This window comes from Taurulus bubalis (genome assembly GCF_910589615.1).
Source record: "Taurulus bubalis genome assembly, chromosome: 1".
Lineage (NCBI taxonomy): Eukaryota > Metazoa > Chordata > Actinopteri > Perciformes > Cottidae > Taurulus > Taurulus bubalis.
The window spans coordinates 39553728-39625179 of NC_136589.1; the positions used below are offsets into that span (position 1 = coordinate 39553728).

At 39.2% G+C, this 71452-nt stretch overlaps 4 protein-coding genes and 1 long non-coding RNA gene across 8 annotated transcripts in view; 4 read left to right on the top strand and 1 right to left on the bottom strand.

Moving 5' to 3' along the window:
* The first annotated feature begins 1224 nt into the window (after window positions 1–1224).
* On the top strand, window positions 1225–2709 carry LOC306736784. The gene is made up of 4 exons (XR_013770994.1): window positions 1225–1265; window positions 1361–1402; window positions 1496–1561; window positions 2625–2709. It is a non-coding gene; the product is annotated as an uncharacterized lncRNA (long non-coding RNA).
* Window positions 2710–2827: 118 nt separating this feature from the next.
* On the top strand, window positions 2828–20601 carry LOC306753914 (uncharacterized protein; the record flags this gene model as incomplete). Its single annotated transcript, XM_079237828.1, has 40 exons — window positions 2828–2860; window positions 3855–3959; window positions 4286–4402; window positions 4905–4967; window positions 5076–5144; window positions 5249–5299; window positions 5405–5467; window positions 5544–5615; window positions 6274–6333; window positions 7019–7090; window positions 7451–7510; window positions 7655–7711; window positions 7810–7878; window positions 8183–8257; window positions 8619–8675; window positions 8757–8828; window positions 9531–9590; window positions 9703–9777; window positions 10580–10639; window positions 10745–10819; window positions 10909–10974; window positions 11067–11135; window positions 11216–11278; window positions 11392–11457; window positions 12170–12241; window positions 12496–12561; window positions 12733–12801; window positions 12888–12953; window positions 13050–13121; window positions 13270–13323; window positions 13616–13687; window positions 13798–13851; window positions 14036–14107; window positions 14313–14375; window positions 14689–14751; window positions 15541–15615; window positions 15818–15860; window positions 16039–16087; window positions 17201–17615; window positions 18061–20601. The coding sequence occupies 40 exons, from the start codon at window positions 2828–2830 to the stop codon at window positions 19627–19629; spliced, it is 4503 nt and encodes a 1500-aa protein (XP_079093954.1). The 3' UTR covers window positions 19630–20601.
* Window positions 20602–27033: 6432 nt separating this feature from the next.
* LOC306747523 (uncharacterized protein) lies at window positions 27034–31504 on the top strand. Its single transcript, XM_079230580.1, has 7 exons — window positions 27034–27131; window positions 27699–27798; window positions 28137–28343; window positions 28914–29027; window positions 29516–29663; window positions 30281–30439; window positions 31017–31504. The coding sequence occupies exons 2-7, from the start codon at window positions 27700–27702 to the stop codon at window positions 31067–31069; spliced, it is 780 nt and encodes a 259-aa protein (XP_079086706.1). The 5' UTR covers window positions 27034–27131; window position 27699; the 3' UTR covers window positions 31070–31504.
* A 1304-nt stretch (window positions 31505–32808) lies between these two features.
* LOC306742182 (heterogeneous nuclear ribonucleoprotein C) lies at window positions 32809–39827 on the bottom strand. 4 transcript variants are annotated; one of them, XM_079224524.1, is made up of 9 exons: window positions 39751–39827; window positions 37903–38009; window positions 36332–36597; window positions 35414–35486; window positions 35185–35235; window positions 34811–34983; window positions 34316–34429; window positions 33979–34139; window positions 32809–33389 (listed from the first exon to the last, which is right to left on the bottom strand). In XM_079224524.1, the coding sequence occupies exons 2-9, from the start codon at window positions 37905–37907 to the stop codon at window positions 33282–33284; spliced, it is 951 nt and encodes a 316-aa protein (XP_079080650.1). In that variant the 5' UTR covers window positions 37908–38009; window positions 39751–39827; the 3' UTR covers window positions 32809–33281. The 4 variants fall into 4 exon arrangements, with proteins under 4 accessions (XP_079080650.1, XP_079080649.1, XP_079080648.1 ...); XM_079224523.1 differs by having other exon boundaries at window positions 33979–34142; XM_079224522.1 differs by having other exon boundaries at window positions 35185–35238.
* A 19460-nt stretch (window positions 39828–59287) lies between these two features.
* LOC306734638 (zinc finger protein GLIS1-like) overlaps window positions 59288–71452 on the top strand; it is a gene marked incomplete at both ends in the record, with an annotated part of 22371 nt that continues 10206 nt past the window's right edge. Inside the window, 2 exons of the mRNA XM_079216000.1 lie at window positions 59288–60190; window positions 65969–66130. Coding sequence (XP_079072126.1) covers window positions 59288–60190; window positions 65969–66130 — 1065 coding nt within the window. The remainder of the gene's footprint in view (window positions 60191–65968; window positions 66131–71452) is intronic.

Consider the following 71452-nt stretch of genomic DNA (forward strand, 5'->3'; position numbering starts at 1 on the left):
ATTAGCTGTGTGACAAAGTTGATCATGTTTTATCGTATGTGCTGTGGCATCAGTAGGATTTTAAAATATGTATTGTCTTCACACCTCATTCAACTTTCTTCACAGATTAAAAGAAATGACCCAGAGAGATGGGAGAAGCCAACTCCTCCGGTGCCTGAACGACCCACAGACGCTGTAAGTCTTAATTATAGACCACAAGTGTTTATTTGTAGGCTTTTTGCTTCAGTTGAGTAGTTTTTTCCACTCTGAGGAGGAAAAGTGTAGATGAATCCATAAAATCCATATAATTTTGGTTGCACATAATGGCCATTTTTTTTAATAATTGAATACTATTACAAGCTGGCTTCTTTTATCAGCACAATATCAGACCTGATATAAACCTTAAAAACTAATTGAAAGGAAACGATAAAATGCATTATCAGTGTTTTTTTACCTAATATAATAATTTACAAAGAAAAAAGGGATTAAAATGAGAAGTTTTGATTTGCATTGTGATTGTTTTTTTGTGCAGGAACTTATTCCGACACATTTCCGGATGAAAAGAGCAGCAAACTATGAGGTATTTACTGGATATGTTGTTGTTGTTGTTATTTTAATTGCTGTTTTTCATGATTTACTAGCGGGACGGGCAGATAGAAATAAAAGATGGCGAGTAGGTGATGTGTGTCAAAAGTATTTGGGTTTGGTTCATCCTAAAACACTTATGATTGCTATATTGAGTTAAACCAACATTCTGCTGGTGCCTTCAACCCCTTTGTGCATTGTTGTACCATTTGAAAATAATGTGTTTCATCACCTTTTTCCATCTGTATGCAGGCTCATGTGAACATGATACAAACTCCTGTGGTTCCACCCAGACCCTCAGAAAAGGTACATTACACCCAAATACTCCAATATATGTATATATGTATGTATGTATATATGTATGTGTGTGTGTGTATATATATATAATGATACTCGTCAATTTAACTTCCACACAGGAAATGTTTCTCATGTTTGAAGCCAAGCACAGAGCCGATAATGTAGCGTTGTGTGTTAACATGTTTGTTAACAAATATTTCTAATTGAAATGACGGTTAATCTACAACCTTTTTTTTGCAGTCTGCGTGAGTCTCTAGTGTGAGTGCAGCTTCCAGTTAAGAATAAACACAAGGTGTCATGATGTTTCTGTCCCATTACAAATATATTGTGTTATTGTTTCTCGTCTGGGCTTTTTGTGTGTGCAGGAACTTAAAGTTACAAGCAGATACAGCCACCACAGAAGGGTACAGACACACACACACACAATGACATATCACGTTCCTCCTTAGTTTGAAAAAAAAATACATTTCTGAAGAAGTGTCCTTCCTCTTCTCATCAGAGCAAATCCGACGTTCCCAATGATGAAGCGGACGTTAAACAGGTATTTCAGATAGAGTTATTAACTGGCAGCTCTGACTTATTTTATAAAGCGTATTCAATGTCTTCCTCTTTCTTGTCGTGTGCTTTGTTGCAGAGTGATCAGTTGGTCAACGCTGGAATGTTTCGTCGGAGCCAAAAAGAGAAAACACCTTCGTTCACTGTAAGAAATGCAGCCGCAGCTCTTATCTGCACTGATAATTACTGAGCAGACAGAAGGGAGTTCACGCACTCAATATGTTTATTTGAATGTTTATTAAACATGCTCCACTTGACTGTGGTGCATACTTTTTTAAGCTAAGCAATGCAGTGCTGTGGATTGGAGCAACATGTCTTTAGTTACCGACAGGAAAGGCCCACTTAAAAGAAAATGTACGGTATATTTTACATGTTTCACAGCTGCTGTTGTACCGTTTTTATTTGTGTAATTCTGTCCTTTTTGGTGTTTTCAAGTTAGTTCGGATTCACCAAAGTCACACAATAACAAAACTAACTAACAGATGGAGGCAGCAGTAGACCGACGTCCGTGTTCTGCAAAGTAAAATGACTGTTTCTGTCAAAGGAAGCTGCTTTACAGAGAGAATAGATGGATGTTTTGGCTTCAGTTCCCCATCGGAAAGGGCTCTCTTTCTATCCCTTTTTTAAATAACTAGTATATTATACCAAAACAAGAGGCTCTGTTCAAAACATCACTCAGTTTAACTCAATTTCTCCAGTAAAAGTTAAATTACACCCGTCATCCAAACAAGAACGCCGATACATACATTGGCACAACATCCGTTTTGATATAATAATCAGTAGAACACATTCTTAAATATGTATTAATACTAATTGCTGGAGGATAAATAACTGGGTCAAACCCTGAAATCCTATTGGAATATGACATTAATATATATGTATGAAAATATGAAGAGGTAAAAAAAAGCCTATGCAAAATAATACACTGCCTGAGTTGAACAGGTTCCTGTCAAGCAGGTGTGTTTGGGTGAGGACGCCCATGAGACACAGACACACAGTGGGTGTTTCAGCATGTATGAGCTGCTGTTGGTGACTCAGACGAGGTTGTACAGCCAGTTGTTCAATGAAAGAGTCTCATGATTAACAAACGGAAAAAAAGAGACACGTTAAGCATACACTTGTATGATGGCATAAACATGATATACACAGAAATATGCATCGTTTAGAGCTGCATACAAAATATATATAGATTGTTCTTTCCTCCTCAGAGTTACGTGACCCATGACAAAGTGGACCAAACCGAGGATGTCCCGGCCAAACAGACTTCTGGCAGCAAACCGGTCTGTGTGTGTGTGTGTGTGTGTGTGTGTGTGTGTGTGTGTGTGTGTCTGTGTGTGTTCCTTCCGCTGTTGATGTCATCTGCTGGTTTGTGACACGTGAATGTAATTGACAGGGCGGTCTGAAAGGAGTAATGAAAGGGTGGCAAATCAAGTCGTCACCGAAGGTATGCAGCACCGTCTGGTTTGGTGTTTTCTGCTCGTGGTGGCTGCAGCATTTTATAGTTCACTGGTGACTTTTCACATGAAAGCGCTGTTGTTTGTCTGGTGGTGGTGGTGGTGTTGATGGTGGTGGTAACCACATGTATTTATTTGAATTAAACCTGGTTTGCTTTTGATTTTTTTTTTATATATTTAAACGTGTTGTCTGATTAGATCATTTGTTTATTGTTTTTCTGAGTACTCAGCTGTGAAATATTTAATTATCACTTTTACCTCCTGGATTGTTTTCTATTTTCAGTGTTTATTTTATAGCATATTAAGATTGTCTGACGGTCAGGTGCTCTGCTGGGCTGGGAGTAACGTCCCTGTTTAAAGTTCAGACTGGGACCTTTGTTGCATGCTGGTCCGTTACAATAGTTCATTACGGACTTATCGGACAATATATGGATATAACCTTGATATTTTTTGCTGACCTTGATAATCCCTGTTGTGTTTATATGTGTTTTAGCCGACATGATGCTATAAACAGCAATGTTTTCCCATTATAAGACATTGTGCAGACATTGTACATTTTTGTTGTTTATTCTTTCAGTTATGTAGTTATATTTTATTTGATTCCAATTCTTAAGAATTAAAAGTGCATTGCACTTTGAAAGGGTGTACTTGCATTATTATGATATAATGTTATCATTAAATCAGTGGCATAACATGTTCTTAAAATAAGTCATATTCTTTATTGCAATTATTTCTGGGAAGATGTAACTGCTGTCGACTCACTAATAAAGACATAAATTGCCATCTTATGTCCCACCTTAACACATCGAATTAATAAAGCAGCGGTAAATATAGATGGTGAGGTAAAGTCTAAGTGGTTGGAGATATAGATTGTTAGAAAAGAATAGGACAATCATTTTTTATTTGTGTTATTTTAAGCACGGAGCCTAAATCCTGGCGTCAGGAGGATCACATTGTGCTAAAGATAGTTGACTCTTCTTTAAGGCGAGCAGAGAGCCGAGTCCAGATCCCAGCATTGAGGAAGCCGGCGCAGAAAAGGAACAATCTGCAGAAAAAAACAAGCAGGACAAGAATGCAGAACCAAAACAGGTGAGAGATTAATAACATTTATTTGACCGGCAGGTTCTGCTTCTGCTTCCCAGACAAGTCATTATTTATTCTGTGAAAGAGAACAATAACGTGGAAATGCATTCATCTGAAAATCTAATTACTTAAAAAGTTCTCAAATGAAAGCCACCATGCACACTTCCATTTAATTAAGCACTCAGAAATGGGTTGTTAACACATTATATTAATTATATTGTTCTTAATTGTCTGCAGGCAGACACTATTCAACATTCCCAATTTCTGTTAAAGGAAAACTTAAAGGCAGCTTGTCATGAGATTTTTTTTTTTTCTCTCACCCTTTTGTTCAGGACATCGGCGGAATGATTGCTGGAATGTTCCGGAAAACACCCAAAGAGAAGTCGTTTCATCGCCAGGTCAGCAAAGCAGACAGTGATTCAGAAGATGAGGCCGAATCAGAAGACGAGGTGGGTCTTGTTTTAGTAGATCTACAGAGTGTGTCCAGTGTCAATCCACATATGAAGCATACTCTCAACAGACAGCTGTTCAAATCCCACAACGGTCATTTTAAGGATTGATCAAGGCCCCCTAGTGTCCCTGTATTTATGATTTCATACGGGTAGATTCCCCACACCTTCTAGGGGAAAAAAAGTAAATGAAAAAACTCCCTCTGCTCACTTTTGATATTTCTTTTTTAGAATATATATATATATAAAAAGTCAAAAAGTTTCCTATGTTGACAGAAATGCAGTATTTCTGTCTTCCTGTTGCTTTTATGAGATTATTTGAAAGATCCGCCTCAAATATCAGAAGAACTCTCTGTATCCACACATCAAGATTAGGCGTAGAAAAAGGTTGATTCAATAATAAAATCAGACATATCTGAGTGGACTATGGAGGAGGGGTGCATGTTCCGTTTTGTGTTTCTGTATTTGGATTATCCCAATATTTACATTACATTTTTTCCAGGAAAAGGGAGGCTTCTTTGGCTTCCATAGGAAATCCACTAAAACAGATGAGACACCTGCACAAGTGAGTGACGAAAATGGCTTCCTACTCCTTAAAATACAAGCGGAAAACCTGTTTTTCATCCGTGTTTTTTTTCTTCTTCAATTTTCTATGATCTCGTTGGTGTTTCAGGATAATCTGTCTGCCAGCAACGACAGTCTGTCTGAAAACAAAAAGGTGAGCAGCGTTGTGATGCCACAGGTAAAGTTTAAGTGCGTTGTGCACACGACCCCTCGTTGACCTGAACCTGAACAAACATCCTCCATAACTGAGCACGTGCGTACTGTTCTTGTGTCCTATCTCAGGAAAAAGGAGGGGTATTCAGCGAGATGTTTAAGAAGATGTCAACAGAAGCTGTAAAAAAAACTTTATAATGCAACTCAATTCAAACAAAGCCGAAAGCGTATTTAATCCAGTGGCCTGATATTTATATTGACCCTCTTAATTTTTGCTTTTTTTAGGACCAGCTGTCCCTAAATGATGATCTATCAGACAGTAACGATAATCTGTCTGAAAACTCAAAGGTGAGCTCAGGAGTGTTCGTCTGTGAAGCGACTGGATTTTAACTGTAGCGTAAATTAATCGGTCCGACGTCAACAGGAGAAAGGAGGATTTTTCAGCGGGATCCTCCGAAAGTCTCCCAGGATTCCTGCAGAGGGAACACCTGAGCAGGTAACTGACAGGTTTCAGATGCTTTAACAATCACGGAAAATGATTCACTAAAGGATTTGAGAGCAATGAGGGTGAAGGTGATGTCCGTGTCTCGGTGTCTTTTCAAATCCGAGTCAATGCTGAATGCATCAAGTTTTTGTCTTTTGTGTTTTGGTATTTCAAAAGAGTTGCACTATTAAGGTCGATGATGGCGATACAGTTTAAAACTCACATAAAATGACACTACTGGTCATGTGGGTATGACTTTAACCCGGTATTTACCTGGACTGAATCATTTCTTTGCTTTTAATTTATTTATTTACAGTCACAATTATGACCTATTTTAGAATGTATAAGCAATAAATAAAAATGCAGTTAATGGGGTTGTAACACATTTGAAGTGTTTATTAACAGTGTCTGTCAGAAATCACAACTTTGCCTATGGAAACACATTAACAGTTTTTACTATAGTCCTTCTATGTGTTTTTATAGTATGTAGGAAGTTACAATTGTTGAAAAACCTTATATCCTCTTATAGCTACATTATTACTACAGTAATGTATCATGAACCCACCTAACAGTGTGTATCATTGTCGGTGGGTCTTCACTTGTTGGGTTTGTGTTCATTTATCAAACCACAGAGACATGTGAACTGTTTGTGTGTATCTTTTTGTTTCAGGATAAACAAACGAAGCCACACGACAGTAACGAGACTCGGTCCGAGAACAACGCCACTAAAGTAAGAGACTGTATGAACGTTATCGGGATGGGGAGAGCGGGCTGAATCCTATATTTGCTTTGATTTGAACTCCTCCGCTACACTGAGATAAACAGTGCAACTCCCAACACCGACCCGTAGTTCAAGCCTAATGTGTAATGGAACTGAATTTCCCATTTGGGAGTAGAATTAGAAATTGCAAATAAAAGGAAAACATAACAAATGGTGCTTTCTTTTTTCCAGTGCCATACTGATTCCAGATGCACTCTTTAGAAATAATGTTGAATCCCTATTAACTATAAAGCGCTTCAAGGTTCTACCTGCTAGTTAATAAAGAAACGTGATATTTGTTCTATGGAATATGGTCAATGACAGCCTTTATGGTCCAGAAGACACTTTTGGAGACTATTTTGATCATCATTCCTTTTTATTTCCTGTGAATCTTGCAAGAAAAAACTAATTAAAATTGAGATCTTGCTCAAGGAAAAACAAATGACTCCGTTGTGCCCTCTTTTTTCTGACCCCCCCCCAAAAAATAGATTTATACAAGCTTTTGATTTTAATTTAGTAAATGTAAATATTTTTTCATGTGTAGCCAGTACACACCTTTGATGATTAAAACTATTTTAGCCAAGTCATTCGCTCCAGGAAGCCAGTAAGAAAAGCCTTTGAAGATGAGTTTCTTTTTTTCTTCTTTACGTGGCAGGAGAAAGGAGGCGCTTTCGGTGGAAGATTCAAGAAATCTCCCAAACTGTCTGAGGCCCCCCGACTGGAGGAGGTAAACTATTTACACACGTAGCAGTCACTGTTGAAGCTTTGAATCTAATACAACTTTGAATTCATGATTTGGGATCATCATTGAACAAACAGAGGATTTGGAGAGAACAACCACAAATGCTGAAAGTCTGTCAAAACCTAATTTAAATCATCCTGTTTCATTGAGAGATTTTATGTAACATTTAATATACTTGATTAAAAAACAAAATATGATCGGTATCATGGGGAGAAATCTAAATGACTAGTCCATTATCAGATTATTTCAACGCGTTCCCGTGATTTCCCGCATGAACCTGTTTCTGTTTGAGTAAGATGTTTCCTTGTTCATGTCAAGCAAGTGACATTTTCTGTTTGGTTTTAGGGAGCAGAGGCGCTGCACAGCGAGCTCTCCGCCAGCACGGACAGCCTGTCGGAGAACAAGGTGAGTCTTCACCACTGAGCTGACGGATCCTCCCCAATGCATGAGTCACCACGTCGCTCCACAGCACTCAGCGGATGCACAATAAGGAGGCTCGTCATTCTGAAAATAAGTCCTCAGTTTGCTTTAATTTCTGCTTCTCTGTAGGAGAAAGGTGGTTTGTTCAGCGGACTCCTCAGAAAGACTCCGAAAACCACTGCAGAGGTACAGCTTCTCAAACACAAGTGACGCTTGGAGAATCTAAAAAAGTAAAAAGCAGCTCAACACGTCTCGGTTTCTGACCGTCTTAATTCTTGTTTCAGGAGAAGCTATCGGCCCAGAAAGATCTCTCAGCCAGCAACGACAGTCTGTCTGAAGATGCCAACAGAAAGGTCAGTTTGGCTGTAAAAACTCTCTGTTCTTCACTTTAATCTGGAAACGTTGACAGGCATTTTTCACTATTTTTGAACATTATAGACCGAAAGATGAATCAATGAATTGAGAAAAGATATGCATATATTTTTATATTGATGTATTGATATTTCTATTGTATACATTTTTGCTTCTTCTTTATTCCACAAAGTCTACAGATTGTAATTGCATGCAATGCCTTTTCATGTATTTATCAAATTGATCCATATATTCTCTGTCTGGAGGAGGGAATGTGAATATAAAGTGTATAAAACTTGTGTTTAGGAGAAAGGCGCCGGGGCGTTCAGTGGACTATTCAAGAAGTCACCCCGCCTTGTGGACAGTCCGCCGACAGAGGAAGTAAGAAGTCTCATTCAAATGGTGCTTCATATCTTTCTTATTCATTATATTGTGATGTTATATAAGAGGTGGTCTATATTTCTATATGTGCATTATAAACACAATGGCAGACTATGGAAAACAATTATTATTCTGAATATGTACCTGTGAAAAAGGAATTCTCCAATGATCTACCAACAACAAAAGATTAAAAAAATTCATGCAACAGAACCAGAGATATCTTCTTTTTTTTTTTTAAAGCACATTCTATTTCCTTGTCAAAATCGGGAACTTTCATTACCCACAATGCAACTCGGCCGCCATCAGTTCAGTCAGAGTAATACTCCCCAAGATGGTTCTGATTGTTTTAATCTTTTGTCAGGAAACACAGTCACAAGACGATGAACTCTCGGGCAGCAGGGAAGCGCTCAACAACAAGGTGAGGGAATTAATATCCTTTACAAAGATTCCTAAATGACTTCACTGAAAGAGAGAGCAATCACTTGTCTGTATGTTTTAGGAAAAAGGAGGAATATTTAGTGGAATATTCAAGAAATCTCCCAAACCTGCAGAGGCTGCTCAACCCGAAGAGGTAAAGGTCACATGTTTCAACTGTTTCAATGAAATCCAACTCAAATGTTTTTGTTGAAATTGTAATTGCATCCTGATGGCAATCAATTAATCAAATGCTTTAACAAAAATGTGCATAAAATCTGGTGTCTGTGGCTGTTGCAGGACTGCAATAAGCCCGTCCAATAATTAAACCGGGCTTAATGTAATGAATGGACGGCCATGTTGGTTGTTTACGTTCGTTATGATCGTTTTGGGGGCGTGTCTTCAGAGGGAGGCCGAAAGGGACGAGCTGTCCGTGTTGGCGACTTTCTCACTAGATTTAGGGTCTTTTTGTAACTAATGCTGCTCGCTACTTTAATTTGAGACGAGTTTGCAACACGAGAGGGTTTTAGGTTGGGTAACTTTTTTAATCTAGTCTTCTCTGTCTAGTTTCTAAATTAATTAAAGATTAGTTGCTGCTGTAGATTCAGTATATGCATCCCATGATTGTCAATTATTATATATACAGTAATGTCAATTATTATGTATACAGCAAAACCATGCTCAGACGTTAAATCAATATTTTCTATAATTCTTCTATTAATAATAATCAAAGTCTCGTAGAAATTGTGATGAATTATAATTAACGGACAACAACAATTACCATTAACTTCTTCATCAGTGTGAAATACTTTATGCACTTTTTATTTAGTATTCCCAACTTTTTAAAACCTTTTTGTAGGACGAGTCTCCTGACGCCGATCTTTCAACCAGCACCGAGAATTTATCTGAGAACAAACCGGTCAGTGAGATAAAAATCACGATTCATGCCTTTTCAACAAAACGGCAGTGAGATTTGTAAATACTTTAACAAAGTACTTTTTCTTCTTCTTGTGTCTTATCTATTTTTTCAGGAGAAAGGTGTAGGGCTTTTCGGCGTACTCCTCAAAAAGACTCCCAAACCATCTAAAGACAGGACGGAGTCCCCGGTGAGCAGTGGCGGGCCGTGCATTTCCGACCTGCGGCTTCAAATCCCTATCAGCTGATAAACAGCTCAAAATAACCACCAAACAACCAGTCACATTCAGTAATAACAAAACAATCCAACAAAATGAAAACACTGCACACACACAAGACATCTCCAGCAGCTGCTGCACCGTGGAGGGGAGAGGCGCGGCCACAGCCACGGCTGACCAGCAGCAACAACAGCGCTGTGGCTTGTTTATGATCAAATACGACTGCAGATGTAAAAAAAAAAAAAAAGTAACACAGACATCATTTCACTCACCACATGCCCGTGATCCTCTGTGCGAAAGGCGTCATCACTAAAATACACCAGCAAGGTAGCTTTTTGGTTCTAGGTAGCAGCTAGAAGTTTCTAGAAGCTTTGTGCCCCACTGACCAATCACAGCGCATGTTCATGGTCACGCTGGGCCACTGGCCAATCGTATACATCCACGCCATTTCGCAGGCCCCGCACGTCAAAGAATCCACCCAGCCTGTCAAACTAAAGATCTGATTTGTTGAAGTCCATGACAAGCAACCACAACAGTAATGTTAATTATTATGTATACAGCAAAACCATGCTCAGACGTTAATTCAATATTTTCTATAATTCTTCTATAATAACAATAATCAAAGTCTCGTAGAAATTGTGGTGAATTATAATTAACGGACAACAGCAATTACCATTAACTTCTTCATCAGTGTGAAATACGTTCTGCACTTTTTATTTAGTATTCCCAGATAACTTTTATTTTCGACCTCAACTTTTTAAAACCTTTTTTGTAGGACGAGTCTCCTGACGCCGATCTTTCATCCAGCACCGAGAATTTATCTGAGAACAAACCGGTCAGTGAGATAAAAATCACGATTAATGGCTTTTCAACAAAACAGCAGTGAGATTTGTAAATACTTTAACAAAGTACTTTTTCTTCTTCTTGTGTATTTCATCAGGAGAAAGGTGGAGGGCTGTTCGGCGTACTCCTCAAAAAGACTCCCAAACCATCTAAAGACAGGACGGAGTCCCCGGTGAGTGTGTTTCCTGAACGTGGAGCGAGTTTCTAGACCTGCAACTCGTTTTGACGAGTTTAATAAAAACGTACATTTCTGTGTTTCAGGAGCGAGAAGCTGAGAAAGAGCTGTCGGCCAGCAACGACGACCTGGCTGAGAGCGGCACCACTAAGGTGAGGGGGCTGAGATGCATCACACCTGTGGGTACAAATGTCTTGAGAGGACAAAGAGTTCACCGACGACCGCTTCTATTTTTTTTCCTCAGGAGAAAAATATTTTTAGCAACATGTTTAAAAAGCCGCAGAAACCAGCAGAGGACACTGCAGCAGACAAGGTACTGTGATTTGATTTGATTCAGTCCTTAAATGTGGAGCATGGAGGAGATATATTTACAGTTTTCTGGTTTGAATTCAGGAGCTGGAGGTAAACGCAGAGCAACGGTTATCTGGGAGCTGTGAGAATCTGTCTGTCCCAAAGGTACCGACTCACAGCGGCTGACCGTGTCGCGTCTGCATTAACCGATTGATCACATTCATCAGATTGAATGAGATGATATCTCTGTGTCCTCACAACCAAACGCTGTGTTTTAGGAGAAAAAAGGTGGCCTGGCGGGTATCTTCAAAAGATCGTCCAGCATTGACAACCTGTTTGACGAGGTCAGTGTGAAACACTCACAGCGGGTCGAGGCCTCGCTCTACACATGACCTTAATGTTTGATGAGAAGTCACGAGTTAACTACAGAATCTACTGCTTGTTTCTGGACACGACCACTTGAAACCTAGTGCTGCCCAAAATGCATTTGTGGAAAGTAACTAAGTATATTTACTCAAGTATAATTTGAGTTACTTGTACTTTTACTTGAGTATTTCCATGTTCTGCTAGTCTTCTACTTCTATTCCAGTACAGTTCAAAATTGAAAAATTGTTAATTTTTTCTCCACTACATTTATCTGATAGCTGATGTTATATGACTGTAAAACAGATCAGTTTAAAAAAAGCGTTCTTACAGATTAAACTACATAACAATACATATCTAGTCATTTAAATGAGCTCTTTCTTGAACACATTAATGCTCGGAGGGAGGTCATTTGGCATAAAGAGTACTTTTAAATGTGATACTTTAAGTACATTTTGAAGTTTCTAAATCTCACTCAATGTATTTTTATCCTGTAATACAACTGAGTAAAATATCTCAATACTACTGCTGAAAGGTAGAAAACAAATTGACTGTATGCTTTGAAACACGGTTGGATATCATGAAAAGTGAAGTTGTTCAACAACAAAAGCCCCAAATTAAACTGTATTAGTGATTGAAACGTTCATTTTATTTTTGGTCTAAAACTCAACTACAGCTCTTTTCACTCATCAGGAGAAAGGCGGTCTCTTCAGTGGACTTATCAAGAAAACACCCAAAGCGTCTGCAGACGAGGCCGCTGTAGAGGTGAGTGTGTGACTAGAGGCTCTGATGACGCGTCTATGTTGGCAAGGCATTGGTGTTCTCATTAAAAAAACAATGAGATTTTGACCTGAGATTTTTCAATAAAATAAGCTCTGTGGCAAACACAAGTTTATGATACTAACGGCTTTTAATCGGCAAGATGACCTTCTCAAATAAACACTGGAACTGGATTTTTAGGACTTATTCCTGCAGAACTATACTATGCATATTTATAACGTCCGCTTCTCTTTTTCCAGGACAAAGACGACCAGAAAGGGCTGTCAGCCAGTAATGACAATCTGTTTGAAAACAGCAACACGAAGGTACTTCGATGAGAAATGTTGTTTTTTTAACCAAAAAAGGAATATCAGCACTATAAAAGATTGAGAAATGTTAATTTGAATGCAGTTGAATATCCCGTTCCTCATGTATATTTAAAATATTGAGCATTTTAAGCCTGTTTAGTAAAAAAAAATTCTTTACTGTGTTTTCAGGAGAAAAGTATTTTCAGTGGCATGTTTAAAAAGACTCCTAAACCAGCGGAGGGGACGACAACAGACGAGGTAACGACCCTTTCTCATTGAAGTTTACTGTATATCACCCCATTTGACTGTACTTTTGTATTTTTTTCCTGTGTGTGTGTGTTCAGGAGTCAAATGATGATAAGAAGTTATCTGCCAGTCGTGAAAATCTATTAGACACACACACATCAAAGGTACAAATGTTTGATGATCACAATCTCGGCCTGTTTTTTCTTCTGCTGCTGTTGATTTATTTCAATATTAACGTGTGAATGTTCCATACATTTCAGGAGAAGACTGGAGGACTTGCAGGGATCTTCAAAAGGTCTCCTAAACTCGCTCCGCGCTCGATCGCTACTCAGGTAAACAAATAAACATTTAGTTTTTCCGGGTGTGAGGCGCATAATTACCGTTGGTAAGTTGTCTGTGAGCGTTTTTTAAGATAATCACATTGTGGTAAAATAACCTTCGACCATTTAAAACAAACCAGATTGTCTTCTTGTTTTCCAGGATCCTCTCAAGAACTTGTCTGCCAGCTGCGACAGTCTCGCAGAAACCACCGAGGTGAGAGCTCCTTTAGTTTGTGGACGCACTCGGCAACTTGTTGAGCAACACTCATGCTGTCGGCAAACATTTAAATAGTCTTGCGTGGATGAATAAAGATAAAGGATAAAGATGAAGGAAGGCTCTGCTCACCAACACCTAATGGATTTCTTTATTTAGCCAAGCTTTCCTCTTTCATGAGGACACATTTTTATCCTTTCTCTACATTCTCTGCCAGCAAACGTTTACAGTAAATAGATTTTAAAGTAATTATCGTTTCAGTGATAACCTATTTTTTTATTCTATTTCACAGGATTTTCCTTCAGCACTTGGTGAATTGTCAGCCAGTAACGACAATCTCTCCGAAGCTACAAGCACCCCGAAAGTGAGCCTGTGTATTAGTGTACTGTATAAGTGTTTTATTCTGTTTTAATTATACTCACATATTTTGTCTTTTTGTGACTTAAATGAATGCCTTATTTATTTTTTTAACAGGAGAAAAAAATGGGGTTTTCTAATATGTTCAAGAAGACGCCCAAAACACAACAGGTAGGATATTAGTGGCAAAGAGGGGCGTGGAATGTATTTTTACACGCACTTGGTTTAAGTCGATTAGCAGTATTTGAGATTGTGTTGAAACGTTAAATGTTAATAATGGGTAAATGATCCTCAGACATTATTATTTAAGAGCTGGACAGACATGTTACCTAAAAGTGTATGTCTTGAATTGCAGGACAGTGAGGACATGAAGGAGCCAGAAGGAGGCGGGCTGAGACGCAGGAGAACCATCAGGAAGAAGAAACGAGTGAGGAGTTGTTGTTGTTGTTGTTGTTGTTCACTTTAAAGAGACGTGACAGAAAGTCACAGGAGCAAGAACCAACGTGGTGACGGGAGCTGAACTTTGAGATTGTTTTGAGATTACTTTGTTCTCCAATTTGAGCTCCTACTTTTAATGTTAAATGTGTTTTCTCATTGACAAATTCTTCTCTTCTTTTTCTTCTTTTTCTTAGGTTGTGTCATTCAGAGTGAAGCAAACTCTTCCCAAAATGCCCAAACTGAATCTGACTTCGCAGGTATGTTCTCATTTCTTCGAGTTGTTACTACTCACCTTGTGGTAATGCAATTAAAGAACTGGAGCAGGCTGATTGAAAGGCGTATCAATCTTAAAATAAAGTTTACTAGTTGTTTTTTCTATGAGCTTGGAGATCAGTCCAAGAGGTTATTAGTTGTCCTGTTTATTTTTTTGACACAAATACACATATTATTTCTCTAAACGTATGGTTTGTCCTCTTTTTAATTCATAATTTCTTGATGTGTTTGCTGGTTTTATTATTAATGTGTGTTATATTTTTTCTTAATGACATTATCTGTTGTTTCCTCCTCCAGAGTTCAGATATGATTCCTATTATGGAGGAAACCTTTGAGCTGCAGGAGCTGAACCCAGCACAGGTCGGCATAATAATATTATAAGAAATATATACCTTTTTAAGAGCGGTTTACACATTTCTAATCCAAAAGACTCCAACCAATCATACATCTTAATTAACATATATTTAATATTGTCTTGTTTCAAGAGGAGTTCATCATGCAGATGTGAAATTAACTGAAAAAAGGAAAGTCAGCTTTTGGTTGACAAAGATCTGAATAGATCAATTGACTCTAAATAAATATATATAATAATAAAACTACAACAGGAGTGTCTGAAGATTCAAAAACACAGGAGGAAAATATTTTACCGCATGACAATGGAAGTAAATATAAGATGACTTGCAGTAAAGTATATTTAGTATAGCATCTTTCATAGAACAACATCACAAAGTAATTTACAAGAATAAAACGATTAAACATAAGACATTGGTGCAGTAAAAACAATTAATAAAATATAAACAGTCCCTAAAACACACACATTACAAACACTAGTACTATAAAGTAAATACACATGTTTACAAACATTACATCATATCTTGTTAATCATGCAATTAGACACTTGTGACAAGCAAATTAAATCATGAATGCAAACCTTAGTGACCCAGAGTATTTAGCAAGTTAGTGGCTTCGTTTAAAGAGATCACAAAGCAAAGTGCTGTACAGAACCCTAAACACAAGTTAGTGTGTGTGACGGTGAATACAGGGGAAAATAAACCCACAATATGGAAGCAGACAGATTAACTGGTGAGAATCAATCAATTTAAAGTGAATTCTGTGTCACAAGGTTGTGTTGTTGTGTTTGTTCTCCAGGAGAACCACGTGGAGGTCCAGGCCGTCGAGATGGCAGCTTATCCCACTGAAGAGAACCCTCTCACTCCTGAGCAGGTGTGTTTTAGGACACGATCACACTTTTGGTTTAGTTAATTTGTTCCATATATTTTGTGTAACATTACGATTTGGGGCCAGAAAAATCACGTATATTTTTATTAGGCATTATTAGTATTATTAGACTGAAAATCGACCGCATGTTATGAATAATAGGTATTATAGTATGTGTGTTTTTATTGACAACGGTCTTTGTTTTCAGGAAACTGATGATGATTTGATGGAGTGGTGGAACACCGTCAAAGGTCAGTAGAAAATAAGTTGTTTGTAATTCTCCTGGTGGAAAGGTATCACAAACCAAAAGGATGTTTCTTTTAATAAAAAGTCATAAAGGAAATCAGCACTAAAACCTACAAACAAAACACAGTGTTTGGTATTTGCTCCGTGTACTAGTTGTGTTGCTTCTGCTTCTCCGTTTTCCAGGTTGGGCAGAGTGGAACGAGACACATTTACAGGAGGGCGACGAGCAAATGTAAGCGCAGTTTATTTTCTAACTTTTCATTCACATTCAGCCAGAATATATAATTTCGCTTTCTAAGGATTTTTTTATTTTTAGGGTAGGGTTTGACTTCCCATTTGACTTCCTCAAATGGGATCTCTTTCAGATCTGTAGATCAGTAGAGGGGGACACAGAAGTGGTCTGTCATTCCTATCCCCTATTCCCATCCATTCTGTTCCCGTGTTTATTCATATTAGTACTAAATATTAACATATAAAAACTGGCCTATTGTCATTATGATTCCCGCTCCCTTTTGACTTTCCCTGTGCCGTCTCACAAATTGACTCCCATCTAGTGGGAATCAATTCTGTGTCTCACAGATGTTGTTGCCTTAACCTAACTAAACCGTGACAGAAAGTCGTAATAATAATAATAATAAAAAATTGTGTAAAAACAGGCTTCTCACGGGACTCAAACTCCGTTCTCCTGGGCGTAGGTTTTGAGTTTCATGTGTTTCATTCATCCAACAAATATTACTACTACAGTTAGTACTACGGGTGTAAATAGACATTTGTAACCTAAATGTACCAACCATTCAGGTCCAGTTGTGTTAATATAATTAATCATTACTGAATTATTGTTATGCCCTGCTGACCATAACCAGAAGAGAGGCCACATCCTCTCTTCTGGTTTCCCATCATACTAGCATACTTTTAGCCAATATGATCGTGAAACGGGGATTAAAATTGTATTCCGTGTGCTCATGCCACTTAACATACACTTTTTAACTTAAACACACATGTCACTTTAACATACATTTACATTAACGTTACCTGTTTGTCTTTATCTTGATGAATGATTTGTGTAAACATTCCTGGCAAATAAACGGTTTCTGACTCTGATCAAAAAGGTCTGCAAAAGCTAAATATAACTTTGTGTGTCCAGTATTTACAAACATTAGTGTCCAAATTATACATGTAAATATTTTAAAAGCCCACATTTAGCTATGTCCACCCCCAAATTTCACTTGGGACACATGCTGGTACAACATTGCTGTTTCTCAGACCTACAAAGCATCTAACTTTAGATTTAAATGCAACATCTCGTGAGTTTCAAGCCTTTCCCCGCTCCCGTGTGTCTCTCCAGGGCGATGGAGCAGGCAGCTGATCGCGTCTACATGGCAGCCCGTCTGTTCGTGCGTCTTTTCAACCGGCGGGGCGCGGCCCTACAGCATCGCATCCTCGAGCTTTTGGCTCTGGCCGACGCCGCGGACGAATTCCACAAGAAGACGGTGAAAGCTGCCGTGGGCGGAGGCGTGGCCAGTGTATGCGGCAGCATTGCAACAATCACGGGGCTCATTCTGGCGCCGTTCACTTTCGGTGCCTCCATCATTGTCACGGCGGTGGGGATCGGTGTGGCGACGGCCGGCAGCATCACTTCAGCCACGGCCAATATCACCGATACGGTTCACTCCAACATGGACCGTAAGAAGCTGGAGAAGATGATCCAGAGCTACCAGGAGGAGATCAAAGACATCCGGCAGTGTTTGGAGTTTGTGCAGGTGAGGACATGTTTTTATTTCAGTTTCTTCTTATAATACAACATGCAGACATTGTATGAGGGAATACGTCAGCCAATGTAGCAAAAAGACATGTCTGAATGGCAGAAACAGTGTCGCAGGGAGAAGGTTATTTTTCACCTGCATCTCAATCAAATTGAATGTAATATCCCTAAAAATGTTGTTTTCCACCTCCAAAGATGGGCCACGTTTGAGAGTTGTTGTCGTTCTACTAAATATATTACAACATAGTCAAAACTTTGATTTGAATATTTTGTTTTGGAAATTCATTTTAAATTTATGGATGAGAAATTCTGGGAATAAAGTGCCAGGAAGCAATAAAATCCCGGGACAACCTTCAACCTCATTCCCTTTGTCCCTACAAATGCATTTATTATCTGAGACGGCTCTTACACTCCTTTTTTTGTTGTCTCTGTACCTCTTGTAGGCCGGTATGGACACCCTACAGGAGTGGGACTTTGAGAAATACTCGGAGAGCGCCGCCAAAAAGGCCATGAACCACAACCTCAAGCATGTGATGAAAGAGGGCGGCCGTGCCGGAAAAGCCCTGATGATCAACACCGATAAGCTCATCAGCACTGTGCAGGTTTTAGGCGCTGCAGGCGGCGCCGCCAAAGCTGTCCAGGCCATCAGCGTCACCACCGGGGTCATGTCGGCGCTCTTCCTGGCGCTGGACGTGTTCTTCCTGGCCAAAGACTCCCACGAGCTGCGCAAGGGCGCCAAAACTAAGTTTGCCACCAAGATCAGGGACGTGTGTAAAGAACTTCAAGGCGGCCTCCTGGAGCTGAACAAGGTGAAGACGCAGCTGCAGAAGACCATGGACGGCATTGAGGTGGAGGAGTACGAGGAGATTAAGGAGGTGGAAGAGGAAGTGGAAGACGATTACGAGTCGGATCCGAAGAAGCTGGCGGAGCTGGAGCAGGAGCTGGACCTCCTGGAGGAGAAACTGGACAAGAAGGTTGAGGAGGAGCAGAAGAAGAGTATAGAGATGGAGAAGGAAATGTTGGAGAAGAAGGAAAAAGAGGAGATGGAGGATGCTAAGACGGAGGGACAGAAGGAAAATAAGAAGGGAAAAAGTGAATCGGAACGCAAGATTTCTGATGAAGAAAAAGAGCCGAAAAATGAGACCATCAAAGCGGCCAAAGAGGACGTTTTAAAAGAACAACCTCAGAGAGGAAAGAAAGACAAAGAAGCCGAGAACCAAATTACAGCCGGAAAAGAAAAGCACGAGAGCAAGCGAGACCAGGCCAAAGAAGACAACGGTACAAATAAAAAGACTCTTGTAAACAGAACAGGCGATTCAAAACAAGAGGAGCAAAGTGGAAACGCGCGCTATGAGTCGGGAAAGACGGAGAGAGAAAGTAAAAGGAGCAGCAGAGAGGATGAGGGCGAGATGAAGCCCTACTGGAGAGTGGTGGATAAAGAGACGGAGGCAGAAAGTGTGGGTACACAGCACAAAGGTCGACCCCACGGGAGTGAACGAGGGAGCAAACGTGAAACCAAGGAAAGTGACAGAAAGGAAAGTGACAGGACACAGAGCTCGAGGAGGACGGAGGAGGAGACGGGAGTGAAGGACTGGAGAGCTGAGATGGCAAAGGGGGCGAAAAGGGAAGATCAATGGAAAAGCGACGAGCACAGGAAGTCTCATCGGAGTGAAGAAGTGTCGACGAAGAGGGAGAACTCGGAAAGAGGGGGAGGAATCAGGCGGGAGGAATCTGACTCCCAGAGGAGTCGCCACCGGAGAGGAGCGGGGGAGCACGACGACGAGAAGCGAGGGAGCAGGATTGAGAGCGCGAGGAGGAAGTTTGAGAGAGCAGAAGGTGAGGGAGGAGAGGAGAAGGGTAAGAGGAAGGAAGATGGAGAGAGGAGAGGAAGTGACAGAGAGAGGAGAGGAAGTGACAGAGAGAGGAGAGGAAGTAACAGGGAGCATGAACACGGCCACCGAAGATCTCAGCGTACCTCCAAGGCGATGCTGGAAGACGGTCTTAATATTTAGTTGAAAATAAGTTATTTGTGGCTTCTTCTTTTTTTTTTTTTAGCATGAATACACATCACATTAAAGGTTATGTTTGGATTATTTAAAGTCACACAGAAACTGACTTCATTTTTTTTCCTGCCAAGTCCAAGTATCTGCTGTGAAAAGGATTTATTCAAGAGGGTAAAGCGGTTCCAGGTCCGCTGCTCCTTGCTGAAAAGTGTATTTATCAAAAGTTGTGGGTTTAGGTTTACCGAAGAGAATAAATTAAATCATGTGACGAAGATCTTTTTTCTTCTTTTTAACTACTACGACTTTGTCGAGGACGAAGAGCTGCATTTATTGACTCTTTGACTCTTTTTCGGATGCTAACACTACAATTTTTCAGTCAGACATTGTTTTTATTTCACAAGCGCACATGCAGGACAAAATCGTTGTCTTATTTTTGCTGCTGAAAGCTGAAGCTCTAATTATTTCAGAAAATGTATTTTTTCCCCAAAGCAACTGTAAAGTTGCTGCTAAATCTGAACTGGATGCTAATTATGTCAATTACAGTTCAGAGGCTGCTATTATTGTGTTTAATGACCCGTTTTGATGAACATTTAAATATATATATACAGGTCTCTGTTACTTCCTACAGTTCTGGTGTTTCAGGGTCCATGTTGTGCCTTTCCTGTAGACCTACTGTGTGTATATTGTTTGTCTTTATTTCAGGTAATACAAAAGCATCCAGGAACTTTTACTGTTATCTTAAAATGACCCGTTTTCACTCGGTGCACTTTAACCAGGGTTCGCCTTCTTCGTGTCAAGTTGAATATGTTTTTATGTCCATTTTTTTTTTTTTTTAAGTTTCTGGAATATTGTGCACTTTTACTTTGTTAATATTTATCTCTGGTGACTGCTGTTGTCTCATGTTTGATATGTTCACTGTATTTTTTTTTCTATGGGCAAATGTATTTTCTATGGTGGTGGTGGCAAATAAATGATTAGTTACTAAAATGTGAAGCGCTGTTTCGTCTTTTTGATTTACTCCCTTCTGCTCTTCGCTCGACTGAACTAAAAGGCTGTTTGCTTCTGAAATTGATGACAAATTGAAACCAACCATTTGATTAAAGGAGTGAACAATACCACATCCACGTAAAAGTATATTAACTCCATATATTAATCATTCAAACATAATGTGTAAAGAAATAAGAATGTGGTTTTTGGACTTTCCAAATACATAAGAGGTCCATGAAATATTTAGTGTGGCGCTCTCAGTCATAACAGCTGATCACCTCTGGGGGGCAGCAGAGAGCGGACCCAGGTTGAACCTGATTAAAGTCATTCTGCAGTGCACACCTTTCTGATCGAGCACAGGTGTCCCCATGCCACCTGTATATGTGTGTGTGTATATAAATAAACATTTGAATGCATCAGTCTGTGTGCAATAAATAAATATAATGTACAAGTTACACCTTTTGAATGCAATTACTGAAATAAATCAAGTTTTTCAAAATATTCTAATTCACTGGCTTTTACCTGTGTATATATATAGCAAACTGAACGAACTGAATGTGTCTCTGCAGGGCAAAGGGAACAGCATTTTAAACCTGTATAACGAGGTGGATGGCTTCCTGAAGAAAGCAGAGCTGTGGAGAAGGTCCTCTGCAGAGGGAGATTTCACCTGCTTTCCTCAGGTGGAGTATTTTCTCTCTAGTGAGGATGTGGACAGAGCTCCAGTCAAGTCGGTCATAGTGGGACATTTGACCAACTTGATTCAAGATTTTCCCTCATGGAGGATAAATCTGCACAGCTGGATTGGGTGAGGAACCCATTTATCTTGTCTGAAACAAATGGAAGCAAGCTACCTGTCACTTATCAGGAAAAACTCCTGGAAGTGTCATCTGACCGTGGCCTCCAGATGAAGTTTGCCACATCCACACTCACACAGTTTCGTGTGTGTGTGTGTGTGTGTGTGTGAAGCAGGAGCACCCTGACCTGGTACAGAAAGCTTTGGAGCAGCTACTACCCTTTGCCTCCACATATTGATGTGAGGCCTCCTTCTCTGCAATGACTGTAATCAAAACAAAGCAAAGAAGCAGACTGTGTCTGGAGAAGAGCTTGATCACAGCAGTGGCCTCGCCAAGACTAACAAAGATCCTCAGTGAAGCACAAGCACCTCACTAAAATGTAAATGCAAAAGCATACAGTTCAATGCCATATTCATTGTTGACAGTTTAATAAATCCAACACTGATGGCACAGCGCTGTGTATTACTACTACCAAAAATGATTTGCACTGGTTAGGGGGTACTTGGCTGAAAAAATATTTCACAGGGGGTACACCATTGAATAAAGGCTGAGAACCACTGGTCTGGAGCAACATGGAAAAAATGTTGACTAACTAATTTGACAACATTTACATTACAATTTGATTTAATCAAAACGTTGTTCCACCTGATCTCTACATGTTGTAACTGAGAGAGTGTGAAAACAAGTGAGCAACAGAGAAAAGTCTAACTTTCCTTACATTTAAGTGACATCTTATAAAGCAATATAATAATATATTAGCAATACAACCTACAATGAAATAGAACAAACTGCATTTAAGTGACAGTCTTTGTTTCTTTGTATGTTAAAATTGTTCCTACAAATACAAACTCATTATCAATTTAAATGGATTGTTTTATTAGAATAGAATAGAAACTATATGAAATATAACAAACAGTTAACTAACGTCAATAGGAAGTTTCTTTAACATGATACAACTTATTTTTACATGGAAGTGTTGTTGCTTACGAAATACCTTTTTGAATAAAGATTAATGATTTTAAATGTTATTAACATATGCGATGAAATGCAAATGAATGAAGGACACTTTGCAAATCACAAGGCTTCAAATAATAAACACCTAAAAGAAGGAGTGACTATAAAAGTAAATACAGAACCTTGTGTTCATGTGTCTGAATGTTTCCACTCCGTGCACACTCCCCCTATGGTTATCATTAATCATCATTATATCATAAGAAATGAATGAGCTGCTGGGGTTTATTGAAGTGTTAGTTGTTAAACAAACACTTTTAACTTGGTGTGCGTAAGCTTTATAAACCAAAATAGTCACAGAGGTCAGAGAAGTATTGTTTTTCTAACAGGAAAAAAAAGAAACATAAGCAAAGTTGTGTGGCTTTATTGAACAAAGGTGGTGTGAATACAATCTTATCTTAATCTTTGTTTTTCTTCTCTTATGATAAGCATTTTGTTCTATTTGTCTCAAGTGTTTGACTTAACTAAACATAAAGCCAGATAATCCGATTTGGTGAAAGGAGTATAAGTTAGACTGTGTCACGTCACTGGAACTAATGGACGGAAATGAGCCGCTCCTGAAATATTTTCTGCACATTCATACCTCACATGTTCACATATCTCAGATGACGATAGTTGTAGACTATGAGAATGAGGAAAAAGCAAATGGAAAAACAATGATGTGTGTTTAACGATGTAGAACAGAGTTTCTATTGTGTGTGTGTGTCTGTTGGAGAATGCTGATCATGTGATCATGGTTGTCTCTTGTTGTGCTGCAAATGCTGTTCATAAACATAATAAAAATACGTGAAAGAAATATTGAGACACGTTGTTTTGTATGTCTTCCTACACGTCATGCTTCAAAATAGTGTAATTCTTTGTCGATTTTAATGATCAAGAATCATTTTATGCCGCTTTATACTTTTACTCTTCTACATTTTGAAAGCCAAAGTTCTCCTTTTGACTCCACTACGTGTATTTGACAACATTACTTCTTTGCAGATTCAAGTTGTTAATACAAAACATAAATCAACAAATAAATAATGCTGTATTTATTATTCTACATAAATGCATCAAATATTAGAATCCAATAATATTATACTAATATTATACTATCTTACTTTTGGTACTTCAACTCTATTTAACGCCAACCCTTTACTTAACTAAGTAACACAAGTGAAAGATCGGAGTACTTATTTTCTTTCACCTGATTATCGTTGTCATTATTTTTCACACACATGCAAAGTTATCCTTCACCTCCTGTTTGCTTCCATTCTCCATGAGCATGGGCCGGAAAACTAATTTGCTTCTGGTGGCGAAGCTGATTTGCGTCTCGGCAATTTGCATACATTTTTTTTAACTTGAACTTTCAGCGTGAACTTTCAGCATGAATAATGTGCTGATAATGGCCCATTGATTCTCATGCTATTCAACCTGATGATGGACCAGTTCTGTCACCATCACATCTCTAAGTTCACACATTTTCTTTAGGAAATGCTGCTCTAGTTGTAGTATTGCCTCTTTGGACTTTCTCTCTCCCTTTCTTTGCACTTGTTCCGTCTCCCTTTGCTTAACAGGCAGAGCTTATTTAAGGTGTGTGTTTTTTTTCAGACCTACTGAACAAACAAAATTGTTTGATGTGGAGTCATCGAGCCAATACCTGCAGCCTGTTTGACGAGGAATCACGAGCATGTTCTCTAAACTACACGTCCTTTACACGTGTAAGACTATTCCTACGGGAGAACCCATCTTGACGCGGCCACCATGTATTTTGCGGAGGTTTTCTTAAATATAACTTCAATGACACAATATTACAGAGGACTGTTCCCACAACGTGGTACACCTGTCTTTCAGCTTAGCTTAAGGTGTTAAAATAGAGTTCTACAACCTAAAATTGATTCAAGTAAAATCCTTATTGTCACAGTGATAAAAAACATTTGATCATAATTGCTCAAGACAATTTTATCGAGGAGGTAACATTTAATAACGTGTAATCAAACTGCATTCAAACCTTCAAGATAGCTCAAATGGGAATACAACAATAAAAAGACAAGTATGAGTGACGTCTATGTTCTTTAAGGGATGGTTTAAACCTGTTTGCTCTGACTTGAACCAGGACTGAAGGTGAGCCAGGAAGGGGTTAGGTGAGGCTGGAAAGACTCTGATAAGTCAAGCAAACATACGTCTGAACATTGCTCTCTTCTGAAGAATGGAATAAAAAAGGTTTTTATAAAGCTGGGTATTTTAAAACTGATTTTGCTTTCTATAAATCAACAACAAATGAAATGTAGGCCTTTATGGACAGAAATAAATCCATTCATGACCTCAGTATTTCTAACATAACATATCTTTCCCCGATTACAGTTGAATCATTTTAATTTGTGGTGCTTACAGCTTCAATATTTCATAGTTTTGCTCCGCTTTACCTTCAGAAATATGTCTCACACATGCATTTCCACACTATAAGAATGATATTATTCTATATGCACGGCACACAGTAAGCATACACAGTATACATTTTAAACTAAATATATTTTTAGGAACAGTGTCACATGTTACTTTAACTAAGAAGAAGCTTAACCAGAGAGGTTGAAATCAAAACAAATCGGCTTGTTTTATTCCACTTTTATGACTTTGATGCAAAGTTGTTGTACTTGGTAACCAGAGCACAATGTGTTTCATGTGTTAAAATTAATTTGGTTCCTCTGATTGTGGTCCAATCAGATTGACCTTTAATGTTTGTGTCCACTCACTTGTTCACATCTTCAGTGACTGTGAAAAAGATCAGATTATATTGTTGCTCACCATATCTAGAGATCAAATAAAAAAAGGAAATGTAAATGTTGATGCGGTCTATCGTTGTAAGTCACTGTTACTCATGATAGTCATAAAAAAAAGCTACTTTTGCCATTGAGTCATTTTTAACATAAGTATCTGAACTCCTCATTGTTGCGCCATTGTTTTTTTAATTAAATACAAGATACTTTGTAGTGTACTGTAGAGGCACAAATAAATACTATACCCTTCATTGTTGATGAGAGAAAAAGAGAGCGGCTCGCTCTGGTGCTGAACAATATGAACAAAACCAGAGAAGCTTCAGATTTACTGGTTTGACTGTTTCAGGAAAAGCAGAACCGGGTTCTTATTATCTCTCCATATTATCTTTATTGTTGAGGCCTAGACACAGTGGACCAAGCGTTGACCTTCTCAACAATAGCCACTTGAAAGATTGTGGTGTGTTTTTACCCACAACAACAATGTTTCTAAAGGAATGTATTTTGGGGAATGAACTCTTAATTGTCTAGAGTTTCCTATTGGTTATTGAGCAGTGATACGCCATGCTTTGGAGAACAGGTATCGACTAAAGAAACTTGATCCGTCTTGAGTCTCCGGTGACAGTTAAGAGTCCCACAATGGGTTCAATATGGTTTCAGAGGCTTTGACAGGAGTATAATACAGAGGGAAGAACCACATCCGTGTCAGTTTTGGTCTAATTTATTGCATCTTGCCACAGTGTTCTTCCAAATTAACCTTATTTAACTGTATGCATCTGGTTTAATTAAATAAACACTTCTTTTATTATGTTGTTTCCTTTAACGCTCCATTGAAGGGCATCAAAGTTTGTGGATTTATATGCCGTAACACTGCACCGTGTTACTGTTGTTTTTGTGGTTTTCTCTTTTGTATTCTTACATAAACTACAGAGTAAAGTTCATAACCTGTAACTCAAGGAAACAAGTCAAAATTCCCTTACCTGGAAACACCAAACCGGTATCTAATCTGACAGTTAGATCATGACTTGCTCAACATAATAATTCTTTCATAATGACTGTGTGAATAATAGTTGTGTGTGTGCCATCAGTGAACACGTCATTACATGCTCGCTCTATTCTGCAAACTCACGACTGTGTTCAAATCACAGGCATTAAGGTCAGTGACCCATCACTAAAAAACTCACAACATCATAAATGAAGAACAGCTATTGTAAGAACTGCAAAAGCATAATTAGGCATTTTCATCACTTCATTTTTAATTCCGCTCTCACTCCAGCTTTTGTGTTCAATTGTATTTGTTCTAATTGTATATTTCTAATGCACTTATTTACTTTATTTAAATCACAATGTCTCCGGTGTCTATACAAATAAACCTTAACATAACAAACACTTCCCCTAAAATCACTGACTTCATGTTTAACACATGCAGATAATCCAGTGAATTGTTTAAGAAAACATTTTATATAAACAGCTAGCAACTTCAGTTATTATTATTAATAGTAAAAATACATTTATTTTATTTCATTTCAAGATATTTCAAACTGGGCTTAATACTACTTTTGTGCTTAAACAGTATAGATTCATAATTTGGGGAAACCAAAAGAACACAGAGTACATTTAAAGCAAATAATAAAGTATCTGTCATCGCGGATGAACAATTGATAATCCAAACTCCGAACTCAGCTCAGCTAGTGAGAAATGTATTTCCCCTGAACAGGGAAGAGGCTTGTTTGCTTCCTAGATCTCACACCTTGCAGTTAAATGATGAGAAGGCCACACCCTGTTCAGGATGTAGCAGAAGAAGAACACAACTTCCCCCTCCTCCCACTTGCATCACCACCTGTGAGCAATAGCTCTGATGTTTGCTGATTTAAATGATTCCTGCAGGGATCATACGACGCAGAGGAGAAGAAACTTCTGAACAAAGAACATTGCTGCTGCTCAACGTTTGACTTTTACAGCTCAGGTAAGTCACTGGGGAAAGCTCGACTTTTGGTTCCATCTCTGAGTGATACCTTTTTTTGTTTTAGCTCATTTTAATCATTTTAGTGAGTTTGTTTGCGGGTAATTGCAAGAATTGTACCTATTGGTAGATATAGCTGATTTTGAAAGACGCATCTAGTTTGACTTGATGACTTTTGAGAGTTAATTTCCCCTGAAAGACCAAACTGACATTTTCAGGTTTAAAGGTTATACAATATTTTAAGGGTTGTTATAATTTGAAAGTTTGTCTCGCTTGAAGGAGTTTTTTTTACTACTTATTTGTTTAAATGTTGCATTTATGGTGCGCATAGCACACTTATGTGTTTTTGCATTTAACATCTTTTCACTGAACCAAATGTGTTTTCTAAGTAGTAGTACAATAATAGTTAAGTTAGTTTAAATGTTTTCAATGTAATTGATTATGAATATGCTGATAATATGACTGTCTCAAAGTCAAAGATGTTAAAAGACTTAAACTGTAGTCTGATGTATAGACTGTTTCTCCAACCAGACTTTTGATATTCTGTTTGTTCACTTACTTTCTTTGAAGAATGGAACGTGGATTGATCCTGTTGGCGGCGGCGCTGGTCGTGTGTGTGTCACAAGGCGTCCAAGGAACTGATCATTTGTCATTTTCCAACAACACACAGGTTGGATTTCTTTCACTTTAATCCCCTCGGTGTAAATCATCACATCACCTGCTTGACCTTTTGTACTTCAAACAATGTATTTGTTTAAGGACACCTTTTCTAAATGTCTGTTTTTAGAATTTGAAGTTAAATTATTTGCCTTCAAAGGTTTACAAATTAATTTGAAATGTAACAGCAAACCAATACAAAGGGGTTTTATATGGATCTTTAAAGGTATTAACTGATCATTATAGTTAATAATGCATTCTCTGTATTTTATTTTTTTAAATGGGCCATGATACTGTATTTAAGTCCCTATTGAGCCAGAATATTTAAGCCCTTTTGTGTTTGTCTACCAGGTGAACATCACTCGCGCAGGCTGCGGAGACACTAAACTGTGTAGAGAGATGCCAACTGGCTGCGATCCAACTGGGCAAAACTGTCTGTTCGTGTCTGCGGCCGTCGTCACCGGCCCAGTGGCTCCCAACGGCTTTGAGCTGACCATCGAACTCAGAGGAGACTCCAGCGGATACATCGCACTGGGCCTCACTCCCAATCCCGCAGTGGTAAGACACACAATTTCAAATATTTGTTGTTGCTAAATAAGACTCATAAATGAATCTCATGTCCCTTTTTCAAGCGGTGAAAGCCTTCACAATATGTGATTTCATATGGTGGACATGCATGTGTTTGCGAAAGGATGCTGGTTTCCAGAGTGATTTGAATATTCTTTGCTCTTCCAAAAAAATGCTTTCTGGCAGCCATTGTTTTGGAAAGTCAAAACTTTCCACCACAAAGTTGTCCTTAACGGCCAACAATTGTCAAATAAATACCAGTCTTATGATGCTGTAGCTTATAGGTTTATGATGGTTGTTCTACCAATATAATGCATTTAAAACTGTTGAAGCACATTGTGCAATGACGATCCAAAACATGACATCACCACAAACATTTAATACATGCAACAGGGAAGTGGTTGCAAAAAAATATTGCACATTGTTGATGCCCAAAAACACAGAAGACTCTGACTGTTAGAATTTGTCATTGTGTTCACTTCACGTTTGCTATATTACAGTATCACCACTTTTTTTTTTTTTTTTTTTTTTTTTTAATTTTTTTTTATTTAATCTTTTCAGGGAATCACCAAGCTTTTTATCTGCGCTGCAAACAATGCCAACAACGGGTCGTTCTTCTTCAGGACGATGGATAGAAACGACACTAACACTTCTATGCTCTCTGGAAATGAGATGGTGAGACCATACAGATGTTAACATCAGGAAATGTACTTGTTTATGTTTCATGAGACGAGGGATTGCAAATTGACATGCACACAGCTGATTAATTCAGGATTCTTTATACTGCTGTTTAATAAAAATATTCAGAAAATACAAAACGGCAATGAATTCACTTGGTGATCAGATGCTTAACCAACCAAGATGGATTATGTTCTAATGCAGATATTTGCTAACCACAAGGATATTTAGGGGATTAGAACAATTCTTGCAAAAACTTATTTTGTATTTTTAATTATGTCCAATCTCCCATAGTCTGGTTCAGATCTGGTGACTGTGAAGGCCATATAGCATATACTTAAATTGCATCAGATATGTTTCTTCACTCTATTATCCATCTCTCAAAATATTTTATTGCACAGATACTTGCTTTATACATTTTTCTTTCTAATTTGCTTCAGCTGAAGGTTTCCTGTATTTATTTGACATTTCTGTCACCTTTCTAGATTGTGACAGAAATCCGTGGCGTGGTGACTGGAAGTGTGATCATGTGCGAGTTCAACATCCCGAACTTGAACGCCACCAACCCCAACACCAGAACCAGCCATGTCTCCACCTTCAACGTCTCCCTAGGGAGTGGGTCGACTACTGGGAGTAAGTGGACTAACACACACAATGTACATTATGCAGTAATTGTGTACATTAATGTACAAGTTTGGGTCACAAACAGATTTTTATGTGGAAACCTGGATAAAACGATGTGTGTATGTGTTGCACAGCATTCGTGTATTTCATCCTGAGTATACTGTATGTTATTCAGTGGTGTAAAGTAATTATGTACTGTATTTAAGTACAATTTTGCGGTACTACAGTTCAAGGAAATATTGTATTTACTCCACTACCTTTTTTTTTTTTTTTTTTTTTTGGGACATCTTTAGATACATTAAGTACATTTTCTAAAATAGTTCTTTGTATATACAAAGAAAGATTAAAGACGTTTTTCAGCATTGAGGACTTTTACATTTTCCTGATTATACTTATAATTTTACTTGTGTAACATGTTCAATGCAGATAGTTTACCATTTTAATTAGTACTTGTACTTAAGTTTTTTAATTTCTCAGTCATTGATGTAAAATGGTGAGATGAGAGAACAAGTAGATATATTTCAACTGTCAATGTTAGTTTCTATTGTGACTAAGCTTCCCCCCCCACACGGCTGTCCATGAGAACGTGTGTAACCTCCTGCTCTGTCCACTTCGTCATTGTTCAGCTATGATCGGCCCCTTCACCGTCTCACTGGACGCTGGCGCTGTGAACCTGCGCGATACCGCCAACCCAACGACGGCGCCCACCGCCACGATGCCCACCAACACCACGATGCCCACCAACACCACGATGCCCAACAGCGGTGCAGCCGTCCAGCCTCACGGTAAACTGAAAAGACATTTTCTCCATAAACCGTTTGACCTCAGGGTCCCTTAAGTAGTATAGTTTTGTCTCTTTTGATTATATCTGATGGTCTTTGCCAGCAAATGGATTTTCCCAGTTATGGAAGTTGATATAACGCATATTTTATATCATATTTATATGCATGCTGCTTGTCTGCAGTAGTTATAATTAGAAAAGCACACTTTTATTCTTGCCTCTAGTAGTAACCATGCCAGGTTTTATTTTATTTTTCCAATTTCTGCCTCCACCCAAAAGCGATGAATGAAATGTCATCTGTGGTGCTCAACATGTTGCATGTCTGTCCAGAAATAATGTGTTGTATACTCTGGGTGACAACTGAAGAGTTGGCTCCAAAAAACACTGACATGTTTAGAGTACCAGGGGACATTGTTTATGCAAAGACATTTCTTTAATGCGCCACAAATCAATCTCCATTGAGGTGTAACTCTCAGACGGATATCTCAAAACCACAGTAAATGCAACCCCAAAAAACATGTCACTGCAATGAGCCGCCATAACAGTTTGTGATCAACACTTTTTGTCTTTTCCCTCACCAGTTGTGCTGCTCCTGCTGAGCGTCCTCACGCTGTCCGTCATGCCGAGGGCCTGAGAGGACGTTGCTAGTTGAATGAAGATGAAAAAAGTGTCACACTGTATAAAATGCTCTCACTGCACTTCATCAGACATGTTTTAACTATCTTAACTGTTTATACTTTAAACTGAAACTCACTCGTTTTAGTGACTATATATATTTTTTTCTGCAGAGGACTATAGATTTATATTATATTACAGTTTTTGCATGCGCCAACTGTTCCTCCTAAACTCGTCCATCTGGCGCTGCAAGCTATTTCTGTGAATGCAAATTGAAAGACTTTGTTTGGGTGGTTTCTTGGCAGTAAACCTCAACCCTCAAGCATCCTTCATGGAAAACCACAAGTGTGATTATGTTTTATTCTGAACTGTGAAATGTACTGTCGCTGTAAAATATCTGGTCATGGGATAATGAAGAAGTTCTGTCTAAATTAATAATAAAGTTGAAACTATAGTTGGTTTGCTGCGTCACTTTCTTTACTCGCATAAAGTAAATGTTACTGAAAGCTGCCATGTTGTGAGTTCAGATTGTTCACAAATTGATGCTTGTGGAAGAAAAAAAAAATCTTTGGTAGTTGATCCAAAACAATGTTCCTAAAATCAAACCTTACGTCAGCTTTATCTCAACTTTAAGGACAAATGTGACCAACCAGAGAGCAGTACCAGGTGACAGAATACAACAGATGAACATTGTGTGGACTCATTAATTAAAGCTTTTTGCTGCATATTCAAACCCTGGAAGCGGAGCAGCTGGATGTTTACAACAGTAAAGTTACCAGCCACTCATTGCACAACCTTACATGCCTCTAAATTCCGATTGTAGTACAACACCAAACCTGTTCACATTTCACTGTAACATACAAGTGTCTTATTGCACGCTGGGGAAGCTTTGTTTTTACCAATGTGAACTATAACTAGGTTTTTTTTTTTGCAGCATTGGCCTTTGGTTCAACAGTGCTCATATCAATGGAGCAGCTGGATTGTAACAAGCACATTTATTTGGTCAATTTAAGGAGGCCCCCTGAAATTACTGTCATTGGCTCTGAACATGCACACTTATGCAAGAAACTGTCGGCAATGGAGAGTCTGGAGTGTAATCGTATAAGCTTTTCTATTCAAATGCATGCAAAAAGACCAGGCCTGGTTAAAACATGTCTGCTCAAGTTCCCTTGTTACTTTAGGGATAGCTGGAGACTTGATCATTAGTTTATGTAGCCTGTTAAAGGCATTGAGTAGTGTCGTGTATATATATGCAGGACAGATTCCTACCAGCAGAATGAGTCAGGAATTATTTTCAGTATTGAAATTCTAATTGTTAAAATAACCCAAAACATGACTCTTGAACACTGGAATTAATGCATTGATAATGCTCTATTTTGCAGGAAATTGAGGTGACAACTCAAAGATCAGCCTCATGTGACTGGATGCAAAAGTTGAGGGAACTTTATGAAGAAATTGTTCAGACCTACAGTGAACATTGCAACCTGGTGAATCAGAAAAGAAATCAAATGTAATGAGTTAAATCTGTGATCATCTTCACTCGTATGAAACGCCCGTGATCAGCTGCAGCGTCCAAATAGCTGATGAACAATGAGGGGGCGTATTGCTCAGAAAACTGTCAGTTGCCATCTTGACGGCTGTTGACAGACTCAGGATGTAACCATTGAGAGGGAGTTTAGTTAATTTCACTTATTTTTTTAAACCCTAAAAACAGCAGTGTAATTAGTCTGTGGGAGGGAAAAATAAAAGTAAAAGTGCTTTCCATTTTAATATTTTATTGCAATTTATTACTTTACAGTTGTGAATAGTATAAAAAAAACAGACCTCAACATACAGACACAGGTCACAACAAAGTCGACAATGAGAAAAGAAAACAAACACACTGAACCTAAAACTGGTCTTTCGTAGCTGGATTTGTCCTCGCATTAAGACATGTCCGTCGAGCGGTCGTCTCTGAGAACATTAACAGTCTTGTGTTTCCCGTCTTCTCCTGGGGGCCGAGCAACGACGCAGTAAAAACACATACCGAAACCCACAGCTAGTTATTCCTGGTACAGCAACACGGGACAAAATAAAAACGAAAAAAACAAACGGATGGGCTTGAGGGACAAAGGGAACAGAGTGTGTGCACCATGCTAGTTTGCTTGCTCTACAACACGAGTGTTAAAATCAGGAGTCCGAGTTCCTACTGGAAGCTGCGTGTCCGCCGCATGCGTCGGAGGGGTCCGCGCCTACGAGTCCTCTTCGCCGTTGACACTTTCAATATCGTCGTCGCCGTCCACGTGTTCTCCTTCCTCCTCCTCATCGTCGTCGTCCTCCTCCCTCTCTTGACTCTTCACCTGCAGGTTGAACGGGCGATTTAGTGAATTTCTTGTTACGTTTAAGTCGTTTTATACATATATCTGCAATAATCCCGATACATCAGCCAGGCTGACTTCCGTGTAGCTCTCGTTATTTATTTTTGATTTGTTGACAAATTGTCTCCTTTAAAAAAAAAAAAAAAGGAGCGTCTGAGGTGACATCTTTAAAATTGACTTGTTTTGTCTGACAGACAATTCAAAACCCAAAAGATTAATACAAATGCAATTTGTTTTAAAAAGAATGCAGTAAATTCTATTTCAGAAATGTTCTGCTTGATATTCGATTTAAGATTGAATATTAAAATGTACTTTTGATTGACTAATCATTTCAGCACCAACATGAACCTTTTCATCTATAAGCTTGAATGATCAAGGTCAAACAAAACCGTTTTAAGATATTCTAAAAAGGGTTACGCCAATAGAATTGCTTGCCAGCACTGGTGAACCATAGTGTTATTATAAATTCACTGGATGCATTGAAAACGTGCCATTAAAAAAAATAGTTTGGTATGAAAATAGCCATGAAAATCAATGATGAGCTTTGATGCAAAAATAAAAACAACGGCACCTCGTCCTCCTCCAGCAGGTCGTCGTCATCATCATCTTCGTCCTCCTCGTCAGAGTCGTTCATCTCCTGGCACTCTCTTTCCCTCTTCAACCCGTCGTCCTTCTTGCTGCTCGTGTGCGGCGGTGACGTCACCTCTCCTGGCTCCGTTTTTACACCCTTAGCTTCTGACAGAAATTCAGATATCAAGAGTCAGAGAAATCGTGGCGCCGCGCGACCCATCCGGTCACAAACTAGTGCATTTCATTCGTGACTTTGAACGTTACCAAGAGAAGAGTGCGTAGAGAGACGCAGGAGTCAGACACTGCCCGTTAAAACATACGGCGTTTCGCCCCCCTACCCGACTTCTTGCCGTGGTCCTTGTCCATGCGCTCCAGGCTATCCAGCAGGCCGTCCACTTTGCTTTTGATTTGGCTCAACTCCCGCTTGATGGTCTGCAGCTCGTCCACTTTCACTAAAGAGGGGGAAAAAAAAAAAAAAAGGACCTCTGGGTGAGCAACGGTATGACGGAGACAATTCTGAAAACCAATAAATCAAACTAGGGTGGTCAGCAAATATAAAAATATCATTATTGTGTTTGTCCAACCAAAGATATTCAGTAACAGTGATATGATGAATGAATGAGTCCCTAAATCCTCACACTGAGGCAGGAAGCAGAGCATGATGGCCACGTGGCCTATTGACTATTAAACAAATCAAAATGGTGAACTTCCTAACAATGACGCCATCAAATGCAGCTTATTTAGTGTGAACAATCATTTAGAACCAAGTGTTTGACTATCAAAGACATGAAAAACATATATTCGAAACCGTTTAATAATAAAGACAATCGTACTCGTTTTGGACGAGGAAGTCCTCTGACCACTCTTGGAGGAAGAGGAGAAGCTGCTCTTCGTCCGCCGGCTGCTTCCTCCGCTCATGCTGACCCGCGGGCGTTTCGACGGGATCACGGCGCGAGACAAGGGGGGAGGAGGGGGAGCCGGCACGCGGGACGGGTACGAGTACATTCTGAGAGCAAACACAGGACAAAAATAAATACATCAACAGAGTCTGTGTTGCGAAGTTACAGACAGTTTTAGTCAACAACAACTGATGAATTTGTCGCCTGCTCTAAAGACTGAAAGACCATTGTGTTACTGTCAACGCGTGACGCGTTGTCTTTGTGACAGGAAGGATTCAGGAAATGCAGAGAAAAAACATTTTACTCACCTATCATAATAATCTCTTTGAAAGTCATAGTCGAGTTCAAATGAGGAACTGCTGCTAAAGAAGAAAAACAAGAAAAGTCTGTGTGAGGAAATATGTGGAAGGTTCTCGTGCCAGCTGAGCGTTTAGATTTATTTACAACACTTTTTTTTTTAAAGCCACGCTCACTTATGGTATTTTATCTGAGAAGCACAGCGACAGCTGTAACGTGGCTAGGATCGTGGGGACTAACCTGTACATGTCTCCAGAGGAGCGTTTGGTGGTTTTTGACCTGTGTGGTTTGGGTTCTCCAGCCAGGTTGATGTCTGAGGAGAAAAAAGAACAATAAGAGCAACACAGGGGACTTCAGATCAGATCCCTCCAACTGACAAGCCGCTTGCAAAAGAAACAGAATTGACCTTTTAAAAATTATTATAAAAGTAAACTAACCAAGACTTGAAGCCGGAATGACTAACAATGCATTAAGAGTTTTACCAGCAGTAGAACATCTTGTTGTCAGCTGATCGTCCATCTACTTTTACTTATTGCCGGAGGGTTTGTCCAACACAAACTTAACCTACGATATTTGTACACTCAAAAGTGTGACATGGAAACCTAAAGCCTCTAAGACACTTGTACTTTGTGATGTACTCTAGGTCTAGGAGAAAATAGTCAGTGACAGATGGAGCAGGTGTCTTTTACTTGGTAATTGATTTTTTACATTTCTGGATCTTTAACTTCACAGGTGGTCGCAACAAAAAGCTAAATCTTTGAGCTTTATACTAGTAATGATGGTGTTTTATTTTGCCCATAGCTTTGGCACCAGAGTCTCCCACTGCAGAGGTTCCCCACATAGAGGACATAAACCCACCAAGGGGTCACAAGTTAAAGCCTTTTCAAATTCTGCAAGTATGTTGTTGTTTTTTTCTCTGTGACTTTTCTTTATTCTTTTCTAGTGTGAGGTATTTGTAAATTGTACTTCCTAATGCCTTAAATATGAATCACCTCAATTAAGAGGAATAATTATCACGATTAAATATATGCAACTTGTGTCAAAAGACCTTAAATATTAGCGCTTTATTTCACGGAGTCACTGAAGGTTGGGCTCCATTGTCCTACCTGCTTAAGATACAAGTACAGTCGTGACAAAATATCTTACGAAAATCCTTACCAAGTACTTGCCCGACGATCATCCTCCCGTCCTCCGCGTTGACGGCGGTTCGGGCGTTCCGCTCGTTGGCGAACTGAACGAAGGCGAAGCCCTTGTGGACGGAACAGCCCACGATCTTGCCGTATTTGGAGAAGATGGCCTCGACGTCCGCCTTGGTGACCAGCAGGGTGTTGAGGTTACCGATGAAGACCCGCGAGTTGAGGGAGCGCGGGTCGGTCTTGTTGGTGATGTTGCTGGCCATCAGGCTGGCGGCGGTGGGTGAACGACTAAGCAGGAACATACACACACACACACACACTTTAGTGGGCGAATAAGCAACATTCTCCCCTCTGGACTATACTTAATATAATTCTCTTCTTATTCAATGACAACCAATGTCCCAAAGAGACATTCATTTATAATACATTAAGGTCTCATTTGGCACCACATACGAGCAACAAACCAATCAAAAAGGAAGCATAGTAAGCGTCCACATTTGAGGCTTGAAACCAACTCAAGACACGTGCTGACCTGGAAGTTTGTGGGATCATAATACTGGCACCAAAATGACACTTGACTGACTAAATTATTAATGTTAGTCCCTACCAACTCAACAGTAGCATACAAACCTTATGAGTCAGAAAATTCACTATTGACACATTCAGATCTCGTAACGCAATTTAAAAACTGGGCTTGCTGCTGCACAATATATTTAAGGATATTTAGTCTCCTGTATGGATAATTACAAAGACCAACTGTAGGCAACACATAAATCACCAGTTTTCCACAGGATGGTAACTGTCACCTCCACCCGAGTGACAGAAACAGGACCTGATTTTAACACAATCACAGAACTGGCTGCAGGATTTGGGGCTTTTCAAAACTATATTTTCAGTGTCACGGACCAGCGAGTCTAATTCTCTCTAGCCGTGACTTGTTCAGAGTTTGATGGGTTCAGGGTTCAAAAATGGCCGACTTATATTTATTAGTCATTAACTCAAATTATTGGCAAGTCCATTGGCGATTTTATACAGCAGTAAATTATGGTTGATGGTGAATCAGGCAGAAACAATTATTGTTAATTTCAGTCAGCAGGAGCAGTTACACTTAATATATAATTAGTAATGCGAGTATGGCGCAGCAGTTCATATTAAACCGGTTAAGGGAGCCTGGATGTTCATATTGTTCTGATAATTGTTGCCCATTTTTAACTGTCTGTGTAACTGATGAGGAAAAAGAAAGGAGTGAGATAGGCAGTTAACTGCCTAAATGGATTTATTTTGTCTTGTTTTTTTAAGTATTTAATATGCATGCATGTTTTAGATAAAAATAGTCAGGAGCATTAATGTACGCACCAATTCCCTCACCTCATGTTTTATAGCTTTAGCTATAGGTTTATTGTGAATTGGATCGCCGCGGGTTGTCATTTCTATAAATTGGGACACACCGTTCTAACAGACTAAAGGGAGGATGCGAGTATTCAGAGAAGCCCAGAGCTTTGTGTGAATTCAAGACAGCAAACATGAAAACAGTAGTGGCATCAACAATGACCACCCCCCCGGCTCACAGGGGGCCCAACATTCATCACTCACTCCATAGCGTCTGTGTGCAGGGCTGCAGCTGTCGTCTGTATGACTTTTGACACTGCAGGCTGGGATCAGTTTGGGCTGGTGTCGACCGTCGCCCCTCGCGATATATACTGAGGTAACAGAAAACACACCTCAGTCAAGCTGAGCAGGGTTATCTTGCACTAAGTCTTACCTGGTTGTAGTGTATACAAGAGTTTAGTGATGCGGCTCTTAAAACAAAAACAACAACAACCGGACCCCCCAATGCTTGTTTAAAAGCAACCTAATGTTATTAAAACATAAGCAGCTAGAAGTGAGACAATACTGTACACATCCAAGTTTAAAAGAAACAAATCTAAACCATTAACACCAACCGGACAGAAACGTGTATTTTGAGGGGCCTAATTTGTGTTTCCTTTATGAAACTGATGTAGAAAAGGAACAGAGGATCAACTTCCGTAAATAGACGTTAAAATTATACATTTGATCTAAATTAAATTATAATTTATGCAAATCAACAAAAGGCATTTTCTAATTTTGACAAAACATTACAGGTGTCAAAGTTAACAATCCCCTGTAGTGATTCGAGGTAGAATACGCAACACTTTAATGATTTGACAATTTATAATCCAAACATGGGTCGTCCCATTTATGTTTTCATGTTGTACTCCTTAACAATTTAAGTATATTTAACAGGATAGGATTTGTTGACATCTAAAGTATGTGTACGTCTAAATTAAACTTAGATGGAGCATATGACAAGGTAAATATAAGTACCATCATCAACACATTAATACTAGTGTTTCAACATTTACATTTTAAAAACAGGGACTTGGAAAGTACAAGATATGAAGACTGACTTTAAAAAAGAAACATGCACACGTCTGATAGATGCATGATCTTATAGGACCACCGTGTATTTGTGGTTTATTAGTAAGTTCCGCTTCATGTAAACACAACGTATTAGCTTGTCTCTAATGTAAAGACTCATGTACGTGTGTGTGTGACCTGCGGCCTAGGGATGAATGTGAAGGCGTTGATAAACAAACAGCCATACTACTCATTCAGATCAATAAACGTTTAATTAATGTGTGTATTTGTAACGTTATGAAACACAACCGAGGCCAAAGACAGTCCAAAACAACCTTCCACGAAAAGGTCAAAAACCATGTGAAAAATTTACTCCACAAAAAAAAAAAAGCCAGGAAAAGCACATCTTGGAGATAAAATGTTTTTACCGCAAACAATCCACAACACACCAGCCAGGAGCCGGACAGCGCCACCACTAGGCTGCAGTGTGAACCACATGCTAACCACTGTGTTAGCATCGGGGGCTCAGAACCGGCTAGCAAACAATCATTACAAAAAAAAAGTCCAGAGCAATCAGATCAGTTCTTTCACTTGCAAAAAACAAAACCTGCAACATTCTTAATAAATGTGTGGTCGATAATACGTAATCAAATCGTGGATCAGCGTGAAGTTGCGACTGTAAAAAAACAACAACAGCGGACGTTGTGACGTGGTTAGCTTGGAGCTAACTTTAAGCTAGGTGGAGAAAAGCGTGTCTTAAACAATGAAAACGACAAAAACAAAAGACACACAAAACAGGCGAAACTGGACGAAAACGTCGCTTAGAAGCATCCAACCCATCGTGTTTCTTAAAAAAATAAAAAATAAACACATAAACCAGCGCTTGTGATGCGCGTGTCAGAGTGAGCTAAGCTAGCTACCTCGACAGCACGTCTGTCCATTTGCAAAATAAAAAGGAGGAGGAAAAAAAAGCATCGTTGAGAAAAAATCCTCAAAAAAAGAAAAGGGGGTCAAAAAAGTCAAAATAAAAATTAAAAAAATGTCTGGGAACAAAATACTCACCACGACCGATACGAGTAAAATGTCTTGCTTTTCGATAAAATGTGTTACTTTGGGTCGTCTAAAGCGACTCTACCCCCCTTTGAGCCGCTAGCGAGCTTTCTTCTAACCACCGAGCTGAGTTACGTCACCAGCGATGGCGCAGTACTAAACAGGGGGCAGCTGGTTTTGTTTCACGGAGTAGACCCGGGAGGGCGGCGTCGGTAGCTGAGCTTTCGCTACAATACAGGCTGTGCCGCCCACTTGAGTTTTCTGAACCGGTGTGGGCTGGTGTATAAAACGTGCTCACCTTATGTCTTAGAAAATATGTCCCTCCCAGCGAAAGGTATTCTCCCTGATTGTTTATAAATTAACTTTTTTTTTAAACTTTTTAGTTACTATTTTTAATCAAGCAAATGGCTATAAGAGTAACAATTGTAATTTATGCTCAAAACACTTCTAATTTCATGGTTTTAGTTCTCTTGGCAGGAATACAAATCAATAATAAATGATGATGCCAATGATTATGAATAATTATGCCACCTGTATTTCTCTTATAGACATGCAGGACCAATAAATAATGTGTGCCATATAGAATATATTATAACGCAGCTATTTTAAAGAGATTCATTCCAATTTTCAAAACAGTTTTTGTGATTGTTGTGAAAACACATACGCATATCTTTTTTAAATAACATCTAGTGACATTTGTAGCTATGTTTAAGACTCATGTCTACACCACCTAAACAACCTGTATCTTTACTGAAAGTCTTAATTTAAATACAGATTTGACTCCAGAATATAAAGAAAAATAAAAGGTGGATTACAAAAAGAGAAAGAAAAAAACAGCTTCTGGTAAATTGGTAAAACATGTCCAATTCATGTAAACAAACAAAAAATGTTTGTAGTAATTTATTTGTAAGATTTCAATATTGTACTTTTGGAAATAAAGTCAAGCGACAGATCACTGATGTATTACCACAGACAATCAGGAGGTGGCGCTGTTTCAATAAAAATAAAGTAACGGGGACACTGGAGATATTTAGATGAACTCCACATTTACCAAACAAGAACTACAACTACAACCCCTCAAAATCAAAATAAATGATATGACCCACCTATATTATACTCATATGGATTATTCTTGTATTTCCTAAATGCACTGTAATTTAGGTTTGACTACAGCATGTATGTAACTTCTCAGGTTCCTCATCTAAAGTTAGATAAGACGTTTCACACTAATGCTACACTCACAATGGTGTTTCAGGGTTGGACAATTTACACTTTTATTACAATCTCAAGTAATCCTATTCTTTTAGCTGTGTCACATTTCAACCAGCAGCAGGCGTCTAATTAGCCAGAACAATTGAAAACACCTGTGTGGGTGTGCAGAAACCTTTGAATATGTCAGTATTGTCAAATGAGTGTCGTCTCGCACAAACCTCTCTTTGTTTTTGTTCTTTTAAAACACATACGTAAAACATTTAGCAGTCTTTGCAACATTAGTCTGGTAAATGCAGCAGTAAAACAATATGCATGCACACAATACATTATGAGTAAATAAGCAGCATCTGTGTGAGCAGGTGACTGACGATAAAGAAAGTCACGTGATCAACAGAGGAGGGGGAAACTCGCTGAGGACTTATAGTCAACTACTGTTCAGGTTTTGTACAACACACCCTTTTCACAATGTTTGCCATCCTGAGAAGACCTTTTCAAACTTGACAACATAAACATTCAAAATGGGCCTCTTTGTGTTTCCTGCTGGATGGTTACTAATGCAGTCGCAGACAGGAAGTGTGTGTGTGTGTGTGTGTGTGTGTGTGTGTGTGTGTATGTGTTTGTGTGTGTTTGTGTGTGTGTGTGTGTGTGTATTTCCTTAATTCACAGTTTGTTAATCCCATCGTGACCCCTCAGATTTACCATTTAGGTTGGTAAACCACAGTGTTATGATAAAGTCAAGTTGATATTGGACATCATTTTTTTATTCAATTAAACGCATGTCGTCTGATTTGCATCATCAGCATGTTATTTACAGTTAAATGCTTAATAATGACACATGGATAATATTCCCACAGTACCAATGCCTTTTTTTTATGGTAGACATTGTGCGATGCCACAGTAGGAAAAGCACAGGTGTAAATGATAAAATGAATGAAGGCTGTATTTCATTTAGCTGCTTCAGTTTCAGGCTCATGTTGTATATGTTGGCTCACTGTCACAGTTTACTGGGACACTTGAATAAAACTGAGCCTTTGTGACTGTTATTAGCAACACCTGTGCTTTTCTTTAAAAGTCTAAATGTCTGCTGGCAACAAATAGTCTCGTAATATTTCTGAAAGCGTTTATTTCACCTGAGGAGGAAGAGCGACAGAAAGAGAAAGGATGTCAAGCAAAAGAGACCAAAACCAGCTGTTTTCTGTGTCTAGTTAGGAGATACAATAGCCCAACTTTTCATGGAGAATAAGTTCTTTTGTGAATTGTTTTCTCCCATCTGGCTCTGTTTACGAGTGCCGTCCCAGAGGACTTGTTTACAGCTCTGTGCATCATCTCGAGAATCAGAAATATAACTCTGACTTGCAGTTTCCCTGTGTAATAAGATACACAGATCAACGGTTTCTGTGCCCCCTTTGTGTACGTATGTCAATCTTTGCAGTGACATGAAGGGCCCAGATGTTTGACAGGCTGTCACGCAGTGTGTCCAAGTTTTGATGTGATTGGTACAAATGTGGGCGGGACAGGGAGTTTACTTAACCTTGTGAATTTGACGAGGGTAATAATTAGTATTCATTTTTTACCATAGTGTACATTATGCAGGGCTGACAGAGATTCCATAGGAAAGTCTGCAAGCCAAATAACCCGAACGTGGGCAGTATAAAGCACCACAAACACACTGTGTACACAATTATAGGGATACCACTGGAAATAATAATTACAATACATATATTATTGGTTTCGCTGATGCATTTGTCTAAACTAAAGCAACTCTCAGGTCTTTTTGCATGCATTTCCAGGCGACATCCATATTTACCTTTCTCTGTTACCAAATGACTATACAGGCCCATAGATTCTCTGTGCAAGGGAGTTAAACAACACATGATTAAAAGTGCCTGGACTCTCGCCAGCTAAACGTAGACAAAACTAAGATACTAATTGTCTTTGGCGCAGACGAAGGAAGGCTGAAAGCTAGCGCTCTGAAAAGCGAAACCATAAGCAACAGCCACGTCGAATCGATTACACAGTGTGCGTTCTACTAGGAACGTAGCAAGAATCAGAGGATTCTTTTCCAGGCAGAAACGGATCCATGTGATACTTTCCAGCAGGTTAGATTACTATAACGGCCTTTTCTCCAAATGAAGACGGAGAAAACACGTCACATCGGCTCTCATGTCTCTTTCAGTGTGTTAGAGAAAAGAGCTCAAATAACTGCTGCAATTGTCTATAAATCTCTCAATGGCTTGGGACCAAAATACATCTCCGACTGTCTTTTACCAAATGAACTCTTTCGGGGTCTTGGGTGATCAGGTAAAGGGCCAAATGTTCCCAGTTTGCAAACTAAACATGGAGAAGCAACCAACTTTCAGAAGATATCAGACTTACAAAAGCTTTGACTACCTTTTAAATCCATGTTAAACACATTTAACATGGTTGTGCACGGCGTTAACTGAATCTTAAATACATATAATGCCACAATATGTGCTCTGTCATTAAACAGGTATCAGGTGTCACTGTAGATAATCCATAATTGGTTTCTATACGCATGTTTGTAGGAAGTTATTATTGCATTATCCAACTGTGGCAATAACATTTGGGACATCGCTCAGTTAGGTCCTTAATAGTTTTGGGAATTACTTAATACTATAATAGACGTTGCCATCAACCAACAATTGAGCATGACACATTTCATTTTATATAATTTTTAAGTAATTTAAATTTGTACAGCTTAACGCATGTTTCCTTTTTTTGGCATAATGCTTTATAGAGCAGTTATAAGCCATCTTTAAAATAACTTAAGGGTTGCTGGGTTGGGATACTTCTCTCTAAAGTTTACTTTAGCTCCTTCTATTAAGACATCACATTTGCATACATGTTGTTAGTTACAAATAAATAGGTAATGCATCATTCAATTTGCAGTTATAAATGTTATTAAAAGTCAAGTACTGAATGCTAATAAGCCAAGCAGCAAAAGTTAGCCTATGTTATTAAATGTTCTTGAGTCATTCTGAATTGTTAATAAACATATTTTGATCCAGATTGCCTGCAGCTGCATTCCAGAAGGTCAGAGGTCAAACAGTTTGCACGAGGAAGATGATAAACATCAGCAAAGATCTGGCAACTCAGAAATTGTTCTTTGGCCAGTCGTGGAAAGTAATTAAGTACAACTTTCGAGGTACTTGTTGAGTATTTCTATTTTCTGATTCTTTATACCTCCTCTCCATTAAGAGATACATATTGTACTCTTTACTTCACTTTGCAGGTTCAGATAAATCATACAAAATATAAATAATTTGAAATTTGGAATTGAAATTCAAAAGTGTTTAGCTTACAACTTATAAACCATTGTTATTAAACATTTTATGGGAAATTGGGACCAATAATTCTATCGGAATATTATGAGAACATTTCACAGCAAAGATGCTAAAAAGTAGGGATGATGCCACCATGCAGTTATGTATTTATTAAGCGCTAGAGAAACTCTCAGTAATGAATCAAATTAGCAGCATCACATCCTCTGTTTAGTAAGACAAAAAAAAGAAGGTTTGCCTGTGCGTGCGCAGCTCAGCAGACTGTACTGTGCAGAGCCCGCTGCTTTGACAGTGGGAAGCACAATCCGCGTGCAGCCAGCGCGAGGCAGAGACCTACTAACAAGCTGTGAAATATGACTGGACGCAAACCGGTAAGAACAGCAACGTTACCTTCCTGTACTTGCAATGTGTCTTCAACGTATAAAGCTGTGGCTTCATGGAGATTTAAAGTGACAATGAACGCGTTACCTCATGGTCTGTGTTGTGTTTTAGATAAAACAGCGTGGAGCGAATGTTTTAATGCCGAGTCGGTGTTTTTACTTTTTGTTGTTGTTAACACTTTAAAACCTTTTTGTTTTTGTTTTGCCCTCTTGGCAATATCATGATGCAAAACGATGAGCAGTGTTGAGAAGCAGACATCACTGTAACTGTTGGCAGCTGTCTGTAAACACTGAGTCACTCCAGCTGACACACGAATCGTTGTTTGGTGGATTTGCAACATCTTTACAACCACTAACGTGTTAGATCATGATAAATGAGGAAAAACTTCCTTAAATACGCTGTTGTTGTTAAGAAATGTTTTATCATGTCTAATTGTACCTCTGTGGGTTACACAACAACTTGTTTTGATTGTGCAACAAGGATTTGAGGAAGGCAATTAATAGATATGCTATACCAGTGACCTCTTACCCAAATGTGATATTTTTTTCCCTCTACTTATGGGACTCTTCCTTTCCACTCTCTGCAGTGCACTGATTTATGTAATGTTGCTGGAATGAAAAATGCTGCGCAGGGGGTGGAAATCTGGTTTTCTGGAAGCCAAGCAGATGAGGAGGCTTGTTTTAATCATTAGTCTCATAGTATCACTGACATGGAGCTTGTGCTGGGGAATCAGGGTTTATGCTCGCGGGCCGCTGCCAGCGCTCCCATTGCACAGAGGTGTGTGCAGTGAGTGCCGAATCACAGTTAATGTCATCATTCACCTCGTTTAGTCTTATAAATGTGGCAATTAAAGGGGAGATAAACTAGATTTATACTCTTCTGCAAAGCTCAAACTGGCCTTAATAGGCCTTTTGGGAAGGTTGATCAGGTTGTTGATCAATACTCAAGGATTATTTCACCAGATGCTCAGAGTGTTTGTTCAAGTGTTGAGATGGAAGCGTGGTGCTCTAGAAGAGCGAGAGACAGCCAAGTTAGTTTCGCCCCAAACATATTTGTTTGCCCTGGCACTGTATGTTTGGCTTGATTTCACACCAGGGAGAGAAAATAGCAAAAAGCCTTTTTAAATTTTAGTGTATGCTGACTTTTCCAAATGTTAACATCGTTTTCAAAATGTTTAATCAGATTACAAGTGAAATGAACATCAAAACAGAGTCCACTGATTCTGTGAGAGAGTTGTGAGGTTATACATTACTTGTCATCTGTGGCAGACTCGGGCTGGTTGAGGGGCGAAACTAATACAAAGGGCACCAGCTGCATGCATTGGAGCACCAGTGGGTAGAAACCTTTCTCTGTAGAGCAGCCCTTAAGGCACTGCATTGCATCTTCCAATTGTAAGGCCACCCCAGAGGTCACAGCATCACATTTTCTCTACTTGAAGGGCACTTTATCATGTTTTCTCCACTGGAAGGTCACCATATAAGGCACTTTATCATGTTTTCTCCACTAGAAGGTCACCATATAAGACATGTTTGGCTGATACGTGTGTATTTTTACTGAAGTAACATTTCGAATTCGGGACTTTTGCTTATAATGAAATATGTTTTTAACACATCTCTACTTTTAGTAAGTTAAAGGATCTGAGTATTTCTTCCACCAAAATAAAACATTTGTACCTCCTTAATTAACACCACATGACGAAAATTAAGCTCTGAGGGAAGAGTTAACGGATCTCTTTTGATTATGTAATCGTGTTACACCCTCTTCTTACTACTTGCATAAAACCAGCAGATGGAAACACCTGTTGAGACACAATTTTCTTTTGTTGACTTTTAGTAAATTTGATTAAAATTTGAGCAATGTTTGGATGAACACAACGTATTACTGCAATTCCCTGTGGAGGCCAATAGAGGTCATTTAAAGTCACAGTGGTCTTATTAATTCCAGTTTAATACTTGTGTTTACAAAGATGACCTAATCTTAAATGTTCAAAGTCACTGAGAGACTCTGATCATATGGGATTTATTAGTGTCAGGCAAGAAACTAATTTGCTTTCTCTTACATAAATATTTGCGACCATTAAAAAGCCTGGAGTCTGAATTTGTCACATCCGTTCTCATGCTATGTTCGGACTGCTGTTTTATGACAGCGCTGCCTGTGTTCATGCTGATGAAATGGTTCGTCACTTGTTTTTCTCAGCTGCCCGGTCCCTGCATACCTTTCACGGACATTAACAGTGATTGCCCTACAAGCACAGCTCATTTTGGTTTGGTTCAAAAATATTATTCCTGGCTGAGAGGTGCGTGCTCTTTTGCAACACCCAAGGGTGACACAGCTGGGTAATACGACCCACTGCAAGTATCAGAGGTAACTGTTTCAACATTGTTTCTGGTGCGTATTAACTGCAGGAAAATGCCTTCTTAAGTCGTGTTTAATTTGGTAAATTATTTCAAGTCTCAGAACTTTTCTTCTCGGCACAGTCCAGTGTATTGTTGAGTTTACAGTTAATACATGGATGTAGTTTATCTCTTCATGATGATTACAAACAGATTCTTGCTTGTGGTTATTCTCACAATACTTGAATAGAAAACAAATGTATTGTAGAGATGTGCGTGCGTGTTTGTGGGTATCTGGTCTCTTTTAAAGACATATTTTGCTCCAGGCAAACCCTTCTTTCTGGTTAAATGATTTGTTGGACAGTGGTGAGTTCAGATCCTTTTAATTAAAGTAGCAATACCACAATATAAAATGATTAAATTACAAGTTAAAACCCTGCATTTAAAAGTAGCCTAAGCAGAACAATAGTGTGAAACCCAAACGTTTCTTTAAGTACTTAAAAACCACATGTAAAAACAACCATTGCATAAATACAATTTAGAAAAAAAATATGTGTGTGTGTGTGTATACAGTATAATAACATACGTCCTATGTATAGCATAATAGGCCAAAGGATATTTTGGGCAAGTGGGGAAAAGCTCCCCCTGCTGGCAGCAATAAGAAAACGTGTTTTTTAGTGGTACCTAATTAACGCATGACATAAAAATCCTCGGTTACTGCTGTTTTTTGTCATTCGCTGTACTACAATTTAGGGTATAGCTGATATAATGGTGTTTTAGCTTGATTCTCGTGACCGCTAATAGCCACACAGTGTGCGGGAAAACAACAATGCGCATGCCCAAGATTTGGGCATGCGCATATCTGTTTCCCTGCTGCAATTTGATTGGCTGTTTGCCAAGTAGGCCTACTGTTGTTGTCTGTTGCTCATCGCTGTCAGATGTTAGTAATTAGGAAGAAGTAACTGCGGTCACCATTAAAGTTGGAGATTAGTCTTCCACAAAACGACTGCCTTTTGAATGTAAATTTAAGCTTAAACCCCTCGATGCCCACCAGCCATGGGGTTTTGTTATACACCAAACCTCTGGTGAAAAATAGCAGATTTAAGATGGCGTGGTTCTCCAGGACAACATGGCTAACTGCTTGCGTTGTCTTGAAGAGGACGCTTGTTTTGCTTCCCGTGTGTGCCATTCGGTGAGGATGGAGGTCAACAGCAAGCTTTCAGGATGTCGAAACATCTTTCTTAGAGGATGAAAACACCAGGGCAACTTGATAAAATTGGGTATAACAGCAGGTTGAGAAGACCAGGAAGTCTGTGTAGACCCTGAGTAGATTATAACTGTGCGGAAAGTGTGAAATACCACATCAGCATTGTGGAGTGTTTATGTGTTAATTAATGCACATTTAAGTCAATCAAATAGCTGTGTATTGTGAATCATGTTGCTGTAAAAGACCTGGAGTGACAGTCATTATATTTTATTTAGGGGACGAGATGAAAACACAAACATAGTCTCACCTGATTAAGTGGTTGTGGCAAATTTGGTTGCAAACAGTTGTGATTATTCTCACAAGACATCCAGCAGATTTAAAGCAACAGTCGCGTTTATTTGTGTTTCTGGCAACCTGTCCAATATTAAATCTCCTTTTTTAGCTCTGCTTTCATCTCTTCACCAGCTGGTAGCTAACTGTGTCAGTCTGCTGTTTGGTGCTGGACAGGTACAGACAGGAAGTGTACAGCGGGTTTATCAGATCTTTGTTTTGTTGTTGCTGAAAACATGCGACCAGCTGCTTTTGCTGAAAACTGGGTTGATGATGAGAGCGGTGACAGTGAACCGAAACAGTAAAGTTGTGGGCTGCACGTCCATAAAAATGATTCAAAATACACCAGACACTGCAGAGTTGGTGATAATTACACATTGTGAAAATACATTTTAATATAACAAACATCCACAGAAAGAGATGCACCTCTGCATACTAAGGCAACCTCTTCATCCGACGTTGAATGAGTGAAGTAGCTTGTATTGTTTTTTTTGTTCTCAAAGGTTACAGTTTGGAGATGAAGACACACAGCTTTTATAAAGGATAGCACAATAAAGCTAACTAGTTTATTTCCCATGAGGTCTTCAGTGGGAGCTCAGAGTTGCAGCAGGACAACAGCCAGAGAGCAGAGAGTTTTGCTGAATCACTGCAGCAGCAGAAAACTACATTACAGTTTACATATTGTTAAATAAACTCAACAACCAAGAGGAACAGTCTTATACAATGAGAACGTCATTATGTCAAATTTAAAGTATATGTCTTACACGGCCGGCAACACAATGGACTCTTTTTTTAGCATGAATTAGTTTGGACGTGTACTCTAAAGAGAGGACAATGTAGAGGGATTTGTTGCAATAAAGTTTAAATATTTTAGCTGGAAGCCACCTAAAACCAACATACAAGGATAACAAATAGAGCAGTTAAGTTAAAGAGATCTGTCAAGATTAATGGCGCCTCGCAAAATCGTCGAGGCAGACGTACGCCGGAGCCTTCCTCGTTTCATCCGCTCCCAGAGGAAATACAAATTTACATTTCAAAGTTTTAGCAGTCTTTCAAAGGGTTCAGTGGCCCAGCTGGAAGGGAGAAATGTTAAACAGGAACAAAAATGTGAGACCGAAGATTATTGGTTAAGAGTGCCATCGTTTTGGCTGGAGCACATTATGTTAAGTTACAGTCCTTACCTGGAACAAGTGTATGTTTTCAGTAATAATTCATATTTTAGGGATTTAATAAGTGTTTTTTTCTTCTTTTTTTTCTTACCACACTCTCTCAGCTTCATTCCTTCCCCTCTATTCCCAAATGTAATTGCAATATGAATCCAAAACGTTTACTGTCCTTTTTTTAGAAAGCTATTGTTATCTGCGAGCAGTGGTCTGGCACAAAATGCAGAAGGTCCCTCCCCTCTTTTAATGCATCCATTGTCCTGCCTGTACAATCAGTAGTGTTTGCGACAGCATTTATTACTTTACTTATGTAGACGCAGTCTTTTAGGTCTTCAATACGCTGAAGTTGCTGGTAAGCTTCTTCAGAACAGCTTGTTGGATGGTTGAATAGGTTCAGAAATCTCCTTTTTTAGTCTAAACTGCTGGAAATTACTTTTAGTAGTCACCTATTGAGCGCCATTTGTCTGACATCTTCAGTAACATGAGCAGATTGCGATTGAAGGCCTGCAGCTGATTCACTCCCTGTGGCTGTTTCCGTAAACTGAGGACAGTGCTGCTTCATTTATCAGCAGGCCGAACTATGATTAATAATAGCTAGTTAGCCATGTTGCAAACACCGAGACACACTGCTGGTAATTTTGTCAACAACTGCTTTTCCTCTTACTGGTTATCATTCCTCTATTCATTTTGTCTTTTGGGGGCCTGATTGTTCTTCTCGATTACTTTTTTTTAATGAAATAATTGCTTCAAATTTCACCTGAAGTCTCACCTTCCGGAGCGATTAGGGGCCATTTAAACCAGCTCTGGTATTGTTTTAGATACATGAAATAGTAAACTATGTATTCAGCCAACCGCAATAGTTAATTTATCATGCTATTAATGTAAAAATCTGAAAAATACGGGTAAAAACAAAGTCTTTTAGGCACTTGGCTCCTCTGATCTCCTCACTATACACTCCTGTCTGCTGGTTGTATAAAATGAATACTCCCATGACATCATATGGAGGAGTGCCGCATGAAGAGCTGGAAAGTATTGCTTGATATAGCCCTGCCTGATAAATTGGCAGAAATACAGATGTTTCACCAAATGGAGCTAAAAGAAATAAAAAACAAAAACGCTCGACGCAAAACATAATCTATTTTCACAAGGTTTCACAGACTAAATGCCACCCAAAATGTGTTTTGAAAGACACGTTGGAGTCAGTTAGTACCCACCACACCAGACCCAGTCCATCGCAGAAGAGCTTTAACAGACGTCTTGTGATGCTGCTCCTATTTCAAGACGCTGGCAGGCCGGGGAGTCCAAGTCTAGTCCGTATAGGCTCTGCTGCTGCTGGCCGCTCTCTATCTGGTTCAAGGGCTCTGCTCACACTGTCTTGCGGTTTGGACCGAACCACTGTCATTTCACAGGAATTTCCTGCCATCTGCGTTCAGTCAAAGTTTCTCACAGATCCACACCTGCTTGTAAATGTTTAGGTCTGCCAGGAGGTGAGCACGGAGGGATAGGTGAGCACTGATGGAGGAAGAGGGAGAGATCCACACCCGCATTTTGGCTGGAGTTGAGAAATAGTTTGTGAAGGAAATCGGATTTTAGTTGACGTCGGCACTTTTGACGAAGCTGAGACAGAAACGATGAGAGAGCCTGTATATGCTGACATCAATCTGAGAAAATAACCAAAACATACTCACATTTCCAACACAAGAGATTATTTCCTGCACTTTCATGGTTATATTTACGACACACCGGCGGGGGAGGACGTTTTCAGATCCTTTGCATGAGCAGAAGTATAAATACAACATAACAGTACTCGAGTACGTCTTACTTACAAGACAAGTTTGATATTTTGGAAAGTTGATTCGTGAAATTGAATCTGACAGACTCTAGCTGTGATTATAATACAGCCGTGGGATAAAGTATTGGCCGTTGCAGTCGCTGTGATTGTGGCTGTAGTCATGGCTGTGCTTGGGTTGTTATGATTATAACTCTGACACAATGGTTTACAAAGTATGCAGAACAAACTACATGCTTAGTTTGTGTACAGTACATTGACAATATGCTGGCTGTATTGGAGCTACTGTATTCCTGAGCTTATCTGTCATATCTGATAAAAGCACCAAATGTCCTGTGTGCCTTTCTAGTCTTATCCTTGTTTATGGGAGTAGTGCCATACCCGTATACCGCCATAGATACGACCTCAACACTGCAGCCACGGTCCGAGCAGTAAACACATGCAGAGCCAGGCGGGGCAGCAGCAGCAGCTGTGCTCACAGCCAGTCGTGTTAATCTGTCGGAGCTCTGTCTTTTTGAAAGGAGTAATGACCAATAAATGCATGATGTAAAGTGTTGCATCATCTGTCCTCTGCAGAGAGTTTCCCCAAACTGGTACTGTATTGTAACTGGACTGGACCAACACACGGACTGTTCCTTTCAGGGGAAATGCAAAATACCAACCTTGCCTTGTTGTGCTCCGTAGTGCTTAAATATTAAATGGAAAAAAATAAAGTAATAACAGAGCTCATTATGTGGAAAATAGCTCTGAATTGAGACTGTTTTTATTGTTGGGTTATTATTTCTGATGCATTGGTCAAGGTGGAGTCAGTCTTAACCACCAAGCTATAGTTGCCAAATAAATTAAGTAAATATTTCCCTCTGAACTGTATTATAAGTATAAAGTAGAATAAAATGGAAATACTAAAGTAAAGTACCTCAAGACTGTACTGAAGTACAGTATCTGAGTAAAGAAAAACTCACTTATGTGTTACATGCACCTCAACAGTGTCGGGGGGATCTGATGAACGCAAACTGATACAAAAGGCAGATATGTGAAACTTGAAGATGGAACATCCAATAAAAATAAACAATGAATAAATACCCTCTGCTGTTCGCTCGGAGAGATTTCACATGTGTATAAGTGCTTTCTGGAGTTTAAACTGCCTCGCCGTAGAAAAGCCCCTGGAGGGTCACTGTGTCTAAAGTTAACAGCAATTCAAGCCTCTTGCTAAGACGACATGCATGAATTGTGATCCAATAACACATTCTTATTTTGTGCAACATGAGACCGTGTTATTCACCTGCTCCCACTGAGTTTACTTTGACCCAAACTGCCTCTCCAAATCTGGGAAGTGCCAAAGATTTTTTTTTTTTCTGGCTACAAAACAAAATTAGCCTGCAGTATTGTGGAAATGAGAGCGTGAACACATCAATGATGCAGATGAGCACATTCATCAAAATAACTGAGGAGATTTATTTTACCAGCGCAGACACTGAGTCGTTGGCGCCGTCACATGGATCATGTAGATGACTACATGTCGAAAACCGGCTTTGCAGGTTGCTCATAAGACGGATATAGGATGTGTGCATGTAAAACATAAATGTTAAAGTTAAAATGCTCACTCTCCCGACTTAAACATTGAATTTGGTGCCAATATTCTGTGTCACAAAGTTTACTGTGACTAGACTAGACTAGACCATAGAAACGGAACAGGAGACTGACGCTCAGTCTCATATCAGCAGGTCGTCCTTCAATTAGAACGGCGGTTCGATCCCCGGCTAAGCTAGTCCATCTAGATGTGTCCTTGGGCAAGAAACTTAACCCCAAATTGCTCTAGCAAGTGCTATACAAGTATATTCCCATTTAAATCCACAGTGCAGGACAATCGGAGCCATTTCTGTAAAAAGCAACGAGTCGGTTTGGATAAAGCGCCTAATAAATTAAATGTAATGTTAAATAATTGAATAACTTGCCAGCATTTTCCCACATATCTGACTGAGATTAACAGCACTGTTGAGGATATTTACTGTATGCATTTGGATCTTGTATCAGCAGTCCATGGAAAACCTTTGGTGAAATAATAATCCAGGGTAATTATTGCTTTCCAGAGGGCCAAAACTGATTTGTGGTTGTGACATTCTGACACATTCCTCTATTTAGGTTTGAGTTGGTTAAGAGTTGGACTGTCTTTAATATCAACTTGTCTCCTTGTCCTCCAAGTAAACGTTGAGGCCATGTCGCTCTGTTGGATCTTGATTTGTGGCTTATTGTTCAGAGGGCCTTTCTTTCCAGCTGGAGTATCAATATGTAAGCATGGAAGAGTAATCACCTCCTCAGTTGGGGTCTTGTGGTGGTTTCACATTCCTCGCTTCGTTTTCAGGCTGTGTTTCCACAGTCCTCAGTGGTTTTGTCACCTGGACAAAATGTAGACGTGACTTAACGGCGTTGGCTTCGGCATTGAATTTTGTCGCGGTGTTGCTGCAGCTCCTGATCACTCGCTTGGACGCTGCAGGGATTTCTTGTAACTTCTGGAAAAATGGTCATCAGCACCTTTTTTCCTGTATAGACTTGGCTGCAGGAATCCGACTGGCACACCGAGTCGTCATGTTCAGAAAGGAGGAGGCCACTCATCGATGACGTTAATGTCTTGAGACTCCTGGCACACCTGGACGTGACCTTACTGGTGTTTGACCTCCTGTTTGCATGAAGTAAATTGTTTGAATCTTTCTTGTTCATATAGTAGAGCCTTTTCTCATTTCATGAAAGGGAGCCTCACAGGTCTCTCAGACTTCATGCTAAAATCTGTCGCCAGTTGTTGTGTTCGTATTTGTACAGCTGAAATGTGAAAAACGTAAGTGGTAAGTCTTTCAAATGAAAAGACAATCCTTTGTAGCTTCAGACTTACAGTATGCGTTTTCTGGTCCAACACCCCTCTCTGCAGGACGCTATCTTTTGTTGTTTATATTAAATCTGTTTTATGATGTGATAATGTTACGGTTCAGGTTTAGTTGAATTTAGGCACAAAAACTACTGAGACTTTGGGAACATTCCTTGGTTAAAATGAACCAACGCTGGCTAGAAAACTGGAAGCAAACATTTCACTTGTGTCGAAATTCTACGTTAATTAGCCCTTTGTCCCCATATATCAACGTCGTTCTGTTTCCTTCTTTTCCTCCCGATGGGCAAAAGTCTTTATTGTTTTTGGCCATTTGCTGAAACGGCGGTCTCTTATGTCCGAAATACGCTGATTAACGAGGTACTACAACTTTGTTATTGTTGTTTTTATGTTCTTGGATGACATCTCAAATTGGTGCTGAACAGAAAACATTAGCCAGTGGTGAGAGTTGAAGAAATCATGGCTTCAGCCTCAAGTACTGTACCATAACTATTAGTTCATACTATCACTAATAGTATTAATAGCACTTGCCATCTCCAAATACATTTCCTTTAGTTTCAGATAAATGACCATTCCTTTAATGACGTGTGCTTCGAGGTATGAGAACCTTCCACGTACAGCCTCTTGGAAACAGTTTTATTTTACATTTATTTTGCTACAGTAGTCATTTATTGGTATGGTACTGACAACGGCTTGAAAGACTGCATTCTTGAGTCGGTTCTCAGCATAATTCGCATGAATCACTTTGTACTCAGTTCAGTTTTTTTTGGGGGGAAAAAGGTGTCGTTCCCCTCTAATCTAACAGGCTGCGTCTTTGTGCAGCTCTGCAGCTTTCAGTGTCAGGTCAGCAGCTTCAGGTTGGGCCTCTTCCCTCAGTATAAATAAATGTTTCAGGAGACTCCACCTCGCGATCCTCTTGTTTAGGTTTCTCCGCTGAAGCTGTTTGACAGCTCGTATTGCTGTGAACTCTTTATGATGGCCAAAGACGCAACCAAACAGAAGACTTTGCTCAGATGTTATACATATTACATACATGCATACATCCCTCTCTAGTTTGAACAGAACATCCAGCTGTTCATCCCACAGCGGGCAGAGTTGTGCTCCCATCTCAGCTATGTGTTTGATCTGAATAGATGACGTGTATATATGTTTTGCACTACTTCTTTGACTGTGAAGCTTTCCTTTTGAGTCGTGTTACATAAGTGGGATGTCTATGTTAGCTCTGTGTCTTCTGATGGAGATACGGTGAACTGAACTGGGTGGTGATCAAAAAAAGGATGTTCCTGAAGTTGTGGATGAGTAAGAGTTACTAGAAAAGCATTGCTTTTTACAGACTGATATTTATTATGTGATTAATAGGGTCTGGGACACAGCTGCAGGTCCAAGACTGGCACTGTAATGTGTGTCGATGGTTGTATTTCTTTTATTATTATATTGTTTTCTACAGTAACTACTCTCTTGTTTAATCTCCACCTGCAGTCTTTCTGTAGCTAATGTGTGTAAGTGTCAGAATTTAAAGCAGGCGGCTGTGCTCACTCAATTTTCTCTGCATAGATAAAGGATAATGACCAGAAAGTAGAGTCAATTTGGATTTATTAGCACATTCATAGCCCACGAAATTGGTTTCACAGGATTAACCTATTTTGAAAATGAACGCCTTGAGGCATAAATTATTTAGAGGAAGTGTAAACTCTCACCCTCCGGCCAACTTTCTGTGTTACTGGGATACCGAGCTCTCGCGTCGTTTATAAAAACACAAGCGACAGTTGTTAAACTAGTTACGTAATCCACAAGTTTTCTTTAATGGTCAGCCAGCTCACATTTTAGAGAGTTTGTTCTCTTGCAAACATATTGTCCTAACATGAAATATACTGCACCTGCGGGTATTTCTACCTACAAAATCTGTTGGCATGTGTTTTTTATTTATTTACGGCACTTATTGTACCTCTCAAACACATACAATCTCATATGATTTATGACATGTCTGATTACATACTGTACACGCATTAAAAACTGATGGGTGAAGAATGGATTGCAGCCGCTGATCGCATCATGAATTGGGCATCACTTGCCACGGCTATCCGCCCTCAAGGTCCAATTCACAAAAGAATGTGCTAATGATATCGCAAACACTTCCATAAAGCTTTGCAACCGAGTGCAGTTCAGAGGCATTGTTATGATGTTGTTTTTGTTGTTTGCTGTTTGTCTCAAATGATTGATTAGCACAGCTGTAAAAGCAGGGGGGTATAGTAGGAGTGACCGGCTGTTCTGTGGCTTACAATAATGTTTTGTAGTATCCATAAAATGTTATCTTGTGAACTGGCAAACATTTGGTCTTAGTTATGAGAAGTTAAAAAACAAAACAAATGGTTTCCCGGGTACGTTCACATGCATCTGATGAACTGATAGGTCTCTGCTTTGCACAAAGATTGAGATACAAGACGAGGGCCAAATTCCTCTGTAAAAATACATAAATATATAAATATAGATTCATAGTAACAGAAATATTTGCCACTATTGATGTAACTCCAGGTACGGGACCCTGTGTTAACAAGTCTGAGACTGCAAATCCACTCTGACGCCTCTGTAACACCCTTGTAGATTATTTAGGCAGGATTAGGAAACTGGATTTTGTTTACTCTGTTTAGTCACATCTCACTTCAATAAGGGTCTTTTCCCCATGTTTCGCTTGAACCAAAAAGCACAAAAAGAGTTTGTGATTCAAGAACCAAAGAGCTTATTGTTGAGACAAGTACACATTTGCTTGTCCTGAAATGCCACAGCTGTGTTTAGCTAACCTCAGCAAGTGAGTCTTTAAAAGACACCACATGAGATGAGCCTGCTATTTTATAAAGTTTGCTGGCTCAATTGAGGCATTTTTGGGACACTTTTCTTAGTTTTACTGTCGGACTCGTCTTCTTTCTGGGATTAGCACCAAAGTTATTTGCGTACAGACAATGCTAAAATAAAATTCCCTTTTTTCACTTTGTTGGACCATGTGTCCTGGTTTGATGCACAAAAAAAGAAGAAGCTCTAGTTAGAGAACATTTTTCAGATGTATTGTTCAATTGTCGTGGATCTAGTGTTTTGTTTGCATCTGAAATCCCAAAATTTCCCCTCCAAAACTTTAATATTGTTTGTAACTCTTAAGTTATAATGTTTGAGATGTATCAACCGCTCATGCTACACACGACTCATTAATCGCGTTCAGCTTCTTGACACACAGACACATTGCAACCTCTCTAATTAAGATTCAACCACAGTTCCCATGGATGCTCTGCTACACGTTGGGGGGGGGGGAGACTTCAGCAATTTACGGGAAGAGTCATAAAACTGTAACCCAGACGATACCAGGAAACTTTGGGCACGGACCTACACTTAGTGACTCCTTCGCCAGCTAATATAACTACAGAAGTGAACTTACTCATCATTCTGGCTCGTAAAGTAACGATCCCATTGAGTCTTTCCGATGACTAATTTACACGTGGCGGGGGATCCTGCTGTAAATTAGATTGTCAATATCTGGCAGATGGCAGAAAACTGTGTGCATCAAGTCATTTTTCATAAACACCCGAGCATTCTTGCACAGTAGAGCTACTGTATGTGTGACAGGGGTGAAGGAGCTTCTGTTTGACCCGATATTTTCCAGCTCCCCTGTTCCTGCAGGACTAGCGAGCGCAGAGATGTGGTCCATTACTCGTCCTCTGTTAACAAGCATCTGGACCAGGTTCCAGGCAATCGGCTGCCACACAACGGCTGGCTGTTTGCTGCGAGGGTGGCCGTAATGCCTTCTGTAATGAATCAGCCCCGACTGTCACAGCGGCTCAAAGGAAACCAAATATACACCCGCTGCCGCGTCGCACTCTGAGATGTTTGATTGAAGCCCACTGACAAGAAGGTCGGACAAGCTGTTTGTTTGGGGTTGACTTCATCTGGGACCGTCTCTGCTGGCCACCTTTGGTCCATTTGTTGTTCGTGATTGAACGCAGAGATGCTAGTGAGGGAAACACTTTCAGAGTGTGACACGTTTTGGGGTTTCTTCCCTTGAAATGGCAGCTGAGTCATAGCTTTACAACCTCACAATAAAACATATCCTGAGTGAGTGGTGGAATGTATAATGTACATTTACTCAACTACAGTACTTAAATGGGTATTTCACACATCAAACTGTTGGCAGGCTAGTGGGGAGTACAGAAAAAGCAAGTTTTACAAAGTCTTTTGTTGCCCTAGAGGCTGGAAGAAGTGCTAAGCTCCTGTACTGACTACAAATATCAATACCAGCTTCTTAAATGTGAATATGTTCTTGTTCCTGTGATGGTTCACTCAATATCTTGAGTTGTGGACAAAACATGAGCATTCAATAACCTCATCTTGGGCTTTGGAAAACACTGATCAACATCTTTCACAATTGTGGGGCATTTTATAAACCAAACAAAGAATCGTCAATAAACTGAACGACGAACTTTTAAAACATGATGCATCATAATGTTTTCTCACATGGTGTCATTTAAAATAACTGTTTTTATTCCACCCCAAGCAAAGATGTATTGGTACAGTGTTGGTAAATTTCCTTCAGTGAAGGATCTGGTTACTTCTTCACCCGCTGGTTCCTCAGAACTGTTATGTGTTGTGTTTCAGAAAGTGTTTTCTATCAGATTGTTTGTCTTTTGTAAGATGACTCATCTGGGTTTGGTTTCTGTCTCCCACAGTGAAGCTCGAGAGATGACGACTGACCACGCAGCCGTTTGGAACAAATGACAGGAGATTACACACACGCTGAATGAGAAGATGCCAACGGCTTGAAAATGAACCTCATTTGATTACATTTGAGAACTAAAAGACGAGTGTCGATTGTTTTTTTTGTCCAATGGATTCCTAAAGTTACTCCGAGAGGATCGGCATCAACGACTTAAAAAAGGATCTCTTGGTGGAAGTCAGAGAGAGGGGGGCCAAGATGTGGCCCCCTGAACTCGGCCCTCCAGACGTCCAGCTGACTCTTCCGGGTTTTGGCAGCGTGTTTGAGGTTGCCGAGGACCCCCAGGCGCCGCTGTCTTCTGGTGGCTTCGGTCAGCCCTCGATACACTCAGGAGGTCTGGGCGTGTGTTGCCTTCCAAGGACTTCCCTGTCCCTGACCTCGCTGGGCCGTGATCTCACCTCCCTGCTCAGCTGCAAGACGGCCGGATCTCACATAGAAAAGACCGTGGAGGACTTTGCCTTCACGGCGCACACAGATCCTAAAAGCAACTCTCAGAGGTTCAGTTGTTACCCCCAGCCCTCTCTCCCTTTATCCTATATGCTCACCAGCTGTGCCACATCTCCTCCTTTTGGCTCCCCACCCTCCTCTCTTTCCTCTTCCGCCTCCTCCTCGTCTTTATTCTTCGCATCCTCCCTGCCTCTGTCTGATGCACCTGGTGGCAACAAAACTCATCTTCAAAGAAAGATGCAGGAAGAGTATCACTCAATAAAACAGGAGCCTGCGGATGATTTCTCGCCCTGTAAGAGGGAACCGTTCCAAGTTCACAACCAGCAGGCGGAGCTGTTCCACGGCGGCCGGCCCATCCAAGGTCAGGACGGCACCCCGCATCATTATTCCCCGGGGCTCAATGGACCCGCAGGCCAGGACCCCAACGCGGACCAGCAGGACCAGCCGTGCCACTGGATCGACTGCAGCGCCGCTTACAGCAATCAGGAGGAGCTGGTGAGGCACATCGAGAAGGTGCACATAGACCAGCGCAAAGGGGAGGAGTTCTCCTGTTTCTGGGCCGGCTGCGTGCGACGCCACAAACCCTTCAACGCCCGCTACAAGCTGCTCATCCACATGAGGGTCCACTCTGGGGAGAAACCCAATAAATGCATGGTGAGTCTGGTTGATCACGGTAAACAGATTTTAATCTAATTTTTAGCAGACATTCACACAGAAAAACACGTCCTGCTTGTTCAGTATATTGACAGATTTCTACAGATGCCCCTTGAACAGCGTCATTAGGCATGCAGTATATTTCCAACACAGTCTAAATGTCATGTTTGTGTGAGAAAGAAACCTTAAATATTAAGCAATGGTGTTGCAAAGAATGAGAACTCTACAAGGAATGTTTCATTTAAGGTATTCAGGCAAATGCAGGAAATGACTAACTGAGAGCTGAAGAAACTAGATTATATTTCGCTTTAGTCCCTGACACATGCGTGGGTACACATTCCAGGTGATGAACAAACTGACATCTTCTTAAAATAATTTTTTTGGGATCATTCATAACCCATTCATTGACTTCATCCATGATTTATCCCAAAAAAAATGTAGGAAACCCAACTGGCAGCTTAGCACCACCAACACTGCTGCAAGCATTTTCAGTCTGTCAACACACATCTCATCCTGTCCAGCTTTACGCTGCCTTCAAATGGGCCGTTCAGAGGCTCGAGTGGGTTTGAGAGGCGTTCACCTGCTTACTAGACGTCTGGACTCTCAGACCGAGCAGCCGGTGATCAGGACTCTGTTCGACAGAGAGATGGTCCAACGGTTCCCTCGCCCTCCTGACAGGTTTCCCTTACTCAGAGGGGAAACACGTGGCAGTGTTGAATGAATGAAGGTTGTGTCTGTTTGCACCGAGCATCCCGAAAAGTGCTGATTTACCATGTGGTTATTCTGACAAATGCAAATCATTTATAGTTATTAAGTAGCGATGTGAGAAACTGATAAATCATTCATTCCTGTAGGAACCGTGCTCTCTCCGTTCTTTTTTAAGTTTCTCGTCTTTCTGAAACGGGCACATAATGTTTTAATCCTTCAGTCGCGGTTGATTGGCTTCAATAAACAAGTTCTAAGCAGAAATATGTATTAAAAGAACAGCTGATTTATCGGTGCAACAAAACAAACTCACATGGTCAGTAATAGTTAGCCAAATAAAAACATTTTTGATTGAAAGACTACTTTGATAATTGACAGATATGGAAGTTTAATTTATTTATAAAGCAAATATGTCAAATATTCTCGAGCTGCAGCTTCTCAAATGTGAGAGTTTGCGGCTTTTCTCTTTTATACGTGACAGTGCCGACCATAAATTGTATCAATAATTGGGTTTGGTTGCATAAAAACCTTATGGATCATAATTTTAAGTAACATATGATGTGGAGTTTGTTCCCAAAGAGGAAACTCTTTGAGCAATTTCTGCCTATCCATGTGTCTGAGCAGCTTGTTTTTGCTGGCTGTTTATTGTGGGTGATGGACTTTAACCTGTACAATGACAAAGATGAAGGCAAAACCAAAGCAGGTTCAGGAGGAGACGGAGACTGTGAGGGTTCAGCACTGCCTCGTCTGTCATGAGTGTTTTTCTGACACACAACTTTTGCAGCTTGTAACATGTTCGGCTCCAAACCCCAGAGGACGGAGTAACTCTCTCCTCCGCTGTCATCAGCCCGAGACGCTGCATATTAATTCATTCAGAAATCCCCACTCAGGTGCATACTTCCTACTTAAGTGAATTAGCTCATTGAGTGACCTAATCTGCTGCCAGCTTGTAAACATATTACTGCGGAGAGTCGCCTGCACACAGATTAATAAAGTTAAAGCAACATCAACACACACACACACAAAAGTCAGTCACACTTCACTACGTGAATAACGTCATTTTATTTTCATAAAGCGTTGAGGCCAAAACATGTCAATTAAGTCATTCCTGGTGCAGCAATGGAAAAAGTAATCTCTCATATGAATGTGGTCAGTGTGTTTTAATGAATTCAGCCTCACTTACCAGCTCGTTATGTCAAGTCTCAGATCAGACGGGCGTAAACACGAGCTGCTCAAGCGTTTTTAAATCCACCGTGGAAGAATAATCAGTCATAATTAATAGTAATGAAGTGATATTTATGTGTCGCTACATTTGAAGGAAAAGCCTTGTGATATTACTGTTAACAAATCCCATTTAAAGACTAAAACCAAGTAAGACATGAAGGATATCTTATTTTCTCTGTGCCACAGAGCTCCATTGTTGTCTGAAAACAAACATGGATAGAACGTCAGTGAGGCACAGCGTTGCACCGGCTGACATGTTTCCTTTATGACAATGAACACGGGCACTATAGTTAATTATGAGTCATCGGTAAGATTGTCCTCCAAAGATGAGATGACGGCACCAATCGTTTTTTTTTTTTTTTAAATGTCCCGCAACAACATGTGTTTACGCTAAAGTGACAAAACCCACAGCAATTATTATAATGGGGCAAAGAAGGAAGTCAGATGACGATGTCAATGAAGAGGAGGAATGTCGGGGTGGATGGATGGAAGTCGGCCTTTTACACGAGAAGCCGCTTTTTTTTTCCTGTTTCCAATCAACAGTCTTCGCTTTTGTTTTTTTTAAAGCGTGACCAAATCGTCCCCTACACGTAACCACTGTTGTCGCCATGACGAGGAAGCTCCCATAAACCCCAAACCGTGGTCTTTCAATAAATCTAACCCTAACCCTGTTGTTAAGTGCCTACATCTCACCAAACCTTCACCAGAATGTTGTCGTGTCATAAAACCGATTTGTATCCTATTAAGCAACAAATGCAGTATTTTCTCCTGTTTTGAGTCACGGTTATTAAAAACTACAGTGCCCACCTGTTTATGGATATTACTAAATCTTTAAATACAAAAACTTAAAAAGGAAACTATGTATTTGTGAGCTGTTAAACTCACAAAACAAAAAGTATGTTGTCAGTAGGAGCCAATGGGCTTTAACTCTTTCAACACTGAGGTAATTTTCAGTTGATTTTCTCAATTTGACATAATTTCTTAAATTCACCTTTTAAGGCACTTGCATATAAGATACATACCCATGTTTTATCATGGATTGCAGAACAATCTCAGCTCTCTATATAACGAGGCACCATTGTCATAAGGCAAAAGTGTAAAGAGAAAATATGACTAAAGCTGAAAAATGTAATCTTGATTTTTGGAAACTCTTAATATTTCTTGTGAAAACATAACTTTACTCAGGTGGTAGATCGGTTTTGGTGATGGAATTTGGTTTACCAAATGTTTTAGGTTCACAAAAGCAGTAAATATATGAATAAAATGGTAGATACATGTAAATAAATGTCTAGAACCAAATTTTTTATAATCGTTTTTTTAGTAGAAATATTGTTGATTTGGTCTTTTGATGCTGTTGAATATTGCCAGCCTTTAATCCTTTAAGTACACCATTCAATAATCAAATGATCAAAATGTTAAACGTGACATGGAGGAAAGAATATTTAAGGAATAAACTAAATCTAAAAATTGCAAGATAAACCTGAACGTCTAAAAATGAATGTATAGTTTCCTTGATTTTCCCAGAATTTGTATTCATCTCCCAATTTTATTGTAAAAAAATAAAGAAAACATCATTATTTTGATAACATAGTCTTTAAAAACACACACAGAGGAAATAACAAACTGTAACGGAGCTTAAATAAAGCTGTGCTCATATTCCTACTTTCTCAAAGACTTCAGGAATCTGTTTCTGTTTAGGAGCCATATATATTCATACGAGTTGGATGACATTTGTTTGATTTTTATAAAATAAATAATGTTTTTACTGCCGTAGCCATGGGGTAAATTGACAAGCAAGAACGAAGGAGCATTAAATCTTTTCTCCATTCAAACAACTCAAACTAATGCGTTTAAGTCTGTCAGCATAGTTCATGTAACGTGTCAAACTTTTATATATTTCATATGTTTTTTATATTTTTATGGGTTGCTTTTCCGTTGTTTGTCAAGGCGATTTCAAGTCTTGGATTAATTTCACCATGATGTAGTGTTTTTTTATGAACAGACTTATTAAAGTAAATGAGGTGACTGACATTTACTGACTCATTAGTGAGACCTAATAAAACCCCTGGAATGATTATTGGGGAGAAAAAACGTTTCCATATTTTCCTCCGGATTAGTTGACACAAGATGAACGTTTTAGTATCGGAACCAGGATCTAATTTGAAGACTCGCTTGCTCAACTATATTAATCCCTTTCAGAAACAAATCCTAATTAATACCACGGGGCATTGATCTTGTTGTCATCATGTTGTTCTAAGCACAGTGGAACCAGTTTTGGTTCCAGACTTTGTTTGAGTCGTCGTAGGAACCCCAAATTAATTCTAATACTTGTGTTTATTGTATGTATTTGTTCAGCAAAGTCTTGGGAAAAAAATGTACATCTGCAAAAAAAAAAACACTTTAAAAAGATATTTTGATCAAAACTATGAACATCCAGCACGATAAGAGCAAGATTTCCCAAAAATGCCTCCTTGAGCGGTCGCCGAGTTTTTCAAACTGTATTAAGGTGCCCTAAAACAGCCCACATACTAATAAGACACCTTTTTGGAAAGATTAGGACCTAAAGAATCGGTAGTAGTAGTAGAACACAGCATTTGGGTGTTCAAAGGAGTTTCAGTCAAAAAACTGTGTCGTTCGGTTAAAAAATTGAGTTTACGGTAAGTACTTAAACTTAACGGTTACTTGAATTATGTTTCACACCAGGTGTATCTTCTCACAAGGGTTGCGGTATTGTAGCGATTTAAATGAAGTTAAACAACGATGTGGTTCCGGAGATAATATGTTGTTGTTTTTTGTCTGATAACAGTCAGGGGGATTTTTGCACACTGTTTTTAAAGGGTTAATATACACCCTATTTTGGCATCATTTTGTGTCTATTTTAGTAGATGACAAGAGTGGGGAAAAAAAACACGTGTTGGATTTTGAATTTTGAGTTTTGAATCGTTGAAAATGTTTTAAAAATCTCTCCTGTGATCGTCGGATTGTTCATCGCTTAACTCGGTGTTGGTGCGCCAGCAGGTTTAGGTTCGAAACATGAGATTTTTTTTCCCATTTAAACTTTGACTTGCTTGCCAGAAATGAAAACATTTGTAATTTGAAGTCTGTGAGATTGAATGTGACACCGTTTCTAAAGCGTCAGTGAGGGAGGCAGTGTGCAGCTCGCTGACTGATATTTACTTCTTGTGTGTGTGTGTGTGTGTGTGTGTGTGTGTGTGTGGTTCTATTTTTTATCGGGGGGGAAAAGGCCATAACCTGAAGTTTATGATTCAATAAGCCAAAAGTATGAATTTATAGTGTGATATATCACCACTTTGCTAGTTATTTCTGTTGGACCAGAACTCAACATCACTCATCTTTGATGTGAGAAAGTTATTTTTATTATGTGTTAGTTGCAGGAAACCAACTTTGTTAGGTGCAGACGGGACACATATATGATTTGTATAAGAGGATAAAAGTTTGATTTAATCATTTTGTTACCCGGAGCGAGTTTAATCAAGGATTTATACATATAAATGTGTGAATATAAAATACTTAAAAGGCCCAATGAAGTTCAGGCTGCCTTGCATTTTGCCCCATTCATCATTATATTGAAATATGCATCAAACTTAGTTATGAATACACCGTAAAATGTGGCAAATGTTGCAAGTGCATTTCTGTGGAGTCCCAGTAGTCATGTTAAATTATGTTTTGACCCATCATCAGATTTGATCCCTTCTTTACCCCTGACCTAACACAAAAGTTAAAGCTACCTTTTAACTCTTACACTCATTCAAGACGACCTTTTTTATTATTACATTTACATATTATGTGTCGCTCTCTTCAATCGGTTGTTTATGTTTTCCTCGTCAGTTTGAGGGCTGCTCCAAGGCATTCTCCCGTCTGGAGAACCTGAAGATCCACCTGAGGAGCCACACAGGAGAGAAACCGTACATCTGCCAGCATCCCGGCTGCCTAAAGGCCTTCAGTAACTCCAGCGACCGGGCCAAACACCAGCGCACACATCTGGACACGGTCAGTAACACCCAGCCACCCACCACGCGCCTTAAAGATTACGCTCCACATTTTAAAAAGCACCTTATTCCAGCACGCAAGTGTAGTTAAAATAAATGAAACCAGTGAACAGCGTTTTCAACCAGCTAAAGTTCCGTCCGCAGAGAGAGATTAAATGTGTCTTGTTCACTTGGTTAAGACCACTGTAATAAATGTATCTCTTAAATGACATTTTCAATTCAGAAAGAAAATACAATCGATTCAATAAACCATGAAACTCTGCATAGGTCATTTCTCTTTGTACATTTTCTTCGTGATGTGTCCAACGAGAGTTCAGAAGGCTCAGTGAAACGGCTGAAAACGGCTTTGTTACAAAAGGTCACGCAGGGTGCGAGCAGAATATTTAAAAAAACATATCTTGGGATCTACACGAATCAAAAGGGTAACTTTTTTTTTTACATTCAAGACCACGACTTTACAGCCGATGATTTAGCACGGATGAGTGAAAATCAAAGAGCTTTACATGCAGCAGGTGAGCGTTTGAGGAATTTAAATTGAGCGTCTCAACTTGTCGTCCTCTGCTTTTGCACTGGCGCGCAAATTAAATAAAAAATTAAAAAACAGGCAGCCGATTTCTCCACCTAAAAACCATAAATGATGACACTGATGGGGGAATGCTCAGGCAATCGGGGGCGATGAGAAATAGATTAAGGATTCATGTGGCAAAAGAAGTTGTGAAATCCACCCCTGATGCAACACAAGAGAAAACACTCTTCTTCCTCGAAATCCAAACTAGCCATTGCTCCCTCTTGTGCACCAGGTGCCAAAACAATATCATGCGAGTATTGTGGCTCTTTCCTATTTGGTCCTTTCATGTCCAGCGGTGGAAAGTAAGCACATATATTCAAGTACTGTGTGCTAAGTACAATTTTGAAGTTCTTGTATTTCTATTTTATAGTGCTTTATACTTCTACTTCATTGAATTGACAGCTGTAGTAATGGGTTACTTTAAAGATTTAGTGTCAGTGGTTGAGTTGCATTGTGGGTAATGTAGGTGAGATGTTTTGACAAGAAATGTTTCCATAAAGTCTGAAGGAACATCGGCGTAAAAAGTTTCTGTCTGAATGACAAAAAGCCGGTACTTGTAGTACATGTAATGGATAAAGCCTCAGTCTGCTGCGGGCTTTACATACACAGACTTCTTTATGGGGCAGTATTTGTTTGTAATTAGGGGTTCACTTTAATATAAAGTGCCACTGCCCCTCCTCTTCCCTCCTCTGTCTGCCTACAGTACAGAACATTCTTTGGGATCGTGAAACTACATACCTGCTGTGGATTTATTCTATAAACCACAGTTATTTTTACTCCTGCTGACAAGCGATGAGGATTTAGCAGTAATCCAGCAAATCAGATCTCTTATTACACGGCTGAGATGGTGCTGTACGTTGCACTGCAGTGTTATTACAACAAGAGGAGAAAGTTATTTTCTCCTTTTTGTGGTTTCACGCTGGCTAATAGCGGCTTCGCAGTTGCGTCACAAATCAAGGATCAGACACATCTGGCGCCATCGCTGAGCCCCAGATGTGTCCCAGAACTGTCTGAATGTAAATAATTGCTGAATATAGAATAACGACCCGCCAAGAAAAAGACCGGTGTCAATACAAGTTATTTAAGTTCAACTGAATATCTCGTATTGTGTTACTAATGTGATAAATAATAGTGTGTTACGATTATATTTGTTTCCAAAATGAGGTCAGCCTCATGCATACGTGTCTCAACTCAAATTTAACGCTCGCTTGACCTGAGAATCTCGCTCATTTGGGGATTTTGAATAAAAATGTGTGTAATCAGCCGCCTCCCACCAGTGTCTGCACAATTTGTTTAAGCGTTTTAAAGACTGCATCAGTATTCTAGATCAAGATGATTCGGCAAATGTTTGATCAATCAAAACAGCAAATAAAACACAGAGTTTCGTTGTTTTCTATTCGACTGCTCTTTGGTTAGTTAAAGCATTTTCATTCAGAACATCTTGAATTGAATAAAATCCCTGGAAGGATTATTGGGGAGAAAAAACTTTTCCATATTTGACAAAAGATGAAAGTTTTAGTATCAGAACCAGGATCTCATTTGAAGACTCGCTTACAATATTAATCCCTTTCAGAAACAAATCCGCACCTGAACTTAATTAACTCAATTTAATACCTCTGAAGTACACAGGGCATTAATCTTGATGTCATCATGTTGTTCTTTAAATAAACACCCTGTTTTTGGCATCATTTTAGTAGATGACACTTATTTTCATCTCAACAAGTGGGGAAAAATATGTAAAACACATTGAAAACACGTGTTGGATTTACCACATAAAGTGAATCCAGAAAGTTTTGAATCGTTGAAAGTGTTTTAAAAATCTCTTCTGCGATCGTTGGATTGTTCTCTCTTAACTCGGTGTTGGTGCGCAAGGAGGTTTAGATCGAAACATGAGATTCTTTTTAATTTAAACTTTGACTTGCTTGCCAGAGATGAAACCATTTGTAATTTGAAGTCTGTGAGATTTGAATTGCTGTCCTCTGTCTTCTATCCTCTGTCGTCATGTGTCCTATGTCCTCCTGTCTTCTGTCCTCATGTGTCCTGTGTCCTATGTCCTCCTGTCCTCATGTGTCCTGTGTCCTATGTCCTCTTGTCCTCATATCCTGCTGTCCTGTGTCCTATGTCCTCTTGTCCTAATTTCCTCCATTCCTCTGTCCTCTGTCCTCTGTCCTCCTCGCTGCTTCTTGTCAGCCGGCAGAGAAGTTTACAAAACAAGAAGCTTTTGTCTCAGGAAAACATAACAGTTCTGAGTTTCAGGTTAATATACACTGATTAAAATTAGTATTATATATTATAAAGCCTTCTAAATGTTACACATTGTCCCTTTTTTTAAAAGCTCAAGGCCAGTGTGCCTACAAAACACGGAAAAGCTTCGTTTCAGCCATCCAGTCGTCTTTTATTTCTAGAATTTTTACGCAACTAATTGCACACTGACGTGCATATTCATCACATTCATTGTCCTAGTTTTAAGCAGCTGCCAACCACGCTGCGTACCCTCACTAAGCATATAATTGACAGCGGGGTTAAACACTTCATTATCCTTTTTTCGCCTCCCAGGGAATATTGTTCAGAAAAGGTTTCATAAGAGCGAGCTATCGCTCAGTTTTTGGCAGCATTTAGTCGTTCCGATGCCAGATCTGCGTTGCACATCTGAAATGTATTCATTTCTGTCTTTAAGTGTGCTCAAGATTTGCAGTTCCTCACTGCAGCTGTTTGCCAAAAATCCATCCCTTTCACAGAAATCTATATATATATATATATATATATATATATATATATATATATATATATATATATATATTATTTTTTTTTATTTTATTTCTACTAATCGTTTATTTTTTAAATATTCACATTCCTCACAAATCTTACTTTCTCTTATTTAAAAAAAAAAAAAAACTTCTTGATGCTTCTTTGCATGACTGTTTTACCTGCCAACCTTTAGAATTTTAGAGCCGTTCATTTAATTACCGGTGAGTTCTTGGTAATAACACCTGTGAACTGAAGTTTCTGGTACATAAACCGGCAAAATTCAACTTCATAATTTACACTTGTTTTTTTACTGAAGACGTAATTCACTCCACCGGGTGAAACATTCAGTAATAACAAGAGGAAACAAAAAACTGAAATGAATTAGGTTCCTGGAAACGGCATTATTTATTCACCCAGACGTACAACGTTGAAATTGACAGAAACTTACTGCTTTCACGTTAAATTTAACAAATTCATTGATACGTAAAAACTTTCTCAAATAATTGTTTTGCATACAATATAACACATTTCCAAATCAAGTTTCTTAATATTTGTTGTGAAGTCTTATATTTGTTGTAATGTCTTGTGTTTGTAAAATACGGAGGTTAAAGGTCAAGGTCACTGTGACCTCACGTCCAGCCCGTTCTTGTGATATCTTGGAAACGCCTTGAGCGAATTTCTTCAAATGTTGCACAAAAGTCCAGCTGAATCTGATCAGAATTTGGCGGTCAACGGTCACTGTGACCTCACGAAACACATTTTTTGTCTATAAGACAAGAAGCAATATGCTAATTTACTCCATCTAGTAACTATCTGCTGCAATTAATAATCATTAATTGTATTTTTATACTGATTGCAGGTATGATTTATCTAAAGTATGTTCATCAATGAAAGGGAGGAAATATAACAGAGCTGTTCCTCTTAACTCCTCCCTCTCTTCCTCTCTTAAAGCCTGCAGACGAACGGTAAATATCCTCCATTTTTCAGTTGAGGAGTGCGTCGTTAAAATGTTGACATTATCTTCATGTGCGTTCTCTCTGTTATGTCACGTAAAGGAAATGCATTCATCCTAAGTGTGTGTGTGTGTGTGTGTGTGTGTGTGTGTGTGTGTGTGTGTGTGTGTGTATCATACACAGGACTACTGTACACAGTATCACATCTGTAAACTATCTGGATATGACTCATTTTAACTTGTACTATTATTTGTAAACATAGTTATATTGTGTGACATCATATCCATAAACCATATCATGTGGTGAATGTTGTGACCTGATTTACGAAGTCCTGTATTTGTGTGAGAAGTTTAAGTATAGAGTTTAAAATGGAGGGTTCGGTCTGTCCAGTGGCGGAAAGAAACTAAGTACGTTTTCACTCCTCTGTATGTATTTGACAGTTATAGTTACAAAAACAAACATATGATCCATTTAAGAAATACAGTTTGTGAAAGATTAAGCCAGTAGTTTGACCACGGCACTATTTTTCAGATAGTTATATTCGAATAATTATTCGAACCCTAAAGAGATGATCAACGATTAGGAAAAGGTCCCCAAAAAAATATATATTTTTGTTTTCTACCCCATTAATCATCACATTTTTATATTTATTATGGCAACAAAGCTTTTGAATATTTCTGTACTTTTACTTTTTACTTAAGTAATTTAAAATGAAGGACTTTTACTTGTAATGGAATACTTTTACATCAGTAAGAGATCTGAGTACTTCTTCCAGCACTGGTTTTGTCAACCATGCACCTAAAATACCATAAACAAATGAACACTTATAAAATAAATATGAATAAAACACATATGTTGTGTATTTCACGGTCTACTTTGTTGTTTGGTGGCATGTTTTTCAAGTATTCACAGAAATGTTATATGCCAGAGTGTGTTTTTGGAACAAGAAAACACACTTCAGAGTACTCTGAAGTGTGTTTTCTCTATTCCCTCATAGTTTTCTCTCTTTCTTTCTTTTCTTTCTTGTTCTTCCTCGCTCCTCTTCAACCCTTGT

Bases quoted from the DNA above. Each gene is read 5' to 3' on its own strand.
- LOC306747523 (XM_079230580.1), top strand. From the start codon at position 27,700: ATGGAACGTGGATTGATCCTGTTGGCGGCGGCGCTGGTCGTGTGTGTG. The intron at 28,344-28,913 runs GTAAGACACACA...TAATCTTTTCAG, and splicing joins TCACTCCCAATCCCGCAGTG to GGAATCACCAAGCTTTTTAT. The intron at 30,440-31,016 runs GTAAACTGAAAA...TTCCCTCACCAG, and splicing joins TGCAGCCGTCCAGCCTCACG to TTGTGCTGCTCCTGCTGAGC.
- LOC306742182 (XM_079224521.1), bottom strand. The intron at 34,430-34,810 runs GTACGATTGTCT...CCCCCTCTTTAG, and splicing joins GACTTCCTCGTCCAAAACGA to TGAAAGTGGACGAGCTGCAG. The intron at 33,390-33,978 runs GTGCCGTTGTTT...TTCAACCTGCAG, and splicing joins ACCTGCTGGAGGAGGACGAG to GTGAAGAGTCAAGAGAGGGA.